The sequence below is a fragment of the Aulonocara stuartgranti genome (genome assembly GCF_965226115.1).
Source record: "Aulonocara stuartgranti genome assembly, chromosome: 11".
In the NCBI taxonomy this organism is placed as follows: domain Eukaryota; kingdom Metazoa; phylum Chordata; class Actinopteri; order Cichliformes; family Cichlidae; genus Aulonocara; species Aulonocara stuartgranti.
This window is the reverse complement of record NC_138947.1, coordinates 31,068,866-31,135,982: the sequence shown is the minus strand read 5'-3', so window position 1 is coordinate 31,135,982 and position 67,117 is coordinate 31,068,866. Positions and strand designations below refer to the sequence as shown.

General features: G+C 40.1%; 5 protein-coding genes, 1 long non-coding RNA gene and 1 pseudogene across 11 annotated transcripts; 5 read left to right on the top strand and 2 right to left on the bottom strand.

Annotated features, from left to right (window-relative positions):
- Window positions 1–6,607: 6,607 nt before the first annotated feature.
- On the bottom strand, window positions 6,608–10,602 carry has1 (hyaluronan synthase 1). 3 transcript variants are annotated; one of them, XM_082552343.1, is made up of 5 exons: window positions 10,548–10,602; window positions 9,149–9,853; window positions 8,826–9,051; window positions 8,578–8,710; window positions 6,608–8,445 (listed from the first exon to the last, which is right to left on the bottom strand). In XM_082552343.1, exons 2-5 carry the CDS (start codon window positions 9,842–9,844, stop codon window positions 7,770–7,772), a joined length of 1,731 nt encoding a protein of 576 aa, XP_082408469.1. In that variant the 5' UTR covers window positions 9,845–9,853; window positions 10,548–10,602; the 3' UTR covers window positions 6,608–7,769. The 3 variants fall into 3 exon arrangements, with proteins under 3 accessions (XP_082408469.1, XP_082408471.1, XP_082408470.1); XM_082552345.1 differs by having other exon boundaries at window positions 9,149–9,736; window positions 10,548–10,574; XM_082552344.1 differs by lacking the exon at window positions 10,548–10,602 and adding an exon at window positions 10,020–10,061.
- Window positions 10,603–13,496: 2,894 nt separating this feature from the next.
- LOC309717037 (trypsin-3-like) lies at window positions 13,497–14,755 on the bottom strand. 2 transcript variants are annotated; one of them, XM_082551245.1, is made up of 5 exons: window positions 14,651–14,755; window positions 14,372–14,525; window positions 14,009–14,289; window positions 13,776–13,912; window positions 13,497–13,697 (listed from the first exon to the last, which is right to left on the bottom strand). In XM_082551245.1, the coding sequence occupies exons 1-5, from the start codon at window positions 14,688–14,690 to the stop codon at window positions 13,548–13,550; spliced, it is 762 nt and encodes a 253-aa protein (XP_082407371.1). In that variant the 5' UTR covers window positions 14,691–14,755; the 3' UTR covers window positions 13,497–13,547. The 2 variants fall into 2 exon arrangements, with proteins under 2 accessions (XP_082407371.1, XP_082407372.1); XM_082551246.1 differs by having other exon boundaries at window positions 14,009–14,271.
- A 7,451-nt stretch (window positions 14,756–22,206) lies between these two features.
- fpr1 (formyl peptide receptor 1) lies at window positions 22,207–28,271 on the top strand. The gene is made up of 2 exons (XM_082550839.1): window positions 22,207–22,289; window positions 23,027–28,271. The coding sequence occupies exon 2, from the start codon at window positions 23,038–23,040 to the stop codon at window positions 24,172–24,174; it is 1,137 nt and encodes a 378-aa protein (XP_082406965.1). The 5' UTR covers window positions 22,207–22,289; window positions 23,027–23,037; the 3' UTR covers window positions 24,175–28,271.
- Window positions 28,272–28,370: 99 nt separating this feature from the next.
- Window positions 28,371–35,157, top strand: LOC309716798 (chemerin-like receptor 1). Its single transcript, XM_082550840.1, is given in 3 exon segments — window positions 28,371–30,404; window positions 32,489–33,564; window positions 33,567–35,157. Coding segments are annotated over 2 exon segments (1,077 nt in total). The 5' UTR covers window positions 28,371–30,404; window positions 32,489–32,508; the 3' UTR covers window positions 33,588–35,157.
- A 719-nt stretch (window positions 35,158–35,876) lies between these two features.
- Window positions 35,877–36,813, top strand: LOC309718033 (chemerin-like receptor 1; annotated as a pseudogene). Its single transcript has one exon. The product of its transcript is annotated as a chemerin-like receptor 1 (transcript).
- Window positions 36,814–52,578: 15,765 nt separating this feature from the next.
- Window positions 52,579–57,467, top strand: LOC309716576 (chemerin-like receptor 1). 2 transcript variants are annotated; one of them, XM_082550445.1, is made up of 2 exons: window positions 52,579–52,652; window positions 56,365–57,467. In XM_082550445.1, exon 2 carries the CDS (start codon window positions 56,376–56,378, stop codon window positions 57,420–57,422), a length of 1,047 nt encoding a protein of 348 aa, XP_082406571.1. In that variant the 5' UTR covers window positions 52,579–52,652; window positions 56,365–56,375; the 3' UTR covers window positions 57,423–57,467. The 2 variants fall into 2 exon arrangements, with proteins under 2 accessions (XP_082406571.1, XP_082406572.1); XM_082550446.1 differs by lacking the exon at window positions 52,579–52,652 and adding an exon at window positions 53,420–53,448.
- A 5,401-nt stretch (window positions 57,468–62,868) lies between these two features.
- Window positions 62,869–64,463, top strand: LOC309716577. Its single transcript, XR_014279477.1, has 3 exons — window positions 62,869–63,070; window positions 63,149–63,267; window positions 63,399–64,463. It is a non-coding gene; the product is annotated as an uncharacterized lncRNA (long non-coding RNA).
- The last annotated feature ends 2,654 nt before the right edge of the window (window positions 64,464–67,117 follow it).

Genomic DNA, 67,117 nt, shown 5'->3' with positions numbered 1-67,117 from the left:
TTTTTTTGTTTATCTGTTTTGTTTAATAAATATACAAAGCAGCACAGAGACTGTCACTATTACTATATCTTCCCACTGAGTTCACTTTTGAATGTTTTCTGCTAAAAAATCTTACAAATTGTTTCTTTCACAAAAGCAGCTCTTCTCTGAGAATTAATGATACTATTTAGGACTAAATCATATGAGTCCACTCATTATTATTGTGATCCCATTAGTGGTGTTGTAGTTAACCAGACATGGGTCAGGATATTTCCAGAAGGTCTCATGATAAAATGATAAAATTACCCTGAAATAAAAACTTTTTAAAGGACAATATCTGTGTGGTCCTAGAGTTTGCAACATAGGACATCATCTTTTTACAAAGATTCAATGTCCAAAAATGTTGTTTGTGGAGATAATATTGCCAGAGAAAATAATATTGAGTATCTGTTAAGCTTAAAACTACATGCTTCCTCCCACATTACCCTGTGCATTTCTTATCAGGGGCTTTCCAGTCTAATCACTCACACAGACAATGAGGGGGTCACTTTTGATTTATTTTTTCCTCCTGCCTTTCAGATGGTGACAGAGATTTGTCAGTGAGACTGACAGGGGTGGCTGTAGCTCAGCTGGCAGAGCAGGTCAGCCACTAATCAGAAGGTCGGTGGTTCGATCCCAGGCTGCCTCCTGGCTGCATGCCAAATATCCTTGGGCAAGATACTAACCCCATGTTTGCCTACTGGTGGTGGTCAGAGGGCCCGGTGGCGCCTGTGTCCGGCAGCCTCGCCTCTGTCAGTGTGCCCCAGGGCAGCTGTGGCTACAATGTAGCTTGCCATCGCCAGTGTGTGAATGTGTGTGTGAATGGGTGAATGACTGAATGTAGTGTAAAGCGCTTTGGGGTCCTATGGACTAGAAAAGCGCTATACAAATGCAGGCCATTACCATTACCAGTGAACACCTTCTTTTAATCACTTCAAAGTGAAACTACGTAATGTGGTGTTGCCCCAAGTTCTCTGTTACAAATCTTTCTTATTATGTTGCTCTATGATAAATTTGTTCATGTAGTTAGTAATAATATAAAAAATCAACTGGTTCTTGGTCAAATACAACCTCTTGCATTAAATATCCAGAATAAACACAGGTTTTGCATATGTCACTGTGTACATGAGCGGTTGTGTAAAGAGAATCCCACTTATCCACACCCACCGTCAGAATGCACAGAGTGATAAAGGTGCACCTGATATTACTGATAATGCTATTTGTGTGTTCATTTGTCAATAGTGTTTTCATATTTGTACAAGGAGAAACACCTACCTTTATGATGTTTCTCTTCTACTAAACACAAAGAATCACCTGTTTAGTTCATCCCAAGTGTTGATCATCAATAGGATAATTCCCCACTTCAGAACTGAGTGACAGGTCACAATCCTCATGTTCTTTAAAAAGAATAAACAGATACTGTATCCCACCCTGAATGTTATGTAAAACAAGTCATCTGTCAATATGTCAGTTTGACTGAATTATATAACTTGAGAATGAATTTCTCAAGCTATATAATTCTTGAAATGCTGGAATCAAGAGTAGACTGGATACTATTGAGCAATGTTTCTGCATTGTAAATAAACAGATATAAAGCCATAAAGGTATCCATCTATCTGTCCTTCAAAAATTAGCAGGGCTGGAGCCTGTGCAAGCTAATGGGTGAGGAGCAGGTCACGCTCTTACAAACTGCTACTAAGCACAATGTCTTAAAAAACAAAAACAAAAAATGGTTTTGTAATACTATTTGAAAAGAATATTGACTTATTTTAACATTTTAAGCCCCATGAATAAACATTTTGTTATTTTCATATGGGATATATGTTTAGCAATAAAGCATTTCTATCTAACTTTACCACTAAAATTTACAATGTCATGCAAATATAGCTTCCCTTCCTTTGAGGATGTTTTCCAGTAATAAAGCCTGTAATGTCATTCAAGTTCAAGTATCTCGGGGTCTTGTTCGCGAGTGATGGGAGAAGGGAGCCGGAGATCGACAGACAGATTGGGGCTGCAGCTGCAGTAATGCGGACGTTGCACCGGTCCGTCGTGGTGAAGAGGGAGCTGAGTGTAAAAGCGAAGCTCTCAATTTACCGGTCGATCTACGTCCCTACCCTCACCTATGGCCACGAGCTGTGGGTAGTGACCGAAAGAACGAGATCGCGGATACAAGCGGCAGAAATGAGCTTCCTCCGAAGGGTGGCTGGCCTCTCCCTTAGAGATAGGGTGAGAAGGTCGGCCATCCGGGAGGGGCTCAGAGTAGAGCAGCTGCTGCTCCACATCGAAAGGAGCCAGCTGAGGTGGTTCGGGCATCTGACAAGGATGCCCCCTGGGCGCCTCCTGGGTGAGGTGTTCCAGGCATGTCCCACCGGGAGGAGGCCCCGGGGAAGACCCAGGACACGCTGGAGAGATTATATCTCTCGGCTGGCCTGGGAACGCCTTGGTATTCCCCCGGACAAGCTGGAGGAGGTGGCTGGGGAGAGGGAGGTCTGGGCCTCTTTGCTTAGGCTGCTGCCCCCGCGACCCGACCCCGGACAAAGCGGATGACGATGGATGGATGGATGGATGTCATTCATACTTTATCACAGCTACACACCTTTTGTTTAATCCGTTTTAATGAGTTTCACCTCTGATTTGGTGTTTACGTCAGTGTTTATGGTGCTGTGCAAAGGTCTTGAGCCACCCTTCATTTCTTAATATTTGAAAAATAGGTGCAGAGATTAATTAAACTGCACTTTGAGTTGTTTTTACAGTATTTTCTCATCTACGTTCACTACATCTAATCCTTGCATCTTACTGACACACCTGTTTCACTCTCCAGCTCAATTTCTCTGCCTAGCCATCTGATACAAGCCCTGTTCTCCTTCCTCAGTTTCCAGTCTCACAAACAACTCACTATAAACCTTTCTTTTTTTTTTTTGTTACCTCTCTCTTTGCCATACACTTAGCCTTCCAGTACTTTGCCTCTCCCACTTTTTCTTTGAATACTTTCCTGTACTTCCTGTCCTTTTTCCTCTGTTCAGAGTTTACACCAAACACCTTCGTGCAACAACACTACAGCTGTACTTTTCCAGCTATTTATAGTAACTTTCCCTACCACACAGACCCTGTCCCAACTTCTTCCTGAACCCTGTGCAACATTTTTCCTTATTCTTCCTTATTTAACTTCCATGTTTTTATCTTTGTCAGTCGCTTCCTTTTCATGGATTCCAGAGTGATCCTACAGACCACCAACAAACAAAAATGGTCATGAATAGGACTAGATCAAACCCAAGTTTAGTTGGGTCATAGTTTGGTCCCGCCTTCACTGTTGTGATTGGTGTGGGGGTAGGGACAGGCGTAGGGCGTCGGGGGGTTCCCCGGAGGCAGCTTCCTTGGGGGGCTCAACCCGGGGTAGCGGTCATGTCCGGTTGGGGGCTCTTTTGGCTCTCGGGTGACTGTTTCCTCGTGGCTGCGTGCAGCGGGGCTAGGGGAGGGTCTGTGCTGACGGACGTGGGTTACTGACCTGGTAGCCTGTCTGCCCCTGGGTGGGTCCGGGATGGGCGTGAGGTTCTGGGGGCGCTCCGTCTCTGGGCTGGGCCCTGGCCGGGCCTCGGGGCCTTGGGTCCTGGTTTGTGTGTTGCCGGGGTTGTGGGCGGGTGGATGCTTGGGGGCCCATCCCTGGCGCAGGGTGCCGCCGGTGCGTTGAGCCGCCTGGGGGGCTCTTCAACTGGTGGGGGAGATTGTCACACCTTGCAGGAGCTTTCCTCTCCTCAGGAACTCTCTGCAGGAGGGGGAGATACAGGAGAGGTGGAGGAAGATCTCAGCCTGGGCGTCTATTGTCTCATGTAGTCTGGAAGATGAGTGGATGGTGGGGTGGGTGCAGTTTTCTCTGTGGTGGGGTTGGGAGGACTATCCCGGGCTCTGTGGGGCCGGGGGGCGCTGCTGTGCTGGGCCCCAGTCTGGATGGGCCTGGGCCCCCTTTCCCTGGCGGGTCGCGGAGTATGGGGGTGCCTACTGGGGTCACCGGGGGAGCTGGCCCCAGGGAGGGGTCACCTGCCCCTCCCTTCCTTCCCTCCCCATCGCCAGCTGCCTCCCTCTTCCCGCTCCACCACAACCACCCACACATGCAGGGCCTTGGAGTAGGGGTATGTCACCAGGATGCAGAGGAGGCTACCCCCCCCCCCCCCTCTGTCCCCTTCTGGCTGCCTCTGCCTCAATTTTATCCCACAACTTAGACATTCACATTACTCACACTCTCATTACACATACATATAGGATCTTGGGGGTGGGCACGATACACGGAGTCCAAATTACCATCAGGGTGTACACCCCACCCCTGGCGTCGTTGCCCACCTCTCAATTTTGAATACACGTAGACATTGAGGGCTAGCAGGTGGGACCATGCGCTTACCTGCTGCTCTCTGGCAGGTAGCTCCATGCACTCCTGGGTTTTAATTGCACCTTAGAACACACATGCATCAACACTACAATGAGCGGGTGGAGGGAGGTTTGGAGTCTTCTCTCACCCCCGTTCTTTGCGGCCTGCTGGAGCGGGGGGGCTAGGAGGAGTTGGCCGTCCGACTGCGGTCTGGAGTGTGGGGCCTTCCTGCTGCTGCGGAGTCGGGGCGGTCTGCCTCTCCCCACCGCAGGGAAAAGGGTAACACCACCTGGGTCTGGGTGCAGTTCCCCCCTCCAGGGGCAAGGGTACCTAGACCCGGTTTGTAGAGTACGCTTGGGGAGTGTGATCGTGTGTACAGCGTCTCTTCATGTCTGTCTCCACGTTGGTTGAGTGTGGAGTAAGTGCATATGAGAGCATGAGGGTGGGAATGGATGTTTGTGTCTGTGTGTGCCTGTATGTCTGTGTCTATATGTCAGGTTGGGTATCAGACGCCACCTCTCTGGGGACATCTCAGGCCCTCCAAGGTTTGGAGGCCTATCTCCACCCACCACCACTTCCCCTGCCAGTGGCGGACTCCCTCAGGCATCGGTGCGTTGGTGGTTCTTTGTGTCTGGGGATGGGCGTCCAGGTACACACCGGCTCACTCCTTGGCGGCCGCTTATCGGGGCCTGGAGCCTGGGGCTCGCTCGGGCCACTTCGGAGGTGGGGTGCCCCCGGCCTCTCGGCCTGGGGCTCGGTCACTCAGGCACAGCTGGCGGCCGGCGGAGCTCACGGGCGCGTCACTGCAACTCCCCCTGGCTTCTGCTCCGCGGCTGCTGAGTGAGCCCTCATCTGGGACTCTCCTCAGCTCTTACTGGGACAGTGGCGCGGCTGCCCCTCTGTTGGTCTTCCTTGGTCTCTTGTGTTCTGGGAGCCTCTGGATGTCTGGAGCTTTGATCTCCTCCATACCTGCTTCATACCCTGGAGGACGGGGCTGTGGCTCCCCACACTCCCTAGCAGATCGTTACATGGAGAAACCTTTGGAATGCAAGCATGCTGATCCACACAGGTATGCACACGGGTGTACACACAGGTATTCACAGACGCGGACTACAGCTTTCTTGGCTGCTGCCTCAAAGCACATTGTGCGCTGTCTATCTTGCGTGCTTCACAATATCGTTTATTATTTAGTATCTACTGCTAGCTAGTTTATTGTGATGGTGCCGTTCTTTTTTTTTATTATGTTGCTCTTTGTTGTTTGCTTTCTCTTCTGTTTTTTTTTCTCCATACAGGTGACCCAGGTGTTTGTTTGTTTTTTGTTTGTTTGTTTGTTTGTTTTTGTTTTTTGTTTGTTTTTTTTCTCTTTCTTCCCCCCTTCTCATCGTCTCTTCTCCCCTTTGGTTTTCTTTCTCTCCCTCTCTTTCTTTCATTCTTTCTCCCTGTCCTATCCCCCAGTCATGTCTGTCCCGTTTGTAGCAACTGAAAATAAAATAAATTCATAATTATAATAAAGGTCAATCAAATGGACCAATATGGCAAGGCCATGATGATCCACTTGGTAAAATAAATCCGCTTGGCATCTTTCTTGGCCTTAAGACAACAATTCTGATGGAAAGATCCAAACGGGACACAAAAAAAAAAAAAAAAAAAAATGAATAGGACTAGATCACAAACGAATTTAAAATAAAGTAGCCAATGTCCAAAGAAAAGCACTGAAATACCTTCAGAAAGCCTGGAGACCTACTGTTTAAGACCACTTTAAAAATCACAAGAAAAGACTGTCTCCTTGGAAGCAAAATATAAAGAAATAAGGGGTGTTTCCAGACTTGTAGTGTACACTGCTAATCTAATTTCCAGTCCGGGAATAGTCACCACGATAATCTGTTAATATGTGAAAAAATATATATACTACCTAGCCATATGTGGAAAAACTGTGTTTGATTTATATTCCTAAATGTGCTTTGCACCATAATCTATCACTGTGTGAATGACTGATTTTCGTCCCCTATAGTCGCACCCTGAATTCATGCATTTCCAGCACAGACATTTGAAGACTTTGGTTTTGTGCTTTGTGAATTATGTGGGAATGTTAGAAATGTTCTTGTGTTATGTAACTTTGTGTCCACTTTTCTTTCATTTACCAAGTCAGCATTTCCATAGTTTTCCATTGGTAACATGAATTGTACCAGAGACAAAAGTGTCCATGATAAAACAAATTTATTTCGTCATTTCTTTTTCACATTTTCCTAAAAAATTCCACCATTACAAACAATTGCTAAGGTGATTCATAAAAAATACATATGTTTTCTCAAATTTTCTCTCCAACAAAGCATTGAATAAAGTGCACTGTACAAAATACATCCCTACTTCACTTTTCTTGATACAGCAAACAATGTGATACATTATTTAAGTCCTTCTTGATTCAGGTCGCAGTAATTTAACAGTTTTCTGCTTGTTTTAATTTCATACTGCAGTATATTATAACATTTATTTTCAAGTAAGCTTGCAGTGCTGCAGAAAGTTGCATCCAGGATCCAGTGCAATGACACCAACAATGCTGTAGAAACCTTACACACCTTTGAACTTGTTGTGTTGGTAAAATTAAAATTAAATTAAATTATCAGCATAGACATACACAAACATTAAAAAAAACCCACAATTCTGATAAATAAATATTATGCAAACGCATCACCTCCATTAACCTCAAAGAGAACCTCAGACAACAAAACATCTCAGTGTAATTTAAAAAAGAATACGTAACACCATCTCCATATAAAAAATTGTTTGTCTCTATATACAGATTTTTAATATTTTATTATTTTCATTCTTTTTCTGCAAAAGTTGATTCGGTTCATCTGGACGTAGCGTCTTCAGTGGGAGAAACATTTCGTCCCTCATCCAAGAGACTTCTTCAGTCTCAGCTGACTGCAGGTTTCCCCAATCTTAGAAACAATACTGTTCTTCTTCTTTTTTTTTTGACTCTCAAAAGAGTTTTCAGTTTATTTCTTTAGCAGTATTGTAGAACATCCCTGTCCTTCAGTAATGTGACACAAAATAAATACACATAGTCAGGTTTAAATTTGAATAAATTACTTTTGCTCTTCAGACTTAAGCTGAACATTCACTGTGTGATTTTTGGCCCCATTTTGAGACGACTTTTCAGTCGTGCGACCATTTTGGGGATCAGCCCAATTTTCTTCTTAATCGTGTGCCGTGCATCATGTATTAAACGAAAAGCGATTAACACGACTAACACGACCAGTGTGAGCACTCAGGTCGCATCACAGCATCGGGCCTTATAGTGTGAGACCCTGCATCGTGACCTACAAACTTCTAACCCCTGCGATTCAGTTTGAGCAGGAGCTGAATAACACACAGTGTATGCCCAGCTTTATACGTTCACTTTGTAACTTCCAGAACGCTTTCTACATGCTCTGTGGAACCACACAAAATAGAGGAACATCATAAGAACCCAGTAGCATACGTAGGCTACACAGCCATAAATAAGAAATCTAGTTTCCATTTTTTTAGCCTCAGTTGACCAGTCCTCTTTGCTCTCTTTGTAGATGGTGTAACCAAGTCCACTTAATAAAATGGCAGCCCACACCGACAGGGGAAGGAGTGGAATGTAGTTACCAACCATCTTACGCCTGCCCGATGTTCCCCAGCTGCTTTTGTTCATCGTGAGAATGGCAAAGTACTTAGCAGGCAGCAAACTGGTCATGTAGAGAGCTGAGTAAAGTGACATAAACACCATCACCATGTTTCTCCGCAGGATGCAGGCGTAGGCTGCTTTCACCAGCCCGATAAGCTGGATGCAGCACAGAACCCAGAGGATGTCCCACAGAGTGCCTGTCCAAAACAGCTGGATTATGGTGGCCGTGACAAAGAAGGGGAAAATACCTGATACGATGGACTCATAGGTCATCCAGAGATGGTGCTTGTGCCACCACATTGCATTGTAGAGCCACTCCCGGAAGTAAGATTTTGTCCAGCGAGTCTGTTGGTTGAGCCAGCGAAGGAACTGAGCGGGTGTTTCTGTGTAGCATTTTGAGCGAGCAGTGTATCTGAAGAAAGGGGGTAAAAAATAGACCTTTAGAACCTGCTTGTTTGATGTTGTAGGATCATTATTGTAGCTACTGAGCTTTGTTGGGTCCTATTATGTAATTTCTGTGCCTAATAATATCTAGAAAACATACTTAGTGGCATAGCCCATGCTCAGCATACGGTTGGTGAGATGCCTGTCATCACCAAATGTACAATGAGTTCCCAGAAACATTTGATTGTACCACGATTCCAGAAACTGCTGAAGGATATCATTTCTATACAGACCTGCATGAACAAGTACAAGAAATGACAAATTCAAAAGATGTTGGTTACAATGAGTTACATCAATGCTTTTAAGCCTTTAATATAATACTATTTAGCTAGAAAAGAGTTCCCTTACCTAAAGGGCCACTAATGCAGGACACACAGTTGAAGAAGGACTGGCAGGACCTTTCGATGTTGAAAGCCATCCAGTACCTGAGACTGCTCATGAAGCTGATGTAAGAGTCTTTAAGGTTGAGGATCATCACATCCCCTCCTACAGCCCCATACTTGGGATTACTCTCCAATACCTTGCACAATTCCACCGTGGCCAAAGGGTCCAGCTTCGTATCTGAATCACACACCTGAGAAATGAGACATAACGTCATTGAAAATTGGAAACATTTCATTTTTATTTTCATAAAAAAATAAGAAAGAAAACACTTAAGTAAAAGTAGATACCTGCATGTAATCAACCGATGACCCCAGGGCTTTAAATGCTGTGTACATCACCTCCCGCTTGCCTCCCCACTTCTGCATGATGCACACACATCTCTTGGTCTGGATCAGGCGCTCTACTTCTTTTCTCTGTGGATCCTCTCCTACCACATAATCAGAACCCCCTTTAATGCCCATTGCTGAGCCATTTTCTTCATCATGTTGGACCTGGGTGGGATCCCAGGTATGATAGTTGTTATTCCATACATAGTAGCCCGGATCCTGGTCTGCAAACACCTCTTTGAACATGTCCATCATATACTGGTCATCATCTGAATTCCCATCTATCACCATGATGATGCGCAGCAGCTCAGGGGGATACTTGAGGGCCCTGATTGAGTTCAAGCACTCTCTGAGATAAACAGGGTCCTCTTGGTAAGCCGATATAGTAAAACCGATTGTTTTGGTATAGGAGCATGGTTTTGTTCGAGATTTCATTCGCTGGTGCTCAACAAAGGCAAAAAAGCTCTGGACCAACACATGGAGTGAGAGTAGGAGTCCATAAATGCCAAAGGAGATGATGCCATACATGGACGACACCAGCTGATAGCCCTGAACGTAGGCCCACACCATCACACCCAGGACGGCCAAAGCAAAGACAAAAGTGAGGATGGCGCGGATTATTGAACCCAGCTTCTTCAATAAAGGTTTTAGCTCCATTTATTTCACCTAAGGAGACACAGACAACACATATCAGTAAAGTTTTAAATACAGTCAAGAAAGCTTGTCAGTCAAAATGTCAACACATTGCAGTGAAAGATGTTTTCTGTTTAGCAGCACATGACAAAAATCGGTTAAAGACTGAAACTTTTCTGAGCAGATCTCTTTGTCATACCTTTAAATTTATCCATTGGAATATACACAGACACTCAGACTGGGAGAAAAAGAATTCAGTGAAAACAACTGTTTTATGCAAAACGTTTGTGGGACTCATTACCAATCTACAGTCAGGGGTGAAATACACCACAGAATTTATCTATAATTGCACTGTATTAACCAGTGATCAAGTTATCACGGCTGATAATCCTAGAAGGTGTTATCAAAAGAACTGTGCCCTATTGTGCGAAAGCATACGGAAAAAAGTGATACAACATATATATGTATATAGAAATAACAATTTGCTGAAGTAACTGATCAGAATTTTTGTTTAATTTTAATGTATCTAATTCTATTTTATATATAAAACTTTCAATATAGGATAATACTATATACTATTATTATACCACTTAAGTCGAATGTTAGTTTCCAAGCAAAAACAAATAATAATAATAATAATAATAATAATAATAATAATAATAATAATAATAATAATAATAATAAGAGCATGAATAAAATAATGAAACCACATATTTTTTAACCCTACCTGATGTTAACACTGGCTTCATGTAGAATTATGTGATATCCACCCGGAGTTCTCTTTGTCTCAGAACTTGGTTTGAAATGCATGAGTTTTAAAGTGTAGTGTAGGAGAGGAGGGGGCCTCCTTTTTTTTTCACGCTCACGCAACCTCGCTGAGTCAGTCGTGCGTCAGGAGCAAGGCGGTGGTCCATTTAACGTGAGGGCATCACTGTGCAGATTGCATACAGCTGTTATGTTTTCTTTCTTTACCATGGAGATGTGTAGAGAGTGACCTCCGACCATGCTGCCGTTTGCTGTAAAGAAGGGAATTCCCAAGCTTCCCATTATAGGAGCATTTCACAGATGCTCTGCGGAGCAAAGAACCGACGTTTGGTGCGAACATTATTTATCTGTTTACTTATTGTTGTTGTTTTTTAAAAATATATATTTAACTCTTTTTTTTATTGTTAATGTGTTATAAGTGTAATCCAAAATGTCATAAATCTAATGTATGAAAAATCTCTAGCCGTTTTATTGTTGGTGACAATCAACTGATAAATGTAATCAGTCAAAGCCTATCAATGAGACCGATCTTAACTTCAGTTACAATGACAATTCATCTTACAATGATCTGCAGCTTGCAGATAGAAGCTTTCCATCCACTAACAGTGTAAAAACCATATCAGGCTGTTCGAAGCTGTAAGCTGAAAATCCTTTTTATGTTTTTATGTTTTACAGAAGCTGTTGTTACCGTGTGTGCAGCATTTTCGCTCATTTAAGGGTTTGTTCACAGTTAGATGTTGCCCTCTTGTGGTTCTTTTCTGAAACTCCACACGTCAAGTTAAAAAAAAGGGTTGAGGCTGTGATTTAAATTAACAATGTATATGATACCAGTTACATTGCGCTATGTTTTCATATTAAAAGAACCTAAAATACTAAAAAAACAAAACAAACAAAGTAAAGAAAACAGCATATGGGATCATAAAAATACAGTTGCTGTTTGCTTTAACAAGACTGCTAATGATGAATATTTGCAACATGTCATATTGACCTGCCTTTAAAATGAGGCTCCAAGGTGAGGATGTCTAATTTTGGTAAATGCTGCCAGCTCTCACTCCTCTGTGTGTGTGTGTGTGTGTGTGTGTGTGTGTGTGTGTGTGTGTGTGTGTACACTTGCACACACATGCACACACACACACTATACACACACACTATGTGACACTCACTCCTCTGTGTCACAACTGAAAACAGTCTGCCCTCTCTGAAGAAGAAAACTCTCCCAGATGATTTATTCCACAGCTGCCTACAACTCTTGATTTAAACATGATCACATCCCTGGAGAGTGTCTTTAAGGGAACTCTGTTGACCACTCATGATGGTCCACACCCTCTGAGCTGGCCGTAGCCATCAACATGCCCAAATAGCAGCCACAGGGACGTTGATGTCACGCAGGGAGCCCATGCGTGCTTAGGGCTGGTGAACAAGCTTCACTTAATGGTTATGTTTTTGAATCTTTCCAACAATGTGCTGCAGATTTATTGGTTCAAACAGAAACTTCTTCAAACAATGCTCCTGATTTAAACTTCTCCTAAAGTCCAGCTGTATATGGCAATACTTGTGTGCCAATGTCTCATATGATACTGATTTATGATATCAGTGTATGCATTAAGCTGTGTTTTTATGATTTTGTCAGTTCAATTTATCATCTCTATTAAATGTTTTTGTTATTATATATTAAGATGGACACATTTAGAGTTCATGAAAGCTTTTCACATGTTACTTTTATTCCACTCAGCTCCTCAGTTTTTTTCCTTTGCTTCCCATCCCTTTTCATAACCGAGCTTATTTGAAAAGATCATGGCTAAACTGGTGGTTTCTTCTATCATATGCCTGACTAATCCTTACAGTTACTGATGGTTAAACTGCATTAGTTTGTGGCCACATCAAGAATGTGTCCTCTAAAGCGCACTGCAGAAGGATGAAGATGCCTTTACCAACCTGCCATAACCTCTAAGTAGCTCATAAACATGGTTTCTGGGGTTCCAGATGGATTCAAAACACAGACAGCTGTGTTGCCAGAATAAACATATCGACCAGGATCATGCTTTCTAAAAAACATGTCAGCCCCCACATGCCATGTAGCATTTGTTTTATGGGGGGGGGGGGGGGGGGTGTTGTAGGGAGGCTACGAGGAGGATAAAAGTCCTCAGAAACCTTGTTAGGTCCCGGTCTTTATGTGGTGGTCAAGCAAGTGCCTGGTGACTCACTCAGCTGCTCTGCGCCACACCCAGGAAACCGAAATCCACTTAAATCATTTCAGGATTTTCTAATCGAGCATTCCCATGTGTGCACCTGATGCTGTGCTGCTGTGACAGATGCTTACTTCTTTAGCTGATAGCTTAACATTAACGCTAAACCGATACATCATGAAACTGACTGTACCACATTTGCAGCAGCACTCTACTATAATCAGTGATTATGGAGAGTCGCCCTGTGTGCAACATGCTTTACAGTTTCAACCCACAGAGAGGAGTGTGGCGGCGTATTTTGCTCTTTGTGATTTATTGTTGCCTGACTTTAAGTGCTCGGTTTGCTTCTTAACTACTAAGACATCCCTGAGCATGAAACTTGGATGCCTATTCATTGTAAAGCCATTTTGAATCAGGGCTTGTAACTGCAAATGCTGTGACGGCATGTGAGGCTGCTAGATGTGTCACACACTGCATAAAATTCCTGCGTGACATCTTGATTTACGGTCTTACATACTAAAGTTTGAATTACACACAAGTGGGCTTTTCAAAGCCAAATACTTTGGACACACTTGTTTTAGCACATTGCCTGTCACTTTACTGCTAGGTAAGGTCTAAAAGAGAACTCGTATGTCTGGGAAAATATTAAGCACAAGGCAGACACGTGTTCTCTTTTTAGAAACTTCAAATGACGCACAAACAGACATATATGTACACACCACACATCATGTAGATGACTTTACTGAAATTAACCAGCTGGCATGAATCTTTTCTGTTCATTCAGATGCCATTGTGTTCTTAATCCAGGAAACATAATTGCAAACTTTTGTGTACACCCCAGGCTTGTTCCTCTGTGCACAGCCGTGCCCCCATGACACAACTCCCTGGAGCTCTCCGTCGCACATCAATGGGCCCCCTGAGTCACCCTGGAGTTAAAATAAATGATTTTTCAGTGGTTCAACCTTTTTATCACGGCGCATAAACATTTCCTGTTTTGATCTTACCTGGCAGGAGTCCTTCCCTCCCTCCAGATATCCAGCACAGATCATGTTTTCAGTAATTTGGAAAGGATATGCGTTAAAGCAGGTGTCATCACTCAGGAGAGGGACCTCCAGGCACTGCAGCTTATCTGGGTATCTTGCTGCAAAGACACAAACAGATCAATATCTTTAAAAATACCTGAGTTGACTGCCTGTTCAAGCAACACAGATAGGCCGTATAGCACAGTTTAACTTACAGCCCTCATCGCTGGGACGAAGATTCCCCCATCCTGAGACCTGGCACACTGTCCCCTCACTGGCACACCTTGAAGGAAGCACAGCAGGACGCACGTAGCTGCTCAGAGCGGCAGGTCGACTCAGTTTGATCAGCATGATGTCGCTGTCCTGTGTACGGGAATCGTAGTCAGGGTGGCGAATAAACTCAGCAGACATGATGTGCTGTTCAGTCCCATCAGGTTCCCAGATGTTGTGCTCCCCCAGACGAATTTCTAGATTTGAGCTGAAAGAACAAAGCCCACTTTGAGAGTTTCTTACACCCGACTTCATTTTAAAGTTTAAAGCTGCTTGGATTCAGGCTTGATGGGGATTGTGTGCCTTACTTTGGTTTGCAGTGTGCAGCAGAGAGCACCCACTCATCAGAGATAAGAACCCCCCCACAGAAGTTGTACCCAGTGAAGAGTGACACTTGGTAGGGCACAGAGTTCTTGGGGCACTCATATCCTCCAACAATCTTGTTATCTCCTTCCAGCGCAACTGTAGAGTAAAAAAAATACAATTAAATAAGTGGCAAAATCAGAAAATTATTTTATCAGTGATTCGGCATCCTATCCTTAACACTTGAGTGTTCGTCATTTGAATCTATAAATTAGATTTTATACCTGCCCCTCCAGAGAGAATCAGGAGAAGGAAAAGCTTCATGCCTTCTGTTTTTCTCACTGGCAGATCAATGTACCCTAATTCTCCTGGTTTCAGGTATTTCAGTCCCTCTTATCTGTCTTTTCTCAGGGCCACCAGAGGCACGCCTCAGACACTAAACAGGTGTTACATTTCCCCAGTGATACTGTGCTTGAAGTACACTATATAGGAGAAACAAAACAGCAGTTCAATACAAGTTAGAACATAGCTTGGATTAGGAAACAATGTGAGTGCTACACTTTACAGTGTGCATTCTTGTTTATTTCCTTTGTGCTGCATTACGTGAGCATGTTTAAAGCTCACTTTTGCCTAAATACATTTTCTTCACAGAACAGTCATGTGACATTATACTTTTTATTGCAGGTTTATCATAAATTGAATACTTTACATGACATGCACTGCCTTCAAGTGACCCACAGAGTGACGTCAATGGAAGTTATGACTGTGCATGTGGGTGAAGCTCATGTGGTTACAGATGCTCACGTACCATTTTTCAGCACAAAGACAGCAAAAAATGCATTTAAAGAGAACTAAGGTGGCAATATTTAACCTATAAATGTTAGCCTTTTTCATTTAAGGTAGAATAAGAAATTTGTTGCCTGGAGATGAGTGTCAGGGGGGATTTGTGACTGAATGACAGCAGCAAGAGAGAAAGGGAAGGTTTACAAGATGGTAGTGATATTATTATTGCATCTAAGGATAATAGCTGCATATAGGACAGAAAGAACTGCATTATCCTGCTAGCAGAGTTTCAGATCTTTGCAAACATCTGGACAGACAGCACGCTAACACAAAGTTAGCAAAGGAACCATGGTGTGTGGTTAGGGTTGCCAACCGTCCCTTAAAATACGGAATCGTCCCGTATTTCGAAACAAAAGTACACGTCCCGTATTGAGCTAATAAGGGACGCACTTTGTCCCGTAATACAGTGAGAATCAAAAGTAGTCTATAACTTTTAATGGAATTAACGCTTTGTTTGAAAACATAATTCCCAGCCCCTCTCCTGCTTTGTGACCAATGAGCTGACAGCACACTTACGAGTATGACAATTCAGATTACCACTCATCTCATTGGTCGAGGAAAGGTCGCTTACGGAGAAAATACCGGAAGACAACAAATGACCACAACAAGAAGCATGGCCAACAGGGAAACAAACGCAGACACTGCGGTGCAAGTCTCGGACGACAGTAAACCTAAAGCTGGGCAGACACTGTGCAATTTTTTTCAGTCACGTTATTCAGCTCCTGCTCAAACTGCACGATTGACTCGCAGTTGGTAGGTCACGATGCAGGTCTCACACTATACCGCCCGATGCTCTGATGCGACCTGAGTGCTCACACTGTGCCTCCATAAAATGAAGGTTATAACAGAAAATCTGTCGCGCTCTCTCTCTCTCCGTCTTACACTCACACACACACACACCACCACCATCAACTTTGCTAAATTGCTAATGAAAAACATGATCAGGCAGCTGTGATTGAGCAGCAGTGTAAATCCAACTATTTTCACGGTTGTTGTGGTCGTGATAATTTTGTGATGCCACATCGAAAAGGCTCGGATGAGCTTTCCAAAGTTCTACAAGTTGTGCCTCCATCGCTTGTGTCCAGATCACACGCTGCACAGCCGTGCTGCTCCATCTTTTACACCAACGTTTACGTGTTTGCGCGCGAGCAGTGTGAGCGGCTGTGATGAGACCCTCACGAGCGATTGATGATCGGGAGCTGGTCGTGAGGTGTTAATCACTTCTCGTTACCCCACGTATACTACACGACGCACGATGAAGGCCAAAATCGGTCAAAAATCGGCTCAAAATGGGCCTAAAACCGCACAGTGTGAGCCCAGCATTAGAGCAGCAATGTTTGTTCCCCTCAGAGAAAGGGAAGAATGGGAAAAGGAAAACACCTGGCTGGAAAAAGTTAATATGGGCATGTGCAGTGAATATCAGCGCTATGTGGCCAGAAGTGTGATAATATAATTTATTTTGTGTAATAAACAACTGCAAGAATAGATGATTACAACAAATAGATGACTAATACATAAAAGTAATACATAGATGAATAATGATGATGAGTTAAGATGCGTAATCATGGGAGCAAGTGGGTTTACAAACGGGAGCAGCTGATTAGCATTAGAAAAGCTGAAATAATACCTCAACTGAAGCCAATTGTACTAAATGCACTAAATGTGCACTGTTACAAGAATGTTTTTCTTTCTATTGTTTTCTATTATTTTAAGTTAAGCAGGACAGAGTGCTTTTAAAGAAAGATTTACTTATATTCTCAAAAGTTAAGCATGACAGGCTTCTGTTTAAGAAGGAGACCTGTTTTACTGTGTTAATGTTGTCATTTTGAGCTAAAAATAAATGGCTAAATGATCATTTGTTTCACATGTGTTCATATCACAAAGAATACACATCTACTTAAATCAAATTCAAGTCAAATGGTTAAAAAAATAATTTCACACACAAAAAAAGAGCTAGAAAATTCACCACACTGGGAAGGGTGAAGACAATTGGGTCGCCCGGCCCTGGCCACGAGGTGTCCCTTATTTATTTTTCAGGGAGTTGGCAACCCTATGTGTGGTGCTGGTGTCACAACTGAAGAAACTGAGTGTACGCAGACGTTTCCACACTAGCATCACAGTGACAATCGCTTTGAAGTCCCTTTGAGCTGCTTTTCAACTTTGGTTGGGTTTTTTTGTAAGTTTTGTGGTCACACATAGACCCCCAATAAAGATCAAAGGTGTGTCCTCATTAGAAAACGGATTGTGTTTTGTTTGTGGGACTGGTTATTATGTTAGAATGCATTTCAGGTCATGTTACAGAATACAGAAGGTAAAAGTAATCTAATAGGTAGTGTACCAAGTAACTTTCTCTGGGGAGCAATTAAGCAACAAACACCATTACTTTTAAGAGAAGTAGGCCTATAAGGAATGTGTAATACACAACTTTTATTGAATGATGATAAAACCCCACTTCACTACTTCAATACCCCAATGTTGGTAGTGAAGGAGGACGTGCAGAAGGTTGGTGGACAGAGAAAGATTCTAGCGATCGGGTGTAATGTGGGCAGTTGGCCTCTAAAGGAAAAAAGGAAGAAGAACAAGTAGAAGAAGGACTGAAATGTCACCTTTTGACCTTTAAAGTATTCCTTTCATCTCTTCTTTTTAGTAATATCTACTAACACAGCAAATTAAAGAAGTAAATCTAGAAAATGTAAAGTAATCCTGTCTTGAAACTGTACAGAGTAGAATTTTCTGGCACAACTTCACGTACTTCCATCAAGAGACACAATTACAAGTGCTGCTGGAGTATTAAGCTCTTGATACACAGTCTGTCTGGTTCCTTGGGAAATCAGTGAATCATTTTAATCTGTCCAGTTTAAAATATTAAACAAAAATATTAAGCCAACACTGCTGAGTCATAATTTCACAATAGAGATATACTGAAAAGCACAAAGCTCTGTTACTCATGTGTGAGCGTAGGTGTTTATCAGCACCAGACAGGAAAACATTGAAATGTTAGGGCCCATTTACCCAAACCCTGTGATTATACACTTAAGGTTAAAATATAACGCATTCCCATCCAGCACAGGCAGGTTCTTCACCCTGTCATTGCTATGAGACACTCGCATAGTCTGCTTCACTCCTCGTCCAACCTGTATCTTCGTTTCTTCTTTTTCTGACTGGAAACAGCTGCTTGGTTCTGCTGGTAGACTTACTGGACTTACTCACCAAAGTCAAAAACACATCAGGCTGCTTATCTGTTCCCCGATATGAGCAGCACTTTACCTCTTCTCGGTCTAGATTTTACAAGACCTGCTGACAAATTTCATCGCAATATCAAAAGAAGTTACAACACTGCAAGACATCACAGCAACCCACAGTGGTATTTATTAGACTAAGTCCCAAAGTCGCTGATTTAACTGTTGGAAAGTTTCAAATCTGTGACAGCCTCACATATGATAGCCAGATGCCTGTTTAGTTGCACATCTGCAAGACATCATTCAGGATGTGATCAGCTGGATGAATTAAGTAATTAAGAAAGGAAAAAAAAGTTCACTGCTGCTTTCTCTGCAGCCTAAGACTGTCATTGACCTCCAGTTATTTCCAACACCGCAGCATCTGTTTTTCCACATTTGCTACCCTAACGCTTGCTTAGATTATATGGAAAGCATAAAAACTTCCATTTATTTCACCATCTGGCACTGCCTGCATAACCACTTCCGGTTCCCCTAATCCCGTTCCACTTTACCTCAAAACACTCTCAGACGGACAAGACAGAGAGCACTGTGTCAGATCTGTATGACTTATGCAGTGCCATGCTTGTTTTCTGTCAGACAGAGCTGAGGTTGAGTATTCATATTCACTAGGTCTGCTGAGGGGGACTGCGGTTTAAAGTGGGGACGAATGTAAGGAAGTGGTTTTGGTTACTGAGGTGCAGCTTTTTTCCCTGTGTGTGGTTTATTTGTGGAAAAAAAAAAAACATTTCCTACCCTTATGAGCAAAAACAGTTGGCACGGGTTTTGACTCAAAAAACAAAATTCCTGACCTCTCCGCACAAGTGAGATGAGGGTTTGATTTCCAGTCAGCACCGCAATAAGATCAACAAACCTTTGAGGTTGCAAGACACAGCAGATTCCCACTGTTTGTGACTTTATGGCAGTGTAATGGAGGTGTAGAAGTTTCAACACTTATGTTCCCCCGTGAAACAACTCGGGAATTTACACATTCCTCTTTAGAGTTTAGAAAAGTTGCAAGGTCACACTGTTTTGCACTCAAAAGCAAAATACTGGGTGTATTACAGTGACGCTGGAAGCTGCAGTATGTCATTAGTACTTCACTATCCCACACACAAAGGCGCACACATGCACAGACAGGGAAAGATACATGTATAAATGTACATATATGTTTGGTGTGCCTTCCAGAACAGTTGCTCACAGCTGCTGTATTAAATAATAACCCCCCTCCCCAAACTTCAACAGTGGGCATCACACTCTGCTAAATCTATATTCTCCTTAAACCTCCACTGGTTGTTCTACACACCCAAATTGGTATTTGTGTGGCATACACATAATTGCAGGTTTGGTTGGTAAATCAAGCCTTGGGCTCTGAAAGCTTCCCTCAAACTATAGCCCTGAGATAGCTATTAATATCCTCTACAGACTCTAGCAAAATGCTTTGCCTTAAAGTTCTGTAACAAAACAGCACAGCAGAAAAATGGGGAAAACACACACACACACACACACACATTTTTGCAGAAAAATAGTGGATGCATTGCTCAAGAGAACCGTGATAAAATTAAACGCTGTCTAGACTTCAGCTAAAACAGGCATGTACTTTAGTTTTGGAGCTGAACAGCTTAATGTTGTGTTTAAGGGAGATGAAAAGATGCGAGCAGTTTCCTGTAGCTAATGGAATGAGTTTGGTCCGAGCATCAGGTATCGCTCACTGGGGATTTTTTTTTTACTTGCTAAATATTTATACACTCTGCTAGAAAAAGACAAAAAGAAAAGAAAATAGACTCATGGGTCCTCCCACACACTCAAATCAGGGTGTTGTTCTGAACACACGCAGCGACTGAGAGCACATACATCTTCACATACACGCACACATGTAGTGTTTCTTCCTCCCTCTGTCCCTCCCACAACTTTCTTTCATTTCTTCCTCCCCCTCACATCTGGACTTCTGGCAGGATCCAGTTCCTGTGTGATGTGTGTACATTAGAGGGGGACCCAGTTTCTGGGTTGGGCAGGTTCTAGCAGAAGTTTGAACTGTGTGAATCTGATCTGTGCAGGAGTTAAAACTCGTTGTGCTTTACTGTGAAAACAAGTTCACTTATTATAACCACCATTGTCTAGCTTGATGTTTTCCTGAATTATTAGTATCATCAGAGTTTCTTTTGGTGCTACAAATATTTGTTTTTGGGAGGGTATTTCAGGTTGATTCGGAGGATTAAAATCCGCTAGCAGCCAATTTAGAAAACGGTATAGCTGCAACTTTAGAGTTAGGCCATGTGAAAGGTGAAGAGACAAAGTATTGATGCTCACACGATGAGCTCCTAAACATAAAACACAGATGTAGAAATGTGTGGATAGCAGAACAACAAAACCAAGAGTAGCGGGAGCCCATGTGGGAGGAAATATGAGTATGAATTTAAGCTCAGATGAACATCCCCCACCCCAAGTGAAAGGTAGGGCTTTACTCGGGGGATGTGAGACTGATTTTCATTGTCTGTGGCTAAAAGTTCCCTAGATCCACCATCTTGAACTTATTATATATATCTACTATTCAGCCCTCTTCTTCCTGAAACTTGATTAATTGGATATTGTCATAATTCAGTTTGATGGTCCAGATGTGGTTGATGTAAGCATAGAAAATAAGGTAAACTGATTTAAAGAATGACTGTTGATGAGTTCTCAGTTCTCGAAGCTCAAGAGTCACATAAAGTACAACAGAAAACACATAAAGTGCAAAGAAGAGGAACGTGCCAGATAGATGTCATGAATGAAATTGCTCTGGATTACAGTTTAGGTTTGCTCCAGGGTAGTTGTGTGAATTCCTCTTTTTTTTAAGGCATGTGATCAGGTCTAGAGTTGATTGCTGGTCCCATTCTCTTTTTTTTTTGGCATATACACTAAATGTAAAATGCCTCAGAAATACATGGATTTCAATGATGTGTGACCAAAAGTGTTGCATCATATCCCAGTGTGTTTAACTTGAAAGTCCATCCAAAATTTACAAGTCAACAAACTGAAGTCTACTTAACAAGTAAAAGTTTGCTTATTTGATTCTAACAAGTTTATAACTGAAATATCCAAAATGCTTCCAGTATCAGGTTTTTTCTTTTGTTTGTTTTTTGCGGGTTGTTATCTACAGAAGCGCAACAGATACTGACAGATGCTGGAAGGCTGGAGATGCATATACCAACATGCAAAGATGTCAAATCAGTCAACAACACAGAGCAATTACACTTAACCACAAGCAAACATGAGCTCAACCTACGCAGAGAAAAACACATTACGCAGCAGGAGCCCAGGTGGGCGTATGAGAAGTCCAGGCTCCACTCCTTCTCAGGTAGTCATTTCAACAACCCACAATTTATACATTTAGTTGTTTGGTTACTCAGGGTTTTCACTTTTGGAGTTTCCCGAAGAAAAATGAAGACAATTGTGGCAGACATTTGAAGAAAATCTTGCAGAGGCAGGAGTTTTAGTGAAGCACTAGCGCAGTTCTTGCGGATTAGAGCATCATTTTGACTGTCGTGTTGGATTTAATGTGTGCAGGCAACACATTTAAACTCACACTTAAATCTCCACTCTGCGTGGACAGATTTAATAAGTCATCACTGACAAACTGCTGGTTTAGCACTGTGCATTAGAATATGTTGCGATGCATGGAAATCAAAAGTTCGAGAAGTTAATTTAAGTTCATTGTCGGTGAGAGTTATGGTAGTTGGAGGGCGGGACCTCAGCACCCCCCCGTCCCAGATTTGACGTCACATATTTAACGACTCCGCGATCTGAGCTCCAGCTTTTTCAAAGCCCAGTCGGAGGTAAAGGGAGGGTGTTCGACATAAGAGATCTGAGTGGGTCGCCGAGAGAGGTAGGATTGTAGTTTTTTCTGCTTTGTTATTCAGACGAAGAAAAATAAGGGGGGGGGGGGGGGGGGGGGGGGAGTAGGAAAAGAAAATTAAATGTAAGAAATATACACTGTTTCTGGGAAGCATCTCACATTAGAATGGTTGGGCTTTTTTTTTTTTTTTGGAAAAACGTCGGGAACTGGGCTTTTTAATTGTTTTGTGGAGCCGTGAACTATATAAACATTATGCAATTAGCAACGTATTATATGTATTAAATGTAAGTATTATTACGTATAGCCATATTTTCATACGTGGGAACTGTTTCTTGCATGTAGTTATCTGTGGTTAAACCTTAAATCCTCTTCCGTATTTTTCTCTCCTTTTTTTAAAAAAAACCCCCCAAAAAAACCCCAACTTGCACATGCACGCTGCACAAAACTTGAGGAGGTTTGAGCTTTTTTAAATTAAACTTTAAAAAGCATGCAGAAGTAAACTTTATTAAAATGCTTTTAATATTTGCTCTAATTACTTTTAGGGTGCACTAAATGGGTGGATAATGGAGTTGCCCTGTTTAGGGCATGTTGGAGTTATGTCATGTTTCGGTATGATTTTGGGGGGAATGAAATAAAGGCAACCTTTCTTTCTTTTTATTTGACTGAACTGCTTTCTATGTTTCAATTTAAAGAGTTTTGCTTTGTTGGTCATTAGTAATCTCAGGAAAATCTAAAAAGGTTAATATTCATGTTTGTTTGTGTTGTAGGTTCAAAGACAATGATGGAGTTAATGACTGGCACCCCTCCAAATCTCTTTAATGGAACAGATGACTTTGGAAGTAATGGCTCTATATATGATGAAACCACAGAGTATGACTACAGAAACGAGCACGCCGATTTGAGACAGTCTCTGAACACCATGTCTATCGTTGTGTACTCCCTGGCTTTTGTCCTCGGTGTGCTCGGGAATGGAGTGGTTATCTGGGTGACCGGGTTCAAGATGAAGAAAACTGTTAACACAGTTTGGTTCCTCAACCTTGCTGTGGCTGACTTCCTCTTCACTGCGTTTTTGCCCCTGAGTGTGACTTACACAGCTTTGGATTTCCACTGGCCTTTTGGCAAGTTCATGTGCAAGCTGAACACCACTATCAGCTTTCTGAACATGTTTGCCAGTGTCTACATTCTGGTGGTGATCAGTGTGGACAGATGTGTGTCTGTGGTGTGGCCCGTCTGGGCTCAGAACCACCGAAATGTACGCAAGGCATCCTATGTGAGTCTGTGTGTTTGGGTGGTGGCTTTGATTCTCAGTGCTCCATACTTCATCTTCAGGGACATCGGGCCATCGTACCACAATAAGGATATCATCAACTGCTTCAACAACTTTGCTCTTTCTGATGATGAAGACACATACAATGACACTCAGTTGTTTCGTCATCAGGCCATGATTTTCACACGCTTCCTACTGGGATTTGTTGTGCCCTTTACTGTCATTGTCTCCTGTTATGCTGTTATAATCCATCGTCTCAGAAGAAACCGCACACTGGCCAATCAGTCAAGTCGCCCCTTTAAGATCATCGCTGCTATTATCATCACTTTCTTTCTTTGCTGGGCTCCCTTTCACATCATGGGTCTAATTGAGATGGCAAATTACATGCCAGAATATTCAAGTGAGATATTAGATGATATCACCATAATTGGGTTACCAATAGCCACCAGTATGGCCTTTCTCAACAGCTGCCTGAATCCACTGCTGTATGTGTTCATGGGCCAGGATTTTAAAGATAAAGTCCGCAAATCCATCCTGATTGTGCTGGAGAGTGCCTTCCAGGAAGAGGTTTCTCGCTCATACACCTATACAAACTCAATGGTCACCACTCGCAGCAAAGATAAGTCATTTTCTGATGCTGAGTTATAAGGCCGTTAAAGACATGAATAAACTTTCTGAGTAGAAATAACTGTATAACAAATCACTTTTAAACAACTTTTAATCAAAAGTTCTCTTAATCAAAAGAGTTAATCTGTCAGGTGTACAGGAGGATTTCCTCTTTATCTTCACTTTTTTGTTGTGACAGCAGAGTGTTTCTCAGCTACAGCCTCTTAGACTTTGTTTTAGTGATACTGTACAATAAGCTTGCAATTCATTTATGTGTTAAAGCATTGAGGATGGTTAAAATTGTTTCAGTGGCAACTATTTAGTATTTATAGCAACACCTGAAATGAGATGCGTGTTACTTCTAAGGTGTTCACAATCTGAGTTAAATGTATCGATCTATGGTAGGTGTGATGTTTTATTAGTTTTGCTGTCACACTTTCTCAGACTCAGGGTATAAAAAGATCTGCAAATTTTTCGAGAAGAGAAACTAGTTTCAGAATTGGTAATTTGTTTGTGGTTGAATTCATGCAACACAAGCAATACCAATGTATCATCTGTAGGAAGGAAGCATCTTTTGTTCACACGCCAGTAAATTTCTTCTTCTCTGCATGAGACATAAAAGAAACCAGATTAGAAGTGCATTACCAGTTCAAGAATAGGCCTTAACTTGTGGTTTTACTGATCACTGACATAGTAATAAAGACTGTGCTTCTTGCTAGACAATACATTGTCCTGTTAATTAACCTATCAAATTTTACCCTGTAAATAAGCACCTAGAGGTGACCCTTGTTATGATTTGTCAATACATAAATACAACAGAATTTAAATTAGATGAATCTACAAAACTGATTCTGCCCAGTATAAATGGTGGAGTTTGAAATAAAAGTTTTGAACCACTGAACTAACTGATAACAATTATGATTGTAAATGACAAAACTGGCTCACAATATTGAAAACAAATGGCACCTTTAGGTACATATGAAAGTAAAATGTGTAACCCTGTAATCAAATTCTCATTTGACAGAAATCTATTCTAGTATTTATTTATTTGAGCATAATGAACAACAGATCTAATGGATACATAGTGACTATAGAACCACTGGAAAGCTGATAGGGAGTGAGAGGTCAATGTCTGTGGCCTTCATAAGTATTGCTATAATTCTTCAAATATTAATTAATTCTGTTTGTAACCAAAAAGACTACAAATCTACATTTTTTTACATTTCAGAGATAAAATCAGCCTTTTGGAGGTTTACCTCAACAACTAAACTAGAAGGAACAGTTGTCAGCCTTGTTGCCAGTCCTCGATCTATCAAATGAATAATCACCCAATCGGTAAAAATGTTATGAGTTTGGTAAGCATGTCGTCAACATTATATAATCTTGATTCCACTATAAGAAAAAAATGTATTTTTTAATTTTTTTTAATCCCAAATGGCCAAATCTACTTGTCTTTAAATGTCTATAAGTATTGTATTACTATTGTGAATATTTCTGTCAACATTATTTGCATCAATAAAACATTTTTGGCTTTAATGCTTTCCCACTGATAATGTCGACCTACATCTCATTTCATTATCAAAACATAAATGCAGAAAACAAGTTATTTCCCTCTACTGAATATTTAACCCTCTCAAGGCAGGTGTTGCTGATTTGCAACAGTTAAAAACTAACAACCTGATTAACCCACATACATATTTTATGAGGTTTTTTTTTACTCAGAAGTACCACTGCAGGACTTGGTTGTGCATTAGCAACAAAAAGTTTAATTTGAGCCTGAGAGGATTAAAGGATGATACTGAGAAACACAGTAGTTATTAAAATAACATTATTTTGCTATACCTTTGATGAGAAGTATCGCAGCAGTGTTGAAAGATAAAGATAAGCTCATGCTGACTGATTTGTAGCTTTTAATCGAGTGATTACTGCCTTAAACCACTTTGCACAATTAAAGGCCTTAAATCAGTCAGTAGGCTCCAATCTGTTTCCCCTCTTTAGTGTGTTACAGTGAAGTTCTCAGGCAGTGGATAAAACATTGGAAATTTTGATCCATATCAAAAAGAATCTACTCATTGAACTTTTTCCTAAGACTTCCTTCCTCTTTGGAGCTAAAAGAAGCCACCCAAACACACAAGCTGTCAATGGAAAGCCCAGGATGTCCTCTATTTAGTAGATCAGGCCTTAACAGGGTAGTTCAAATAGGACATAAATGAATATTCTGTTTTTCAGGAGGACATTGACATGATTGCATCACACAGTTGCTACACATTTGTTGGTTGCACATCCATTATGTAAAACCCAAAGGTGCTCTGTTGGAGCGATCTGGCGACTGTGGAGGTCATCTAATTCACTGTCATGTTTAATAAAGCTGTTTGAGATTATTTGAGCTTTTTGACTCAGACTCACAGGTAGATGCAGTAAACAAAAAACTGGCTGATGACCAAAGTACAAAAAAAGAACTAAAGGGAAAAAAGAAACTGAAACCTAAACTGAGAACTAATACTAGGCAAGGGAGTGCTGGAGCTGGAAAATAAGAGGGGAAAATGAACTGACACTCTGAAAAAGATCAAGGAGAAGGCAATAACTATATATACTTAAAAGGGTGATTACAGCAGTGAAGATAACAAATAGAACAGAATAGAGAATAACAGACCAGAGAAAGGAAGCAAAATTTAAGACAATGAAAAAGGAACACAACCTCCAAAATAAAACAGGAAGTGACAGAACTAAATAGGGAAACCGCAGACATGTGAATGGACTTTGCGGTGGATGAAACGCTGGGAAAAGAGCTAAACTCTAAACCAACTGAGAACTAGGAGCAAACCTAAAAACACTAAAGAACACATGAAGTGAATATAAACCTTTAACAAACCAGGGATCACAATGGATAAATAAAAAAATAAAATACAATAAATAATGACAAAAATATATTTAAAAATAATAAATAATTAAATAAATAAAACCTCTGGCCAAAATATATACACTGGGTAAACTGACCCAGGACTGTCACAGTTAAGTCTATTTGCCCATGTGTGTTATGTTTCCCACCTATTTTCCCTTAAATACACAGCAGCCTCATTACCTGCTGTGTATTTATTGTCTAAGCCTCCCTGTGTTCTTTGTCATGTTCTACCTCAAAGCTGTGTTTTCTCTGATCCTTCCTGGATTGTTAGTTCCTGGCTCCTGCTTTTGTATTGTTTTTGTATAGTAATTCCTGCAATACAGTAATTCATGACAGAAATTTAGGTGAACAATTGGTAATCTTAAGTAACTAAAACATATGAATGCAAAAAACACCCCAATAAACACCCGTTTTCACACCTTGGCTCGTGTGATTAGGTAGAGGATCATCAGGGGGTCCTTTATCCCTCTTTGGGAGGATACTCCCACTGGGTTTAAATCTGGGACTCTCCACCATTTGACCCTTTAGAACTGAAGAAGCTTCTCGGATGAGAGGTGAAACGTCTTCAAGCAACTTAAAGAAGTCCAGTTGCTTTTCTTTCCAAATCAGGAAGTGTGCGAATGCTTTTTTTATTGCACTGTATATGTCTGTCCAGCAGAGGGACTCTTTACGCTTTTGCTTTACTGATATAGTGCAGCAGTCTTGAGAAGAAGACATGAGCACAGACGGGCTGATTTGCAGTTTTTAATGATGTAATTGCAGCAACATGCTTGGGTACAAATCAGCCAGTAAACCCCCATCTTTTTGTCACTGTAAGTGTATTCTGGTCAAGAAGTCAGGCTGCTGGTAAATAAATGGAGTTTGATAAGCTATTTTATGTAATAAAACTCAGTTACTACTAGTATCTTTTACATATTTTCCTCTTTTTCCTTCTTTTTTCTTCACTCTTCCATCTTTTTTAAATGAGTTTAGTTGCTTTATGCGTCATAAAGAAAGGCACTTTTGGTCTGAGTCTCATAGAAATCAGGTGTCAAAGACTATTATTCAGTTAATAAAATGGAGATAGGCAAAGGTCAACCCTCTGACACCTAAGTCAACATCAGCGATGACCTTAACTGTAGCTCTGAATCCTAACCCCAACCTTCATGATTTATGGAAAATATAAATATAATCTTTCTTCATTTCTTTCTTTGTCCACTGATTGAGAACTGGTTAAGAAAATGGATGGACGGATTATCATGTAAATGTCCCACTCAAAGTTAAACTGCAAACTCACATAGAATCAACTCCTTTGTAGCTCCAGGGATATCAACACAATATACCTCAAACTGAGCTGTAGGTGGCAGGGGAATCCTTCTTGTTGATTAGAATCAGTGAATGTTTTTCTTCCATAGATTAGAAGCAAAATTCAGTGCCTATTATTTATTACTTACTTTATATACCAAATGCAATACTATTCACTTAAAAGAGAATAGTCCAGAGAGTGCGCTTCATTATTATTATTATTATTACTATCATTATTATTATTATTATTATTTGTATAACTGTGTCATGTTGTAATGAAACTGCAGTTCCAGAAAATATGCTCTACTTTTACTTTAAAGTATTATTATATTGTCGATTTATAACTGTTTCATGCCTGACTGTTTCATGGGCTATGAGCTCATGTGGTCTGGAGCTTTGGCAGAGCTTGTGTGAGCCAACAGTGTAAATTTTACACCTGATACACCTTAATGACACTATTATTAAATCTCCTGCTAGTGAGGAGACTTTCCTTTTGGGTCTTCAAGACAAGTAGTGTAATGCTGTCCTGCTATCATGTCGGAGGGCGAGCAGCAGCTGCTCCATCTTCTTCTGGACCACTGAGTGTTTGGCTCACAGATAAATTTCATATAGCACTCTATATAGATACACTTTCTTTTTTTTTAGGTTTGCTGGTTAGCTTCTACATTTTTATTTCAAGGAGTATTTAGTGACATCCTCTTGCCATGAAGACATTATAGTTTTGTTTTTCATGGAATGGAAAAGGACTCAATGCACATATTTCAGGGTTAAGCAGAAATGAGTTGTAATACAACATCAGTAGAGGTGTTGTAACTGACGCAAAAAAAATTCTCTGTCTCAATTCTGATCATAAGTTAAAAGGAACAGAAAATCAGATTTAACCATACTCGCTCAAAGGGTCAAATTTTGGTAATTGTTAGACTGAGTTAAGTTTCCTTTAAATCCCAAATGCATGGCAGATGTAAGAAGGGTGGTGATGATGATGATGATGATGATGATGATGATGATGATGATCTGAAGCTGTTAAGAATGTACAGTCCAGAAAAAAGGTGTGAGCATCTGGACACAGATGCTAAACTGCTGTCAGACCCTAAATAAATTATCCTCTGTTGTTACAGATGCTGTTTCAGCTGCTATTCCTTGAGAAGTTGACATATTAGTTACATTTCCACATGGAGTTTTTTTTTTAATTTTTTCGTGAGAATATTGTGCAGACACAAGAAAAGGACAGCTGGCCTTCAGCGTAAAAAGTATTTTATCAAGATTGCAAAACCGGATGCTGATAAGAGCCCCATACTGCATCACTGAAAAGGAATAGAAACATTCTCATTTTAAATGTTGTGCAAACTTCCTGTAGATCTAGTTCTTTATAAGGGGTGACATATCATCCATTAACTGTTTCATTAATCTTTAGTGAATTCATCCACAAAAAAAGAGCTTTGCTAAATTACTAAATAACATATTTGTAGAACTCCAGATACATCAGATATTTTTCTATAAACCTGAAGAACTTTAAAAATCACTAATCATGAACATAAAGTATTTTTTATGTTTCTTGCAAATAAAAACAAAAACAAAATAAACACCCAAGGCATAGGGACAATAAGTTAGAAAGTTAATATTTTGCTTTTATTTACTGAATTATATTATATGCTACTGATTATGGAAACAGGTTGGTTGTCCTCAGAATATTTCATGACTTGATACTCACCAAACCCAAGGTTGCAACAGAAAGATAATGGTGTTAAATAGCAAAACAGCCAGCTGTTAGCCGTGTTACACTGTGGCCCTCTCACAAGAATATATATGTTCTAATATTACATGTCTTTTGCTTTTAGAAAAATAATGCTGCATTCTTGATGCAATATGTTGCAGTCCAAATTTTGCATGAGGGCATTGCAAACCCTCATGCTCCCAACCATCATAGAATGCTCTCTCATGTTTTAACTTTTACAAACTTCCTGTGGATTTGCATGTTTATCAGCAGCGACATACACCCCACACGAGTCTCAGCTAAGCTGTCAGAGTTGGATCAAACATTCTTCTGCAGAGGATTCATTAACAACCAACAAGACAGCTTCACAAGGTATTTACTTCATTTTTCACCAAGCATGAAAGATTTCCCAGGAATATTGCTCTAAATATGTATATGTGCATAAAAAAAACAGGAAATTCATTTTCTTACACTGTCACATGATGTAAAAACGCTAATTTAGTGTTATTTCACAGGACTAGTGCTAGTTTTCAAGAACAGGGGTGATGTGCAAAGCTATATCTAAACTACAGAGGGATAAAGTTGTTGCCATACCACGAGGATATGTGAAAGAGTTGCTGAAGTCAGGTTAAGAAGGGAGGAGATGTTTGATAAGCAGCATTATGGCTTCATGCCAAGAAAGAGCACTACAGATGTAATGTTTGCCTTGAGAATGTAGATGCAAAGTATAAAGAAGGTCAGAATTCATACAGGAGCAGCAGAGAAGTATGTGATGGTGGTGCTGGACATGTATGAGAACAGCGAGACAGTAGGAGTGGCAGATGGATCCAAGGTGAGGGTGGGATTACATCAGGGATCGGCTCTGAGCCCCTTCTTGTTTGCAACATTAGGTTGACAGATGAGGTCAACAAGGCGTCTTTGTGGACTATGATGACATTGTGTTCTTTAGTGAGAGGACTGAGCAGGTGGAAGAGAACCTGAAGAGGTGACGGTATTGACAGAGTAGCAGGGAAATCTAGAGAAATTTTGTTAGTGTGGCTTCTGAGTGACATGGGATTCAGATGGGGTGGCAAAAACAATACCATTTTGAGTACATAAATTAGAAATGAGTCCTTCAGAGGAACACCTCAGGTGAACATTAGAGGCAAGACTGTGATGGTTTTGACATGTGCAGAGGGATAATGGATATATATTGGACAAAGGAAGTGTAAGATGGGGGATAAACAATATATATGCTTGTTTTTTCCTGAATACTTTTGTCACGTTTACTGTCTAAGGACAGTGCTAGCAAGCACTCTCTGCTTATGACCAAAAATGTAAAAAAAAACAAGACAAAAACAGCCCTTTGTGTTGGTGAGAAAATGTACCACGTCCACCAATCAAAAATGATATGGCAAAATGACATTTGGTTGTTTAGGAAGAGGGGGAAGTTTTAGGAGTGAGAGAGAGAGAGCAGAAAAAGAGAGAGCGAGTTTTGAGATGTGAGAGATTTGTGACGTTTAGCGTGTTTGGAGTGTGTAGCCAGTGTGTAGTCTTGTGTAGTGTTGTGGATAGTTTTGTGTTGTATGTCTGAACAATGAGGCGACTGCTGTCTCCAGATAGAAACCGGCAGTGATACACCTCCTGCTGTCAGACCTGCAGGTATCAGGCTGTGATGTTCTTCTCTATAGTGGACAGAAATATTTGGAGTGGCACAAATAATTTGTGTGGCATCTTATTGAATGCAGAACAGCTGATTGTTATGTAAATAGTTTGAAATGGTTATTTACAGTAAAAAATATAACTTTTCCTACTCGGATTTTATGCTTTTTGTCTCAATTTAGATCAATTGTGTTAATACAGTATGTCAAAATGAAAACATAACTGTAAATTCAGACACATGAGGTTGTGCTGAAAAGGACGATACCAAACAAGGTAAAGTAAATAGTTTTTAAAGGTGAAATGTAGAGGAAACATGAAAATTAGTTAAAAATGGCTAATCATACCCTGGACCCCACTTTTTTTTTTTTTTTAAAGTAACGCAATAGTTACTTTTCAAGTAATTAATTTCTTTTAGAATCTTGTAACTCAGTTACTAATCCAGTTACTTTTTTGAAGAAGTAACTAGTAACTATAATTAATTTCTTTTTCAAAGTAACTTGCCCAACACTGCTGCTATGTGGGATAGTGTCACACGAAGGCAAATGATCCACTCTGGTGACCCTTAAAGGGTGCAGCAGAGAAAAGAAGAAAAACGAAATCACACTTTACAACTTTACTTACAACACTTGATTACAGAAAATGTGTGCTTTTTTGAGGATTTCAAATGTAGAGATAATGTCCTTTCATGTTTGTCTAATTGTCTGGGAGCTATGTTGACATACTGCCTTAGACTGAATGTCACCATAGCTTCAGTTTCAGTTTCCTATTAACTTTGACTGGGAGCTGAACTTTTTACTTATTGTTTTTCTTTGCAGGTCTAAAGTCAGTGAGGGAGATGACCACTAACTCTTTCAATCCAATCAATACAACTGCTGCACCTAATGGAAATGGCTCCAAGAATAGTGACAGCAATGGTGGGCTTAACATCATGTCTCTCATAATTTATTCCCTGGCTTTTGTCCTCGGTGTGCTCGGGAATGGAGTGGTTATCTGGGTGACCGGGTTCAAGATGAAGAAAACTGTTAACATAGTTTGGTACCTCAACCTTGCTGTGGCTGACTTCCTCTTCACTGTGTTTTTGCCCCTGAGTGTGACTTACACAGCTTTGGATTTCCACTGGCCTTTTGGCAAGTTCATGTGCAAGCTGAACACCACTATCAGCTTTCTGAACATGTTTGCCAGTGTCTACATTCTGGTGGTGATCAGTGTGGATAGATGTGTGTCTGTGGTGTGGCCCGTCTGGGCTCAGAACCACCGAAATGTACGCAGAGCATCCTATGTGAGTCTGTGTGTTTGGGTGGTGGCTTTGATTCTCAGTGCTCCATACTTCATCTTCAGGGACACTGAACAAGACTCTAACAAAATGATTTGCTTTGACAACTATGCTCTTTCTGATGACTATGAAACACCATCAGTGAAAAAGTTAAGGGAATTTCGTCATCAGGCCATGACTATCACACACGTACTCCTAGGATTTGCTGTGCCTTTCACTGTCATTGTCTCCTGTTATGCTGTTATAATCCATCGTCTCAGAAGAAACCGCACACTGGCCAATCAGTCAAGTCGCCCCTTTAAGATCATCGCTGCCATTATCATCACTTTCTTTCTTTGCTGGGCTCCCTTTCACATCATGGGTCTAATTGAGATGGCATATCACATGCCAGAATATTCAAGTGAGATATTAGATGATATCATCACAATTGGGTTCCCGATAGCCACCAGCGTGGCCTTTCTCAACAGCTGCTTGAATCCACTGCTGTATGTGTTCATGGGCCAAGATTTTAAAGATAAAGTCCGCAAATCCATCCTGATTGTGCTGGAGAGTGCCTTCCAGGAAGAGGAGACACGCAATTACACTTACACAAAGTCAGTGGACACCAGTCAGAACCAAGAGAGTTCAGATTTGAATACTGAGGTATAAGAAACGAAATAATTAAGCTGTAAAGCATATGTCAAATTGCTTATGGGCTTTTTACTACCTTAAGTATGATTCAGATATGTGAACTGTTTCTCCACTTATACATCCTATAATCACCACATGTGGGCTCAAGATATATATATATTGTATTGCATTGTATATCTATAAATAAATCCTCATATGTGTATCAATTAATCCAACATCCAACATCTAATAAGAAGCATCTAATGCAGTGGTTCTTAACCTGGGTTCGATCGAACCCTAGGGGTTCGGTGAGTCGGTCTCAGGGGTTCGGCAGAGCCTTCGCCATGACATGCATGGCTCATTTTGTGCACCAGTAAAAAAATCACATTTTATTTTTCACTAAAGAGGGGTTCAGTGAATGCGCATATGAAGCTGGTGGGGTTCGGTACCTCCAACAAGGTTAAGAACCACTGATCTAATGACAGCAGCTTATCACTATCAAAAAACAAGTAACAGAAAACACTGATTATTATAACATCAACCAGTAGAGGGAGCCGTTTGCATACTAAAACGTCATGGCACCCCCACACATGATTGAGTTGCAACTTCTAAAAACTAAATTAAGAAAATCAGACAAAATGCGCTTTGTTTCTCTTATGTGTTGACTAGACAGGACGTGCATGGTTAAATCTGCCATTTATAAGCATAATCATTTTTGGTGCACTTCTTATGCCAAAACTATTTATTAAAAGTAGGCAAACAAGTGAAATAAAGGGTGAATTAAGAGAATACAGTGTTTATAAGATGACATGTGTAGAATAAGGAGGGGATGTTTTTCTCATTATCATTTAATATTTTAATATGCCATTATTAGTTCATTAGAAGTATATAACCAGCTTTGCATTAAGCATGAATTGAAGTTTTTGATCTTACATTATTCTTTGCATTACAGTGATGGTGATAACTTTAGTTTGATCTTTCTTACAGGTACCAGAATAATAACATGATTTTCCATTGCAGATGTAACCATGATCATTCCATACACATTGCAGTTTGTTGCTCATTCTAGAGTTGTGCTCAAGGTAATTAAAGGTTAAAAGCTACAGCCAGCGCGAGTCTGGCTGATCTATGGAGGGCAAAGGCTTTGAGCTTGGAAGGCCGCACGCGCTTACACAGCACTTATAAGATGTTATTCTTGGTGATTTTGTGCTTAGTCATGTTTTAATATGTTTTAAGTAGAAGTAGCTGATCCAGCAATATTCATTTAATATTATATACTTGATTTAGAGCAATACACACTGATGGTCTTAATAAATGAAAGAGTCCTTGTAGCTGCCATGTTGTGTCTTAGCAGGGTACAGACGGTTCCAGGAGAGGGGGGCAGTTAGCATCTGCCCTCGGGAAGGAGACAATGTTATTCTTTGTGTTAAATAAAATTGTCAACATTGATTGTATTACACCTGTCACTACGCATGAGGGGGCGTTCTAATACCCTGATTTCATAAAACTATGGAGATGTGTTTTTTGAGATGAGATCTGAGACTGTCTGCATACAGTGTCCATCTCCCACGTGTGTGATCATTAAATCATCGTTTGACTCAACCCGACCGGACCAGTGTTGTTATTGTGGGTTTTTCCTCTGGTGTCCATCTCCAATATTTTTGAACCATAACACATGTAATTATCCTGTGTAAATAAATAAACACACAACACAAACAAATATATAAGATTCATGAAACATGCATTTTGAACAGTTTTGTTTTCAGCACAGTTTTGTGTTCAGCCACACAGTTGCACCTGAAAGCAAATACAAATGCATATTCTCAGAGACATTTATTCAGATTAAGATAAAAATCTAGTCAAATAAACATAAATATAAATGGAATAAAATGAACTTTGAATATATTGAATAAAACTCAAATACATGGAATGAACCTTGAATATATTGATTCACTTTGTAGTAACGCCCTATATTTGTATTATAATTTGCCTCTAGATAAATTTTCGATAACTTTGAACATTTAAAATGTTTAATTAACCTCATAACTTGACATTATTACTGCTCTTATTCACTTTTAGTTATTTATTTTTACTCATTACTACTGTAATTTTTGTAATTTGGCATAGTTTAGTGCCTTAATCCGGATCACTATTCGTGTTGTTTTAGCACTGGGGGCTCATGTCGACAAAATTCATTTTCTTTGTAACTTCAACTGTATTTGACATCAAGTAATTATTTGGGGGTAATTAATTGAGTATAACCAAACTATAACTGACTTTGGCAAGAAAATGATGGAGACCAACAATAACAAACCATTAACTCTTGTATTAACACCAGTACAACCACTAGTGAAATTAGAAAGTCTTTCATTACTGTGTCTAACATTTTTCACTTCCTGATATTTGTCTTTGGTGTGCTCAGGAATGGTACTGGTTATCTGGACGACTGGATTCAAGATAAGGAAAACAGTACCCACATTTTGGTACCTCAACCTTCCTGTGGCCAACTTCATTTACTTTGTAGCATTTATACCCCTTAATTTAATAAATCTTGCTTTAGACTTCCACTGGCCTTTTGGCAAACTCATATGTAAGCACAACACCATGGTACTTATTCTGAACATGTTTGATAGTGTCTACATTGTGGTGGTGATTAAAAAAATGTATGTAAGGGTTGTGACTCTGGGTGTTTGGGGGGTGGCTTTGATGATCGGCTTTCCATATTCCATCATCATGGACACAGAGCAAGCGTGTAAGAATGAAAGCAAAACTCTCTGCTTAAACAGCTACGTGGTTTCTGATGACTGTAATGCAGAATCTCCCAATATACAGCGACAATTTCATCATCCACCCATTATCATCGCCCGGTTCCTTGTGCTTTTTGCAGTCCCATCCACTGTCATTGTCTCCTCTTATGTTGTCACAATCAAAACAATCATCTCATAAGAAACCACTGGCCACCCAGTTGAGTCGTTGTTTTTTTTCTGTGCTGGGCTCCTATTCATATTATGGATCAAATTGTGATAGCTAAAAAAAATGGATACTTCAAATTGTATCATTGGCATCCGTTTGGCCACCAATATGGCCTTTCTCAACAGCTGCCTGAATCCACTGCTGCATGTGTTTATGGAATAAGATTTTATTAAGAAAGAAGTCTGCAAATCCATTATGAATGTATTCAAAACTGTCGTCCAGGAGGAGGAGAAACACTCTCACACTTACAATAAGTCAGTAAACACAAATACAACTCAGTTTTAAATGCTAATGTTCAAGGCTTGCAATGACTTAAAGAAACAAAGAAACAAAAGAAACATTACTCCAGAGGAAATCATTCTAAACCTGATTGTTTGAATTGTATAAAAATATATAATGTTAATTAGATGGAAGTAGCTAAAGTTGTTCATGTCTCTTTAACTCACAGTTGCAGTTTGTGCTATGTTTGTACGATTATGGAACTAAAAGTGGTTGTAAAATGCCACTTCCTGGAAAATAGAATGAGTCAGTAATTTCAAAATAAGTATTACATTTGTTTCTGGTCGACTTTGTGTAACACAACACTTGGACATGTGACTTGTCCCACAAATGCCATATTAGGTAAGAGAGGTGGGCATTTAAACTATTAACTATATAATAAAGATAACACATTCAGTCAATATATTTATTATGACTGGAATACCACTGAGTTCCTTGTAAGACCATCATGTGAATTTTCATATTTTTTCTTACTTATTTAGCATAACAGCAGTCTGGCATATTCCCTGTTAATATATGACATACGAGTTATGGTTGTTGTGTTTTATTGTGTTTAACATTTGCAGCTTTGTATAATTATTTATTCTTTATTTTTACATATTATTATATACTGTATAACTTAAATTCAATTGCACTCTTCTCACCTTAGTCTTTTCCACCATTGTTAATTGTGACATTTCCCTCTTTTGCCTAAAATGCCATTTAGTTTTAGTCTTAATTTAGGCATCTTAAAAAAAGAGAGAGAAAATGTTTTGCATATTTGCTTGCATATGTTAGTATTTAGTTTTACTAAATATATATCTATTTTTAGTTTTGTTCAGTATCTGATCCCAACTTTTATGATCACAACAACATTTAAGACTTTGTTTCCTGTTTTAGATGTTTATCAGGCATTCAGTATCATAATCATTTATGTTTGTTTATATTTTCTTTTTTCATTAGAGATTACTGAAAACAAACTGCCTCGGCTCCATCACGATAAGGGTCTATGCCCTGCAACCTTTGCTTGTGTTTCTGTTATCTTTTCTTTCTGTCTGGGAACTACAGATAAAAAATTGGCTCATAGCTAAATCTGGTACATTTAAAGCAATGTTTATTAAAATGCATTGTCCCTGTTACAAATAAAGAATTAAGGTTATAAAGTCTATATAGTCTCCACTTCTACCACATCTAGAATGTTTTATTTATAATCAGAAAAAATATTATAGAAGGGGTGTGACGTCAGACTGCAAAATCTGCTGGAAGCCTCATGTTAGAAATCTAAAAACAAAAATAGCAAAGAGCATCCCAGTGTTGGGGAAAACAAGGCACATTCTGAACCACTAATCATTGGATATTTAAAACTGTTCAATGGTTTGATCTCACTTAAATTGTGTTGAGTGTTTAAACAAGAGAGAAAGGTGTGAAAATGTTCGTGCCTGAGTATAAATTGTATAAAGTGTCTAGTGAGGGGTTTTACAGCCTCAAAACATCTATAAGAATTGTAAAAAAATAAAGTTGGCTACTTCATGGATTTCACTTATCACGGGTTATTTTTAGAACGTAACTCCCACGATAAACGAAGAACCATTGTACGTCCATCTAAGACGTACCTAAGATAGTATATATAGAGTCCCGATCAGAGTACTTGAAAAATAAAAATAAAAAATCATATTTTGCATAGTTGGATCTTAACAAGGTTTGAGCTTCAATATGCAACAAGAAGAAATGGGAGTGAGACAAAACATTAGTTTGAGCATGCAATTTACTGAAAACAACACTTAAACTGAAACCAGTTGTTTTACAGCTGATCAACTGTTTTACAGCCTTTAAAAAGCCAAATCTGTGCAAAAACATGGATTCATTGTCATTTTCTGTCAGGTAGTCACATTGTCATGACATTCTGATGGCAAAAGCAAAAGAACATTCCCTTTTTAAACGTGGTTGGGTTGTTGAACTGAATAAGCAGGGTCTCTCGCAGTGCACCATTGCTGCTAAGGTGGGATGCAAGTGAGAGTGAGACAGTCATTTGGAATTTCTTAAATAATCCTGCAGGTTATGGAACAAAAAAGGCAAGTGGAAGACCTGAAGAAATTTCACCAGCACTGAGTCTGAGGATCCAACTGGCTGTCCGTCAAGACACTGAACGATCTTCAACACAAATTAAGACCATTAGTGGTGCCGAATGCAGCCCCACAACCATCAGAGACTGAAGGGCTTCAAAAACAAAAAACGTCTTCAAAGGCCTCGTCTGCTTGAACGCCACAGAACTGACTGTTTGGTCTTTGCAAGAAAGCACCAAACATGGGACACTGAGAGGTGGAAGAAAGTTTTATTTCCCAATGAGAAAAAATGTAACCTTGATGGTCCTGATGGTTTCCAGTATTACTGGGATGACAAGTAGATCCCACCTGAGATGTTTTCTATGTGCCACAGTGGAGGGGATGCCATAATGGTCTGGGGTGCTTTTTCTTTCAGTGGAACAATGGAGCTTGACGAGGGGGGGTGCAGGAGGTCATAGCCGCTGGCTATGTCCAGATGTTGCAGAGAGAACGCCTCATGACTCAGGGCCCTCGTCTGTGTGGTAATGACTGGGTTTTTCAACAGATCATCGCTATATTACACAATGCCTGCAGGAGAAGGGACTTCTTCCAGGAGAATAAGATTACTCTTTTCAAATTCAAATTCAAATTTTATTTGTCACGTACACAGTCATACACAGTACGATATGTAGTGAAATGCTTGGACAACTGCTCGTGACCTAAAGAAAACAAAAAAGGAAAAGGCTATGAATAAGATAGGAAATAAATATGAAAAATTAAAAGGGTAAATTTAACTAGGAAGGAATAAAATATAAATTAAGGTTAAAAATGAAATAACTGTACAACACAAATTAGAATGAAGGGTAAATTTAACTGGGAAGAATAAGATAAAGATAAATATATAAATTAAAGTTGAAAATAAAATAACTGTACAACAAAATACACAATACACAATATAGAACTATATAAGAATGTATGAAGAAATCTAAATATAAATAAATATATACACAATAACAGCAGCTGTACAAGTATTAACCGGAAATGAAGAATATAGTGACCAGTGTTGTGCAAAACCAAAGTCCAGAAAGTCCAGTGTGTGTGTAAGAACCATATGTGTGGGTCAGTACTGTGTGGTGGTGTGATTGAGAGACCGTATCGCCTGCGGGAAGAAGCTCCTCCTCAGTCTCTCTGTGTTGGTCTTCAGGGAGCGGAATCGCTTTCCTGACCTCAGCAGAGAGAACAGTCTGTTGTTGGGATGGCTGAGGTCCTTCACGATCTTCCTGGCCTTGGTCCAGCACCGCCTGCTGTAGATTGAGTGCAGGTCAGGGAGCTCGGAGCGGATGGTGCGCTCAGCTGACCGCACAACCCTCTGTAGAGCTCGTCTGTCCTGCATGGTGCTGTTCCCGAACCAGGTTAAGATGTTTCCCGCCAGGATGCTCTCTATGGTGCACGAGTAAAAGTTCCTGAGCACCTTGGAGGGCAGTTGGAAGTCTCTCAAGCGTCTGAGGTGGTAGAGACGCTGTCGGGCCTTTTTCACCACGGTGTTGATGTGACAGGACCATGACAGGTCCTGCGTGATGTGAACTCCGAGGTATTTGAAGCTGTCCACTCTCTCCACTGGGCACTCGTTGATGACGGGGGTCTGGTAGTTCCTCTCCTGCTTAGTGCTGAAGTCCACTATCAGCTCCTTTGTCTTACTGACGTTTAGAAGGAGGTTGTTCCTCTGGCACCAGTTCTCCAGATTCCTAATCTCCTTCAGGTAGGCCGTCTCGTTGTTATCAGAGATCAGGCCCACCACGACGGTGTCGTCAGCAAACTTGATGATGGTGGTGGACCTGGTAGTGGCCACACAGTCATATGTGGACTATACTGTGTGTTCCCCTGATCTAAATCCAACTGAGAACCTTTGGGGATATGAGAGCATGAGGGTGGGAATGGATGTTTGTATATGTGTGTGCCTGTATTTCTGTGTCTATATGTCAGGTTGGGTGTCAGGCGCCACCTCTCTGGGGACATCTTAGGCCCTCCAAGGTTTGGAGGCCTATCTCCCCCTACCACCACTTCCCCTGCCAGTGGCGGACTCCCTCAGACATCGGTGCGTTGGTGGTTCTTTGTGTCCGGGGATGGGCGTCCAGGTACACACCGGCTCACTCCTTGGCGGCCACTTATCGGGGCCTGGAGCCTGGGGCTTGCTCGGGCCACTTCGGAGGTGGGGTACCCCCGGCCTCTCGGCCTGGGGCTCGGTCACTCAGGCACGGCTGGCTGCCGGCGGAGCTCACGGGCGCGTCACTGCAACTCCCCCTGGCTTCTGCTCCGCGGCTGCTGAGTGAGCCCTCATCTGGGACTCTCCTCAGCTCTTTCTGGGACAGAAAGAGCTGCCCCTCTGTTGGTCTTCCTTGGTCTCTTGTGTTCTGGGGGCCTCTGGATGTCTGGAGTTTTGATCTCCTCCATACCTGCTTCATGCCCTAGAGGACGGGGCTGTGGCCCCCCCACACCCTCTAGCAGATCATTACATGAAGGAACCTTTTAAAAAACAAAAAACAAACGCGTCCATGCTCACAGGTGTACACACGGGTGATCACACCCACAAACTACACCCTTTTTGGCTCCTACCTCAAAGCACACTGTGTTCTGTTGATCTTATGTGCTGCACAATAATGTTTAATATTTAGTATTTACTGTCATATTCCCATATATCATTGTGATGTTGTTTATTCTATTACTCTTGTTCTCTTCTGCTTGTTTTCTTTTTTCTTTCTCAGCAGGTGACCCAGGTGATTGATATATGCATTATTTTTTTTTTTAAAATTTCTCTGCTCATTCTGTTGGTTTTTGTCTTTTACCCTTCTCCCCCGTCCCTCTTCTCAGCTGTTTCTCTTTCCCTCTTTCTTTCTCCCCTTCTTTCCCCCAGTCAAGTCTGTCCCGTATTCAGTAAGTGAAAATAAAATAAACAATAAAAGGTGAATCAAATGGACCATTACGGCAAGGCTGGGATGGTCAATTTGGTAAAGTAAATCCGTTGGGCATCTTTCTTTGCCTTTAGACAACAATTCTGATGGCAAAAGAGCCAAACGGGACAGGCCAAAAAAAAAAAAAAAAGAGAACCTTTGGGGATGGATGACAAGGGGAGTTTAAAAAAAATGGACAACAGTTCCAGACAGTAGATGCCCTTTGTGCGGCCATCTTCACCACTTGGAGAAATGTTCACACTTACTTCATGGAAATGCTTGCATCAAGCATGCCACAACAAAGTTTTTAAGGGATCAATAATAACGGTGGAGCTACTCATTACTAAGTTCATGTTTGGAACTTTGATTTCTGCTTTGGGGGTTTACAGGGTTTTTTTTGAGGGTGTGGTCCTAAGATTTGAAAAGCCCGTTTCAGTTCAAGTGTTGTTTTCAATAAAGTGCATGCTCAAAAAATGTTTTTGTCTCACTCCCATTTCTTCTTGTTGCATGTTGAAGTTCTACTTGGAACCTTGTTAAGATCCAACCATTCAAAACATAATTTCTTGCTATTTTTCAATCGGGACGATAGATCGATCGATAGATCGATAGATATAGATGTGTGTTTGTGCATATATCCCTACTGACTCCCTATTGACAATGACAATTGTGATTTTTTTTTATTTTTTTGCTTACCATCATTAAATTAGTATGGCCAGAGTATTTTATGACTTTACTGCCTATGCACATATAATGTAAATTTCATGATCACTACATGAATGCACAAAACCACCTGTAGGAGCCATTCTTTGGTTAATACCTTATGTGGTCACTAGAGGTCACCTTTTTCTGTTTTGGTTATGTAATGTAAAGGTATTTAAGGTAATTGGCGTCAGGTGTGTCATTGAGAAGGCAAACAGTTTGTGACCGTTGCGCTGTTATGCTAAGTCGATACGGAATAAAGACCAAAAAGGACAAGATACATACTGCTGGAGTTATTGGACTGTGAACTTAATTCATGCATACCAGTGACATCGCGTCACCCCCGTTAACGACCATCTCAGTGGCTTCAAGCGTAGGCTTAGCCTCTACACCACCATCTTTTTTGTTATTCTGCATTTATAAATGAAGTGTCAAATGTGTATGACTTGATCCCATATGTAATACATCTAACACAAGAAGATTATTATCAAATAGCCAATAACAGAACACGTGTTAATAATACAAAACACAGCAGCACATGACTAAGTTGCAAAAGTCAGTGTCCTCTGACATTTGCCCTCTCTTACAATTACAATTACACAGGCAAGGGTGAAATCATTTGTCATTTCTGAAGCATAAGTACTTTTGGCAGATTTCCAAAGCCAAATATTATCAAGAGTAAGTAAACAAATGAAACAAGATTTATAGTGTTTATAAGATGAAATGTTCTTAGCCTGTGGGCAAAATAAGCGCACACACATTATTGCTGTCAGATTAGGTAAAAAGCAGCAGGAATACTTCATCTTGATTATTCAAAATCATTAAGGTCCTGCAGTCTGCATAATATCCACCTGCTACTTCGTCCCCATTTGTTTCTATGAGAAACACATTTACCTCGAGGTGAAATGAAAAGCAGGAGGAATTCCTTTTGAACAAAGGAATAGAGTCTGATCCAGAATACAGAAAAGTGACAAGTTTCCAATGCATTTCCACCAAAGACACAACGATTAAAGACTTAGAGAAAATGTTGATGCTCTGTTTAACAACTGCCAGCTGTTCAGTTTCCCATGAGAATTCAAAAAAACAGACAAAACATTTTCCATACAGGAAGAGACGTGGTCCTCCTATACCTTCCAACCCAATGTTCAGAAGTGGGTGCAAAGAGTTGTAAGGCTATTAATGAGATGAATAGACTTTTACAGTTGTTTTATGCAGAAAAAGTAAAGCCAGGAGATGTGAGTTATGCTCTGCCTACAAACTATTGCTCATTTTATTTTTTTAAACTGAATTTTCCATTTATCTCTCTTCATGTACATTTTTTTTACCTAAGGATGTAATTAGGGAATTAAGGGTTATTCTGCCCTGACTAGGGTGTAAAGCTGGTTTCTAGACTGGCAGATAGCATAACAGGTCCACAATAAACATCCAGGAGTCAGCAGGTACATTTTAGATGGTTACTGTAAGCACTGTAAAACTGTAAAACAGAAATGAAAAACAAAATATGACATTTCTGCTATAAATGACTTGCCTTTACAGTACTAAACACTAAGCCATTCACTATCATGTACATCACACGTAAACACATCAACATATCCTGAAACCATGGTTATTTGCCCTAGGTATTTAATGGTTAGCTCAATGTTAGCATTATATTGGCCCAGGTATACAGCAAAGAGAAGGCCTCCTTTCTCCCGCACTCCAGCTGTACGGCTGTAGGATTGATCTGATCCCTGGTGTTCCCTTGCCCACTAGTCGGCTTTACAACATTTCTAAGCCTGAGCAAGAATCCATGGAACATTACATCACTGATTCATTGGCAACTGGTATAACTGGACCCTCCACGTTGCCCTTGGGTGCGGAGTTCTTTTTTGTTGAAAAGAAGGATAAGACACTTCGGCCTTGCATAGATTTTTGGGGACTGAATAAGATAGAGTGGAGAATCACACAGGGTTGTCTGCAAAGAGAGCTTTAGGATGCTTCCTCCCACTGTCCACTGCATCGTCCATCCACAGTGTTTGCAGGGCTGGCTCAATCTACACCAGTACGATGTTTTCAGAAATATGCAAGCAGGAGATGGTGGATGCTATATTACTACTAATATAATACTTGTAACTCTGTAGCAGACAACAATTTTAAAGTTTTCGCGCTGTGGCATTAGTGAGCAGAAAAAACAGAAGTAAGGACGGACTTGAACGAAGGCTAGAAGGCTGTCCAATTTCACAGCGGCTCACTTCCGTCCTACCCGGCCGTCGAATGATCGTAGGATCCTTCGGAGCATCCTTCCCCTGAATTTGGACACAGCCTATAAATGGTTGGTTAGCTATCAACATTTTTGTCCGTCTGTATCTGGAAGTCCCACAGGATCTAAGTTCGGTCATTCTGGACCACCTTAGGGGGCATCTCCCATTTTGACCTTGGAATTATGTGTGTATATTGAAGACATTTTGATGCAACACGCTTCTTTCCCCCCCTTAATTGTCTTAAGAGGTTATAGAGCTGTGATGCTATATTTACTATATATATATATTTGCTGCTGTCTTGGCCAAATCTGTCTTAAAATGACATAACATATGTATGCAGTAGACAAACCCTACGGCGCCTCCTGCAGGTGGTGTGCCTACAGAAGGGCAGGACCCTTGGGCTAATGCCCGGTGCTTTCCATCGCACTCCCTTCCCAACCCTTTTGTCATTTTTTATATGTTTTTTCATTTTCTTTCTCCTCAGTCCTGTCTGAATACAATTCAGAACTGTGTTGTGAGCAGTGTTGGGTAAGTTACTTTAAAATAGTAACTTAGTTACATTACTAGTTACTTCTCTCAAAAGTAACTCAGTTACTTCAAGTTACTCGTTACTTTCAAAGTAACTAGTTACTAGGGAAAGTAACTTTGGTTTTACTCAGAATTCTCTTGTTAATGTGTTTCTTCCATAACTTTGCCAGTCTTCTAGCTTGCTTACTTGCCACAAGTGCACTGTGCCACCTACCAATAGAAAGGAAAAGATAATGTGCATATTTCCACGAGAGAAATCCCACGCCTGGACCGTCATTGACTGCTGCCATGATTCTAGCCTACGTCACAGCGTCACGTGCGCCTTTTACATCCAACACAAAAACTGCAGTCGTGGTGCTTTCGATTGTACTCAGAACTCTGAAATTCTGCCTTCTGAATAGGAAGATGTAGGTAACACCAGACTGCAGATGAGCTGCATACAGGGCTGGACTGGGACAGAAAATTGGCCTGGGCATTTTGATTAGAGACCGGCCCACCATTATAGGAAAAATCATAAAGCCTTTGAATGAAAATAAACACTGTTGTGACAGTGATGTTCACTGTGTTGATGGTATATATGCATCAATCTATCAATCGTTTGTTGTAAGATTCAGATAATTATTTTTTAAAAGCTAGACATTTTAAATGGGAATAAGAAAGAAAAGTATTTCTTTGTGCCCCCTTTCCCTGTTAATGGTGGGCCAGTCTCTAGTCAAAATGCCCGGGCCAATTTTCTGTCCCAGTCCAGCCCTGTAAGCAGCTCATCTGCAGTCTGGTGTTGCCTACATCTTCCTATTCAGAAGGCAGAATTTCTGAGTTCTGAGTACAATCGAAAGCACCACGACTGCAGTTTTTGTGTTGGATGTAAAAGGCGCACATGACTCTGTGACGTAGGCTAGAATCATGGCAGCAGTCAATGACGATCCAGGCGTGGGATTTCTCTCGTGGAAATATGCACATTATCGTTTCCTTTCTATTGGTAGGTGGCACAGTGCACTTGTGGCAAGTAAGCAAGCTAGAAGACTGGCAAAGTTATGGAAGAAACACATTAACAAGAGAATTCTGAGTAAAACCAAAGTTACTTTCCCTAGTAACTAGTTACTTTGAAAGTAACGAGTAACTTGAAGTAACTGAGTTACTTTTGAAAGAAGTAACTAGTAATGTAACTAAGTTACTATTTTAAAGTAACTTACCCAACACTGAAAACCTGTGGTGATCCCATACGTGTCAGGAGTATCGGAACAGTTGAGACGCAAATGATGCTGTGCCTTCTGGAGGATTTTTGTTGCCCGGAAGCCTTTAACTGAAGAGCTCATTTGCAGACTTTTAGTAATAATCCTGTTTTGTCAGCATCTGAGGCTGAATCTCAGGTGAGACTGAAGAAGTCACTTGGATGAGTGACGAAACGTTTCTCCCACGAAACGCTATGTCCAGATGAACAGAATGAACTTTTGGAGGTAAAACATGGAATACACAAACATTGAGACCAGGATAACTAGATGTAACGCAAGGAACACAAGGGAGGCAAAGAAGCAAAACCTAAAGATTAGAAATTACCAAAACACCAAAACTGACAACAGGAGCAGTGTATTAAAATTGCCCAGTTGCTTGCTTCCATCCTATTTCTAAACATGCTGAGGTGACTCCTCTATTGAAAAAACAGACTCTCTATCCCAGCTCTAATTATCAGCCTATTTCAAAAATTGCTATTTATAAGCAAATTACTAGAAAAAAAATGTAGAAAATCATGTTCAGAATCTTACTATGCAGATTAAAGGCTTTTTACTCTTTTCAACCTGGCTTTCAAAAGCAGCACTCGACTGAGACCGTTGTCTTAAGGGTCTATAATGATCTTTTAATGGCTGCTGCAGGGAATTGTTCTGTGATCATTTTGCTTGATCTCAGTGTAGCCTTTGATACCATTGACCACAAAATTCTACTTAACAGGCTTGAGGTTTTGGCTGGTATAGGACTGACAAGTTCACCTCTAACACTGCCTCCCTAACCTGTGGGGTTCTGTAGGGTTCAGTTTTGGGTCCATAATTATTTTTCTTTCTATGTGCTTCCTTTAGCCAGTATTATTCAATCTTTTAGTGACATTTCTTATCATTTCTATGCCGATAACAATCAGCTGCATATGTCCTTTAAGCCTCATCAGCTGGATAGGCTGTCCAGCCTAATCCATTGCTTAACTTTCTGACTGGCTTTCTAGCAAATACCTGCCATGGTTTGCCATTTGGAGAAGGGACCGAAATCCTGGAATAGTGCTTTTATTTATAGTGAAGTAAATAAATCTCTAGTGCGCTCCCTCAACTCCTGTGTTGTGCCTTCTCCCAAGTGTCTGTACTCCTTGCTCTCTGCTCCCGTGTCTCCGCACACCCTGTGCATACTGCAGTCCTGTGGTACGCTCTCCTCCTGACGAAAAACAACAGACGCAGCTGTCAGGACACCAAACTCCAGCAGGCATACACTTAACACTAGAACCACTAACATAGAGTCTAACTCAACAATCCCCTGCCCTTAGGAGCTTCCTCATGCTCTTAAATAGCTCACCCAACGAGCTTGGCATGGTCTTCAGGTGTGGCCAGCCCCCCTAGCAGGGCCACACCCACCAGGCCTGAAGGTGCCTGTCAGAATACCACTGCACACACACATGCCTGCCTATACATACAAATGTGGACACACACAGCAGCACAATGCAGCGAAAACACATAATAATAATTGAGTCCACATGTCACAAACAAGAATGCTGTGGGCTCAAGAGCAGACTCAATTGCTCGAACTATGTACACGCACACACATACATATACACTGATATGCACACACTCATCCCCCCTCCCTTTCCAAACGCCTTCGATGCTTGTTCCCTCCTGGGAACACGACGGGTCTGAGCCCGCGCTGGAATGGTAGCACTGGGCAGGATGGCTGCTGTGTTTGCTTTGGATTACTCCTCACCTTCCACCCGACCCTGTGGCTTGTCACGTGTTCCATAATGTTGTGCTGTGGACATTTATGTGCTTTTTTGTGCAGAGTAGTTTTTTTGTTTTCTGTTCTCATGCTGTCCTCCCAGGAGCCCAGCGTGAGTAGAGGTCTCTTTTTTTCCTCCTGTACTTTCCCATTGTAGTGTATATTTCAGTGGGGTTTTTCTTCTGTAACGCTACCGATCTCCGACCTGTATCCCCATGTGATGTCTGTGTTGTGTGTGTAAGGTTGGGGGGGGGGGGGGTGTCCTATTTCACTGCAGGGCAACCTACACGTGGCGAATAAAGCCTTGATTGATTGATTGATTGATTTTATTGAAGGGGAAAAGTACTTAAACAAGGCTGGGTCTAGCAGAAACTATACGCAGGAACTGAGGGAGACCGGAGGTCGGAGAAACGGACATGGAACACAAGGAGAACATGGGCGGGAACTTCTGCAAACACAGGAGAGAGGTTTTACTGATCTGGGAAACAATTAAAGGGCTGAGTTGAGTGGTTCTAGTGGAGAGTCTTGTTCTTACTTGGAAACACCAGCTATTAGGCAGAGGAGGGGTTGCCGTGGGAGCGTCCCAGGGATCAGCTGGTCCAGGTTCCAGGGTGTTCAGAGGAGAGAGATCCACCATTAAAGCACGGGCAGGAGGGCAGGCTGAGGAGATGGTGAGTATGTAGTCCTAGGGTTCTAGGCAGACTGGAGAACGGGGTGAAAAAAGAACCAGCTCTGCTAATGAGCACGACGGGTGATGTATCTGGAGAACACTGGAGACAGAGAACACATTAATCCAAGATCCAGGCAGACGGATGCCAAACACAGTGGAGATCAAGTTTACCACTAGTGGTAGCAAGACGAACTGGTGAGGAGTGGCAGGCAGCGCTGGCTTAAAAGCCCTCCAGATGGAGGCCCGGAAATTGGAAGCAGGTTATTAGCTGGCCAACTCAACCCCAGGGAATGGGCAACAGGAACCTGGACCACACCCGACCAGACACTCCCACGGCATATGACACCACACTGCTCAAGGACCCTGGGTCCCTCAGACCAAAGTTAAGCAAATAAGACTGAAAGTGTGGGTTGTACCACTTCTCTTTCTCTGACCAGCTCTGCTGTGAACTATGCCTCAGTCCTACCAGCCTTCACAGCATCTCAGAAGAAGCATTACAGAGATGCACAAAGCTAACAAATCATTTCTAATGTTACGATTGTTCGTCAGGAAAAAAAATTCTACAAATGGACCAGTAACACTACATTGGTGAAATATAAATCAAAAGTAAAAACACAAACTTTGCTACCCACTAAAATCTTTGTTCATGTGTCACTGAGAAAGACCAGTAGGGGAACACCACAAAAGGAAACTCTGCTCTTGAAGGTAAATAAGTACAGTTTGAACAAAAATAGTTAAGTGTTTAAAGTATAAAGCTATGTAAATGGACTACTTATATACTATATTTATTTGTATCAAATCCAAATTACCAGTCATGGTGACGTCACCATAGAAAAATGTTTAAACAATTTATGAATTATTATCTTGAGGACCAGATAAATGTTAGAAAATGAATCAGCACATGAAACATTTACTTCAAACTATTAAGAATTTAAAATTCTGCACATCAGCTGGTTGGAATAGCTCGCAAACTATAAGCGGACATTATACACGTATAAAATCTCACATAGTTCACTCAGGGATTAATGAAATATTCTGATTCTGATTCATTCACATGTTAAGTTCTTTAGGCTCTGTTACTGTAACCCTCAACTGTGATATGAGTTTAGCATACCAGGGATATATTTCCTTTTCTCTAATATTGGCAGTCAGGATAAGCGGTCACATTAAGCTAGTTATTAATTTGCTAAGTTAACCTGGGGTTTCCCCTGGATGTTACATGAGTCAAATGAATTACAATTATAGATGTACCAGTGTACCAGGGTTTGTTCCAAAAAGTGTTCAGCTGCCAAATAGTGATTTCTGTTTGTTTTTATCTGTAATATATTTGCTTATATTCGTAGACTACTCAGCTGTATTTATTAAAGGGTTATGTAAAATTAAAAATACCTGTTTTGCAAGTATCTTCATGACTTGGTGTTTTTGTACATGCATTGTAAACAATCCCATCCGTGTTGGCCACTAAAAATATCTTTATCCTCCTAAGACCCAGCAATAAATTTTTGTCTTATCTCAGGGACATACGTCTGAAACTATCAAGAAGCATTTATGCAATCTATATGAGTAATGCTGTACTGTCAATGGGTCATCCTGGGCTTTCTATTTATGCCACATTTGTGGGGGTGTGGGCAAACAGACCACATGGACTTTCTTTTCAAAATGATGGGGATTGTAACTTCTATATTTTATGGCCACAATGTAGGTTAAGTGATACTTTTTTGCAGCTGTATATGATTATATCGCTGAAACTGTCTTTATCAATTCAATTTCAAATGCACTCAAACTGAAACTGCTTATTTATGTAGTATGAAAGGTGAAACCAGGACAGTGCTGCCCACAGTTCAAACAGGTGGTTGTCTAATTACATCACAAGGAAAACAAGAAAGCAGAGCACAAAAACCAGAGGAAGGGTCTCATTTATGAAGATAGCATGAACACCATACAGAAACTGGATTTAAATTGTTCTTTAGCATGAGGCATGAAAACAGGAAAAAGATGCACAACCATCAAACCAAATTACCTTTATGTCTCTGATTAGGGCAGAAATAATAAAGCCTGTTTGAGATAAGGCTGCCACCAAAAAAACAAAAAGCCGCCATAGAGGGAATGACAGACCACACTTCTTGTGGCAGCCTGAGCCCCCAGGACAATCCTGGGCAAAGACCCACACACAGCTGCTATAGCCAGGCAACTTTACAAGCAGACAGTTCAGTGAGCTGTCTGAAGCAATTCACTGCAAACAAATGCTGTGGGCAACTCCTGTGAGCAAAACACTATAAGTGAATACCACTGATAGAGCCCAAAAAAATAATCATGATATTCGGAAATCATATATTATATATTTTATTGGGTTCACTACTTATTTTGGAAAGTAAAAACCTCAGTGATTTAGAGGTTATTAAAATATGTTCAAGCTTGGCAAATTACTTATATATCACATAAATCATAACACACCACTATCACTTTTACTTACTTGAGAGATCAGATTGACACCAAAAATTGTGGAATTACATACCACTAACAGTTACTTTATTTTACACTCCCCTGATAACAGCAGACACACTGTCACACACCAGTAAGCCAAGAACAGTGACAAAGGTTTAATGGAAGACATAAACATTTATGCAGAGAAGGCAGTAAACAACCTGCCCACCAGCTGAAATTACTTCACACAGCTTAAGAAAAAACTTAATAAAGAGGACAGCATTTGTGCAAAGATCATATCATTGTGCCACTGAAGCTGGTCAGACTGTACCCAACTCACATTATGAGCAATGTTTTTAAGTGTCCTGTACTTTCAAATGCAACATTGTATCTGCTTAACAATATCAGCAAGCAAACAACTGTTATGCCATTTGTCATATAGTGCAAGTCAAAGATCCAGCTGCTGCATTTCCCAGGGAGAGAAAAGTGCAAGATAACTTCACCCAAAGATGGAGAAAGATGTAAGAAAGACAGGAGAACAGGGGTTATTTTGAAAGATAAGAACTCCTCAGTGACATGTGATAAAGTGGAAACTTAAAGTTTACATAAGTCCTCATTTTAAAATCATATTAGATCTGTATATGGTGTTATGTTTTTTTTTCATATTGTGAAACGCCTTGCAATACAAATTGAGGTGTATACTGCGTGCTCTTCAAAGTTTGCATGAAACTACTCAGCAGTTGTGGCAATTCTGAGCAAAATAAACAGGTTTGTGTGGATTACAATGTGAATTTTTTTTTATCATATAGTAAACAGATTCAGTTACTTTGCACACAAAAGCTGGTAGAAATGTATGCAGTATATGTAAAATCTGTACTTCTACTTAGGTAAAGAACGCTTATTCTTTGTGCACCTCTGGCACTGACTGAAAAATTACAATTTGTCTTGATGAGTTGAGAGATTTAGATGAGACGTGCACCAAAACAGTTGCGAATGTCTGTAGCAGTGAACCATGTAAGAAACTATAGCAGTATTCACGAGGGAAACAGAAAAACTTTAGACCCCATCAGCGCACGGACGTCAGAGGAATTTTCCATAGATGCGCTATTTTCTGGAGAACTGATTAGCTAGTGGGCGGTGATTTCATAGCTATTCATCTTTTAACTTCAACATACACTGCCCCGGAGGAAGTTAGATTCCCAGCAAAAGTTACAGTGGTCAGTGGTAACGTAAGAAGTGAATGGCTTTATAAAGCTTAGCAGTGCGGGCTTCTGATCATCAAGACGGAGCACTGATTAGTTAATTAACAGTCGGAAGATGAAGACATCGGGTATCTTGGGCTGCTGAGGTAAATACATTTCAATCACTTAAGTTAAAAAAAAGCTATCGAACTGAAAGAAGGGCATATCACACAAACGCGATTTGCATGATTAACAGAAGCAATTTACTGCAAATTGTGTTAGAATTAATTCTGAAAAAGCAAAACTTATTCTGTGTCTCTTGCGTTTGTGATAGTTGCTGTTATGAGTGTTCACTTATGTTTTTATGGATGGCTCAAAGCTGTGAGCGCACAGTCGTATCTTTGGCTCTTATCCGTAGACCTTCCTCACCATGGATTTTAGATAAGACCCTACATATTTATGAAACTTAATATTACAGGTATTTCTCTGAAACAGGACAGACTATAATTGAATTTGGAGCATCAGAGGGACAGGAAGAATCCCGATACCACAACTTTGTGGATCCACAACAAGATGTGGATCAGAAGAGGCACATCATTATCATATCTTTTGGGACTGCCCTAACTTAAAAAATTACTGGCTGGGAATCCATAAAACTTTGTGTGAGGTTTTTAAGATAAAATTTGACATCAATTTTGTAAATTTGTACTTGGGCTCGGTTGCTGGCTCGGTCCGGGGAGGGGACACAAAACTCTTACAAGCGCTATTAGCAGCCAGCAAAAAATCAATAACCAGAAAGTGGTTAAATCCAACTCCGCCAACACTTGAGGATTGGTTTAATGTGGTTTTCGAAATATTTAAAATGGAAAAATTGACATTCTTTTTTAAAATTCGAAAAGACAAATTCTACAAAATATGGAATAAATGGATTAGCTTTGTGTCCCCCATCCACCCTGAATTTAGGTAAGACCAGCCCTGAATTGGTGTATCTCCCATGTATCGTACAATGTCAGGTTGACCATCAACTTCATAATATGTACCTAATGTAGTCTTTGTAAATAAGTTAAACATGCTGCAAACCACAACTTTGTATGCGTCGTGTACACGACGCATACAAAGTTGTGGTTGCTTCACAGACCGCCAATTTTCTTTTTTAGAGTGACCAGATGGTTTAGAGTCGTGCTTTTAGTCATATTTCTATGCAGCGATTATAACAAAATGAAAGCGCCTCTCCATTTTTTCCTCTCGGCAGTGTGCGCACACAGAGTGAATTTCATTGACTTTTTCAATTCTTTCGGGTTTCCACTCCCAACACTGTTTTTTTTTTTTTTTTTTGGGGGGGGGGGGGGGGGGGGGGTTCAAAATGAATATAAAATGTCAGAGACTGGGCCCTACGTAAATGCTCCGTTTGGAGCTCAAGCTCGGGACGTCTGCACCCATAAGCTGTCATAGTTGATTTGTCGGACAGTGTCGGACAAACTGCATTTAACGATGCGCAAAAACTCCAGCGTCTGTGGTAGTGATGTGCAATACCACTGATTTCCTTTACGATCTAAATTAATCTGAAGTAAAATTCAGTCTGCTATCGGCGAAACTGACCCGATACTGATACTTTGTACAAAAACGTAATGTGTTTGGAAAATCAAAATCAAAAGTATTATATTTCAAACTATACCTTCATAATAAATACAAGACATCTGAGTATTTGGTCTTATTGTTTAATTATGAGGAATATATAAAAGTAATGAACATGAAAATTCTCTATCTAAATTTAGAAAGATTCAATTAACAATCAACATCAAATGTGACTGATTAAAAATAATAGCTCTGAGAAACATTTTATAGATGCATGTTATTATCTATGTTATGCATGAAATATTTTGAGTTGTATTATTTTAAGCCAAAAATGTATTGCAAGTACGCTGTCTATATTAAAGATACCCAGTCTATATAATCCCCTTGAAATGCTCTACAATTTGAACAATGTATTTTAAAGGATGCGGGGAATTTCCCTCACTTTAACAAATAAACATAACCTAAGTGTATGTGAGTTCAAAAATTCAGCAACAATGCTACGCATCACCAACAGCTTCACACTTTCTCTCTCTGTACCTGGATAGTGCCTGCCTGCCTGCAGCACCAAACAAGTCCACAAGTGATGTTTGTGGAGCATCTGTCCCTCCCCTGATTCAGTTCAGCTTGTCATAAGTTCATCATCATATGTGTTATGATTTACTTTTGTTTGTGTTTGAAGAGGTGTATCTGAAAATTGTCCATTCAGACTCAATGTCCCCAGTCTCCTCTGTAATGCTCTTACAGCTCTGCCAGAAGTGGGAGTTGAAAGCTCGCAGACCGGGGTCTCTGTCATCATTCCCAATGCATTCTCACTCTATTTTCAGGGATGCTAGGTCTTTCCAGCATCCTCCCCAGCCACTTGATTTAACTCACCACCAGGTGGTTATCAGTTGACAGCTCAGCACCTCCACACCTGAGTGTCCAGAACATACGGCTGCAAATCTGATGACACGATTACAAAGTCAATCATCGACCTGTGGCCTAGAGTGTCCTGGTGCCATGTTCACTTATGGACACCCTTATGTTCGAACATGGTGTTTGTTATGGGTAACCTGTGGTTTGCACAGAAGTCCAGTAACAGAACACCACACAAGTTAAATTCTTGCAAGCCGTTCCTCCCAATCGCACCCCGTCATGGGACTCCAAGAAGGCCAGGTCATTTGGGCTATAAGCGCAGACAACAATCAGGATCCATTCCCAGACCTGAAGGTGCAGTGTACAAACCCTCTCTTCCACTTGGAAAAACCCCAATGTATGGCAGCAAGCCGAGCAGATACTAGGATAACCACCCCAGTCTGTCGCCTCTCGTTAAGGGCAACTCCAGACTGAGACAGAGTCCAGCCCCTCTCTAGGAGACTGGTTCCAGAGCCCAAGCCGTGCATTGAAGTGGGCCTGACTATAGAGCCGGTACCTCTCAACTTCGCACACCAACTCAGTGGGATTAAGGCTCCTTCCCCACCAGAGAGTTGACACTCCATGTCCCAATTGTTAGTCTTGGTAGCTGGGGTTCAGTCCACCAGGGTGTACACCTCTGGCCACTGTCGAGCACACTCTGCACCTGACCCTTAGAAAGACATCTATTTGATGAAATGTATTCCCTTATGAACTGTAATCCATTATCGTAAATTTAAATGTTACTAGGAAACGATCTGACAAAAGGAGGGTTTAAAGAAGTTACAGTTACAGTTAAATGTTAAGTTTCTATGTCATATGTCAGAAAAGGATCCAGAGTGATGTTAAAGCGGTGGGTGAGTTCTTTTACATTTTGAGAGAAACCAATTGGGTCTAATAATAGATTAAATGCCAGGCTGAAGCTGTCATTTTCAATACATGAATGAATAAAGCACATGAAGTTGACAGCATAAAATAAGGCATTATCTAAAAGGTTTTCATCGAATGGTTTACACAGATAAACTACAGAATAGCACCACTAGGTGTTGTATTAGGAAGTGATACTGTGCTGCAGAGAGAGACAAAAGATGAGAGAGTACATTAGATAACTTAACTGATTTTAATTGTTTACATCAACTCATGAATTGAAATCATCGCTGCTCTTCTTGAGGTTCTTTTGGGCTAATCAGTATTGTAATCTACATCCACTTTAGTACCTCAATCTAAACACTCAACATTATTTGTGTTGTTTTAGCAAAATATGTTTTAAGTGCTCATATCAACAGGATTCCTTTTCTTTGTAATTTGCATTTGACATAAAGTTGTGATGTAAGAGTAATTAGATTGAGTATAAAAACTAAAACTGACTTTAACATACATTAATACTGTTCTTTCTTTATGTTAATACCGCAGGTCTCAAGAAAATGATGGAGGTGACCAACAGTAACTCAACCAGCAACTCTTGCATTCACATCAGTACAACTACTCCTGAGATTCGAAAGTCTCTCATCACTGTGTCTATCATTTTTCACTTCCTGATATTTCTCCTTGGTGTGCTCGGGAATGGACTGGTTATCTGGGTGACTGGGCTAAAGATGAAGAAAACAGTAAACACAGTTTGGTACCTCAACCTTGCTGTGGCCGACTTCATCTTTGTAGCATTTCTACCCCTCAATGTAATAAACCTTGCTTTAGACTTCCACTGGCCTTTTGGCAACTTCATGTGCAAGCTCAACACCATGGTACTTATTCTGAACATGTTTGCCAGTGTCTACATTCTGGTGGTGATTAGTGCAGACAGATGTGTGTCTGTGGTGTGGCCTGTCTGGGCTCAGAACAACCGAAATGTACGTAAGGCCTTGTTTGTGACTCTGGGTGTTTGGGGGGTGGCTTTGATGATCGGCTTTCCATATTCCATCATCATGGACACAGAGCAAGCGTGTGAGAATGAAAACAAAACTCTCTGCTTAAACAGCTACGCTATTTCTGATGACTATAATGCAGAATCTCCCAACATACTGCGACAATTTCGTTATCCACCGATTATCATCGCCCGCTTCCTTGTGCTTTTTGCAGTCCCATTCTCTATCATTGTCTCCTGTAATGCTGTAATAATCCATCATCTCAGAAGAAACCACACACTGGCAAGGAAATCAGGTCGCCCCTTTAAGATCATTGTTGCCATTATCATCACATTTTTTCTGTGCTGGTCTCCCATTTATATTATGGATCTAATTGTGCTGGCGAAAGAAATGGACACTTCAAGTGGTGTCATTGGGATCCCTTTGGCCACCAATTTGGCCTTTCTCAACAGCTGCCTAAATCCACTGCTGTATGTGTTTGTGGGCAAAGATTTTAAGAAAGAAGTCTGCAAATCCATTCTAGCTGCAATGGAGACTGCCTTCCAGGAAGAGGAGAAACGCTCTCAGAGTTATACTAAGTCAGTTAGCACAAATACAACTCAGCTTTGAAAACTGATGTGTAAGGCTGTTAATGACACAAAGAACCATAAGGAAACAATATTACTTCAGAGAAAATCTTTCTAGACCTGTGTTGTTTGAAATATGTGAAAAGGTTTAATAAATATTTATGCCCATTTCACTGATCTTACAATGTTAATTTAATGGAAATGGCTAATGTCATTTGTTTCTTAAGTCATACATTAAGTTTGCATTAAGTTTGTACCATTACAGAGCTGAAAGTGATTGTAAAAGGCCTGGAAAAAAAGAGCGAGTCAGTAATTTCAAAATAAGTATTACATATGTTTCTGTTTCCTGTTCATTTTACTGGTTCTTTTAACCTTTAACAAGTATGATTTGGTTAAGTGGAAAGTGACACTTTAAACACTATCAGTGAGTATAACGTATTTGGTCTGTATGTACATTTACAACAACACCATGTGAATAATTCGATTTTATGGTAATTATTTAGCATAACAGCTTATCTCCTATTAATGTACTGTATAAGATAAATGATATGATGTTACGTTTAACAAAACTGCAGCTTTGTATAATTATTTAGTCTTTAGTTTTATATAGGCATATTCTTATATACAAGTTAAATCAAATGCCATGTCTTCAGTTCCTCTCCTCACATGAATCTCTTCTTATATTTACATTTATTATAAAATATTTACTATTATATAGGACAGGGAGGTTGAACCAAAGTTTCTGGGTTCCAAGATTAACACTATGGCTGTGCTGTTGGGTACAATGAGACTAATACAGTCTGAGGAATTCAAGGAATTTTTTGTCTAAAGATAAACATTTAGTGTCCTAGTTACCATGGTGCTGGCTTAGAGTTTAGTCCTCTTTCTTTAGGTGTCTTTTGGCAACAAAAAGAGCATGTGTTTCCCTCATCTCAGAGTTAATGTTTTTACATTGTAGCCAAGGTTCTTGTGGCATGGCAGTTATGTTTGAAAGAGACATCACCACCAGCATATGGCTCCCATGTACACTCAGCAATGTGCCCATTACCACAAGAAGTACTTACAAATATATACACATCCAAAGTATTGGAGCAAGACACTATAAGGGCCAGATACTGAGATCACCTGACACTGGGTTGAAAGCTGCCAAGCTGACATACCAAGATACTTAGGTACCATTAAGGAAATTACATCATTCTGAGCCATCCAAGCCATAGGTGGTCTTGGAGTCATCGTCTTTTCTGCACTTCTTGAGATCAGCATGTATTCAATAAAATGACCCACGGAAACCACTTTCATGCAGCAGAACCTGATAAAAGAGGATGGGTTAGTCCAAGGGGTCGCTGTGCTCATCTCTAAGAAGGATGTGAAGCACCATAAAACCCAGACCCCTTTATTCTTAATTTAATTTGTAACTTAAATTATCTAAAAACTTGATTGATTACCAGTACTTGCACTATAATAACAAAGCATCAATTCAAATTTTTAAAGGAAAGAAAAAACATAGTATATGTCAGTAACTTGAAGTACTTATTAACTTTAGCATATTTTAGAGCATAGGTGTCAAACTCTGGCCCACGGGCCAAATTTGGCCCGCAGCCTAATTACATTTGGCCCGCGAAGCCATACCAAATTACTATTAGAGCTGGCCTACTGGTATTATACAGCTAATATATATATTGTTTAGTATTAAGCTTTGCTTGTTCCATATTCAGTTTTCCAGCAAAACTTATTTGAGTCCATAAGAAAAGATTCATTCTTATATCTGGAGGAAGATTTGTTTTTCAATAAATATTAACGTTAGCCCGCGACTTTGTTCCAGTTTTGAATTTTGGCCCACTGTGTATTTGAGTTTGACACTCCTGTTTTAGAGGAATGGAAAATGTGTCATCATGTTACATACAGTTATTTTTTAGTGGATGTGATAATGATTGGTAATTTTGTTGCCCCATATTTGTCATGGTCAATGTCTATGTGTTTTGGGGTTTTATTAATATTCTTTGATTTGGTGTCATTCATTGTTTTGGTTCTCTTAGTTGTTTTCTGCTTATGTTATATTTACAGTTTCTATCTTTAGTTTTCTGTCACTGTGCCTTCCCTGTGTTCCAGGTTTCTTGTTTAGTTACTTTAGTCTCCATGATCCGTGTTCCCTTTCTGTCTCCCCAGTCACTCATGTCCCCTTGTCTGTTTCTTTCCTGGTCACAGTCTAAAGCCTGTGTGTCTTTGTTTTTGTCCTCGTGTTTGTTGTGCTTCCTGTTTTGTGTTGACACTCTCTCATCATGTGTTCATTGTGTTCAATTTTGCTTCCACTGCCCTGTTATGTTCAGTTCCTCCTGTGTTCCCCAGCTGCCTCATCTTCCCTGATTATCCTGCTGTGGATTTACAGTGTAAGTTTCCCTTTGTGTCTCACCTTCATGTTCCATGTACTTAGTGTTTAGTTGTTTCCCAGTTTTGGTTTTGTTAGTTTATTCTTTGTCTCCCTTTTCTTTGAGTTTGTATTTTATGCAGCCAAAAATAAAAGGCTTGTTTTTTGTTCTACTCCGTCTCCTTAGTCTGCATTTGGGTCCACTCTCTCCTTTCTATGCGGTCTGCCAGTGCAGACCTGACAATATTTGGTCAATTCTTTTGTTGGAGCAATTGAAATTATGATTATATAGCACAAATTTAACAGGAAACACACAGTCACAGTAAAGAAACAGAGTCATTTGTCTTCAACTGTCCCATGTCACCTTTTCTTTATGTCTGATGTCCCTAAAAACTGCAGTCTCCAATCTGTAACAAACCTAGCTAATGGTGAAGCTTATTGATTTTGAGTCTGTGGTTTATGAAATACCTGCATGAACCACAGGAGTTCCTATTACAGACTTTCCAAAAAGTCATTCACAGAATCTCTTAACCTGATAAGAGGAAGCCATGTTTTATTAGATGTTCCGTTCCATTACGTTCCAGTTGTTGGTTTTCTTGAGAACTAATAATCACGTTTATATTGACTGTCATAAAATGAAGTAAAATGTCATGTCTCATTAGGTTTTAGAGAGAACGTGTCCATCCACCATGTATGCCCTATGAAATTCCGAGTTAACTTCTAAATGTTTACCAAAAACTATAAAAAACTATATTGTGAAAAGGAGACAAATTTGCTTGCTTACGTTAGTATTTTGTTTAATTGAAACTGTAATTATTATCGTTTTTGATTTTGTTCTGTGCCCCGTCTTAATCATCACCACACATTTAAGACGTTTTTTCCTGTTCTTGATGTTGAGTTTATCCAGCATTCAGTATAATCATTTATGTTCGAAGTTATTTGGCATATTTCTGTTTTTATCATTATTATTTTTATTATTATTAAAAGTTACTGGAAAAGAAACTGCCATGGCTCCATCATTATAAGACCACATGAACCTATGTCCAGCAGTTTTTACTGGTATTTGCAGATTGTTTTCTTCTGGCTTAAGCCATGCAGGCGTGCAAATTACTGTTGCCAAACCTTTGCTCAAAGGTAGCTGAGCTGGCTGATTGTTGGGGATCGAGATCACAACTAAAGGTGACTGTTGTTGTGATCTGGTGCTATATTGAAAAAATGAATTCAATAGAATTGAATTGAAACTATGTTAAAAAATAATATAATTCTAAGAAAAACATTATAATAATATGATTTTAATATAAACTGGAGAGACAGTATAGCTAGAAAGAAAGATTGAACAAATAACTGATCAATTTCATCTGATGTAAGCAATTGAAGGACCTAGAGGAATTATTACTTTGGCAAGTACACACTTTGGATTTGTGTTTAGTAACTGGGAGAATTTAAAGTATTTAAACCTGATTGCTGGATTGTCTGATCATAACCTGATACTGAAAATTAGAAGAATTATCTGGAATCCCCCAAATGGAGTAAGAATGCTTCCAAAATGCCATTTAGAAAATTACTTAGGATAATGTGTTACTAGTTGATTTGGATGAATGCAGCCCACATTTTTCCAGACCACAAGAGAATACTACTGATATTTTTTCTATAACGTTTGAATTAGAAATGTATTCCTTTGTTAAATGACAATTTATTGGAATTGATGAAAGAACTGATAAAGGATTGAAACTGATGAAAAATCGAGATAATACACCAGATAATAATTTCTAATTATCCAATAACATAACACGCACTAATAGTACTGACCAGCAGAGGGAGCTGTTTATATGCTAAACATTCCACAAATAACAGACCTCAGTCCTGTCAAGTAAAAATCAGCCCAGAATTGCAACTTCTAAACTTCACCTAAGCAGTAAATCAAGAGTTTATATACACGCGTAATTGTGACAGTTTTGTTCTTACTTCAAACTTATGTAATTTAATGATTCAGTGAAGCCAAATCATTCTGAATCATCAACATTTTGCAATCTGTTATTGTTATTATTATTAATATATTATTTCCCCGGAGACACTCAATGTGCCTCAAGTAAGAAGAGGTACAGTGAGATTTTTGCTTATCTTTCTATAAATATGAAAGGTTCTAACTCCATTGGTCACATATATATTGGTATACTTCTGCATCTCGAAACAATACAATATCCAGCATGGCTTTCAAAGTTGCTTAAAAATATACTGTATAACAGCAGTGGCAGCAGTAAAGTATTGACAGAACATTTGTCAATGTTAAGGTGACCTGTACTATTGTGCACCCTTCTCCCACTGGTCTGTGGGTGCTTTCCAATTATCCATTTTGCTGAGTAAGGTCCCTAACTTAGAGCTGGAAGTATCTGTGTGGCAGCCATTATAAGAGCTGTTCCAATTTTCCAAATACTAAGTAAAGAAGTAGCCAACAACTATTCATGCAAACAATTAAGATGAGAAACAAAGTTGAGCAGATCATATAAATGTTTATTGTAGCTGTATTTTCCATTCCACGCCATAACCTCCTGATATATTTATAGCTTTTATAAATTTAACAAATGCAGTTTGTTAAATTCACCACACTGCTGGAATAAAATCTGCTTCTTGTTGAATTGCTTCCCTTGATAACGAACGGAGAATGCTATATCAGCTAAAGATTATGATCAATTCAATTCAATTCAATTTTATTTATATAGCGCCAAATCACAACATAAGTCGCCTCAAGGCGCTCAGTGTTCATTAGTAAAGTCCTTTGTTGTACTGCAGTATTTAGGATTAATTTTTAAAATGAGTACAGGACAGCTAGGATAAGTGATGGTTGGAGTGAATTTTATTGCTGTCATTGAAATCTTTAAGGTCAAATCCTTAACAACAGGAGGAAAGGAATTACACAGGACCCCAGCAGTAAAATATTTTTTTTTAAATCTATTAACTTTATATGATATTTATATTAATTTGATCTTTTTTTCTTATTTTTACATTATGCTCTAAAGTAGTGATGTGACGTTCTGTATCGAGGCTGTATGTCTGTGAAGGTTCTATCGAGGCTTCAAAGCTTGTGTCGAGTAATGGAGGAGGCGTTTCCGCGATGCGTATTTATGGGAGGAGCTGAAAATGATGACGTCCGAAGCCTCGCTGCCCGGCTGTACCACGTGACTGGTTCATGAAGTGGTTCGGACTTTGCCGCGAGCTATGACAGCGATATATAAACCCCTCAGACTCAGAAGAGAATGGAGCCAGCTAAGAAGAGGAGGATGTCCTCCCCTGTGTGGGAACATTTTGATCTTATTCCTCCCAACAAGGTATTTCTACAGAAGATGTATTTTCATAATACTGATGGTGCAATACAATTTATGTTAAGCGGCTTTACTTTTGTACAGGGTGAAGTGTTTGCTATGTGCCAGGGAGCTGGGATATAACAACTACACCTCATCCATGCTTAGGCACTATAGAGCTTTGCATGAGAATAAGGGGAACACCGATTGTGGCGTAAGATCAGGTGAGCCATGAAATGCCATGATAATATAGCATGCAGTAATGTTACTAAATGATATAACAATATTATACAACTGTAATAAGTTACGTGTGTGATATTTATATTTGTGCTTTGTTTTTGTTGTCTTTCCTCAGGAGAACAATCTCAAATAGATGAAGACCTGGTTAGCATGGTGATTGAGGACTCCCAGCCATTTAGCATTGTGGAGGACAAAGGATTCAAAAGATTTGTTAAATCATTAAAGCCTACCTATGTTCACCCCACTAAAAAGGTCATAAAAGCAGTGAAAATTTAGTTTTTACAGAATAAAATGTGGGCAGGACTGAGGCTCAAAGCCTCAGTGTGTAGCTGTCCATACCTCAACGTTACAAAAGCACAACCACTGTCCACACCCCAACCACACCTCACCTCACAGTAAATGATCATTCCCATTTTAAGCATTTCCAAATGATCATTTTCCATACTGCCAGTATAAATATACACAGTATACTGCCATCACTACAATATACATGTTTTACACACTCCTTTTGTTGTTGACATTTACAGGCTGTGTGCAAAAGGCCACACTCTTCAAAGTCATGCCAACTAATATTTTTACGTCCAGTGGATGTCCTACTAGAGCAAATGAAGCTTCAAGATGCTTTGCGCTGGGGTGAACCAATTGGATGAAAAGCTACAGTGCTTCATGAAGCTTCATCTGCCCATCACTACCTGTAATGCATGACAGCACTAAGCTATAGTTAAAATGGTGGCATAGACTCTGTTTTGCATTGTTTGGTATTTTATATGGGTATATGTTATACTATATTTCTGTTCTTTCTGAGTTACCTGGCCTCCGCTCCAGTCCTTCCTGGTTTGGCTGAAACAGGAGGCTGAGGGTGGAGCTGGTTTAAATGCAGAAGCCAATCAAATGGACTGGACCATCTATTGTGATCATGTAGGGGGAATGGGGTTCTTCTTGAATGATGGTTAGCTGTTATCTCTCTAGTTTTCACCTTTGGTGTATATAATGGTTTATTCATTTGCTATATAACTGGAGCTGTTTCTCATTTGGGAGGTCAGTTTGTTGAGTTATGGTTTGTTAAGTAACTTTTGAGTAGTTTTGTCAAGTTAACTTCTTTTATGGGCCCACTTGGTTCTTAAAAAAAGGTTATTTTTTGTCATTTTGAATTTTTATAATCATCTTGTCCTTTTTGGTATTTAATAAAACCCATTTTTTTAAAGTTTACATTTGTACCTGTGTGTTCCTGGCTGCTTGGTTTATGGTACACGGAAAGAATCAAGATGAGACACAAAAAGCATAGAATGCATGAACAAGAGGGACCTGTAGTACCGGTTAGCAGACAAACCGGTGGAGAGCAAATGAAGCCGCTGGCCTTAAATACTGCTGGCTGGTAATCCCTGGATTGCCGTCAGTTGAGCCTACCAGCTGCGTTGATGAGAGCCTTGCCCAAAAGGTGGGACTGTGAGTGAAAACAAGGGAAAAAGCAGCCACTTACCCAGCCTATGACAACTGAAGCCTTTCATTGAACTACCAAATAAACAAAATGGTACTCTCTCTCATGGCAGCACTGCTATAATTTTGTTCATATTTAATAAAATAAACATGTAGACATAAGTGGATACATTGGTTTTGACTGCTAGTGAAAATTGTTTTCTTTACAAATAACTCTCTCACTGAACTAACACAGCCAGTCTCTCAACATGCTTGCACTCTCTGCTCATATTGCCTTCATATTAAATACATTTTTGCTTTTTAAAGAATTTATTTTAAGATAACAAACACTCCCTGGATACTCAGCTCAATGACTCAGCTTCACCAACAGTAAAGACAGCTGGAGGAAAAAGAAAACACCAGAAATGGAAAAGTAATATGATAAGTGTGTGTTCATTTCCCATCAAATTCCAGTTTCTCCAATTCATCTGCTGCAAGCTTTGAGTCTTCAGTGAATGACAGGAAAAAGAGCAAGAAGTGCCACCGTTTGGCAAATGAAGTATGCTATCTAGAACAGTTTTGTTTTGTTTTTTTTACTCAAAAAGAACATTTCAGACTAATTTGGTGATGCATATTATACAAATGCATGTTACAATGAGGTCTGTCTTGTATGACCACTCTTTTGGCTAATTTAACATTTCCAGGCATTAGGAGTGTAAATGTTAGAATCAATTCAACACATTTGTACTTGTCCATGCCACTGCATGTGTTGTGATTGTATTTCTCTCTCTGATGTCCTTGTTTAGAAGCACTGATCTTCAGTCTTTGCTGAAACATTGTACTACATGCAGTTAGGCTCCTTCGCATGCTTGCTGGTTCACCTTGTACTTGAAAGAATACTTACCCGTTGTCTTTGTTTGTGCAGATTCTCTTTGGAATGACTTTCCCTGGAGAGGGATAACTCACTGCCTGTTAGCTTATCAATGTTCATGAGCGAGGTTTTGTGGAGTCATTTGGACCTGTGGGGTTACATTTTAAGCATGTGCATGATTTCTTATCTCTCTCTATGCCATCAGCAGCCCCGAGTCTAAGCTGGGCTCTTGCACTTGCAATTTCAACCTTCTGCAGGTATTCTGTTCTGTCAGCCATCAGCAGCCCCACACCATTGAAGCTCTTATTTCCTTTCTGCATCTTTCAGCCTCCACAGCTCTCTGCTCCCTTGGCCATCTGCAGCGCTGTGCCTTAACCCAAGCTCTACTTCTCTCCTGGCCTTGACATCTTCTGATCGAATGGCACTGGAAGGTGGCCACCAGGCCCAACATTCATGCTGATGCTCCAGACAGTCTGTTACTCAATCCAGCAGACTCGCCTTTAGTCTTGTTCGAGATCCTTTCAGACCTTCCCAGTTTCTCACTCTTCTCTGTGCTTATGCTTGCTATGCCTCTCAGTGCTATGCATTACTCCTAACGTGCAGGCCAGAACTGCCGAGCTTTCTTTCTTTCTTCGGCGCCCTGCTCTAATCCCTTTCACAGCTGAGGTTGCATTCCATCGAGAGGGGCTATCGGAGTCTAACCGCCAAACACCTCTAATTTCTGTTAATCAATAAACCATGTTCATTCTTTCTAGATCTCTCCTTATTGAAATGCTAGTTTTCCATTTAGCTAACTATTACCTTCAGGTGTGTTTAGGCTGTGACTAAGTTATTGTCATTAAACATATTAAACAGTGCAACTATGGTCATTTCATCTACGTCAGCTATTCTGTGATTGTTGAAGGGCTGATCAAGTCATTAGTGTGGAGGGAAAAGAGAAACTGACTCAGGACACAGCCCCGAGGTTCTCTGGTATTGGAGATGGCATGCCATAACATCCTGGGTCTTTCACTTTGGACAGGAGGAAACTGCTAAGGGTTTAGCTTTGGTCTGACATAGGAAACTGTCCATCCATGCATTCATTTTCTTCATCCACTAAATACTATGACATTAAAGTTGAATTAAGATTAAAAATAAGGTTAAAACTAACCCAGCAGTTTTAAGATGCATGTATATAATCTAGTCTTTACATTGCAGTAGGCAGACAAACTTCTTTAAATTTACTAATGATTTAGTAAAATCTAAACGGATGTGAATTTAGTTCAGGGACATCAAAATAAAGCTCACAAGTAAGCTTTAGATGGCAGAGAAATATCTTTGGTCAGTTAAAATCTGATGTGGATGCTCTTCATAGCAGAAACATCCGGAACAGATGGAACAAGCTAAATGGTATGTTCTACTCTATGCTATTATGTCTTATTGGTTGTGGGTTTCCTCAAATTGATTTTGTAACTTTACACTGGTCAAAAACCAAAGCGAGACAGCTAACTGTCAAAGTTATATGAGCAAGATTGCAAAACAGGATGTTAGCAGCCCCACACTGGTCC

Bases quoted from the DNA above. Each gene is read 5' to 3' on its own strand.
- LOC309716576 (XM_082550445.1), top strand. From the start codon at position 56,376: ATGATGGAGGTGACCAACAGTAACTCAACCAGCAACTCTTGCATTCAC.
- LOC309717037 (XM_082551245.1), bottom strand. From the start codon at position 14,690: ATGAAGCTTTTCCTTCTCCTGATTCTCTCTGGAGGGGCAG. The intron at 14,526-14,650 runs GTATAAAATCTA...TTTACTCTACAG, and splicing joins GATTCTCTCTGGAGGGGCAG to TTGCGCTGGAAGGAGATAAC. The intron at 13,698-13,775 runs GTAAGATCAAAA...TTTTAACTCCAG, and splicing joins GAGGGAAGGACTCCTGCCAG to GGTGACTCAGGGGGCCCATT.
- fpr1 (XM_082550839.1), top strand. From the start codon at position 23,038: ATGATGGAGTTAATGACTGGCACCCCTCCAAATCTCTTTAATGGAACA.
- has1 (XM_082552343.1), bottom strand. From the start codon at position 9,844: ATGGAGCTAAAACCTTTATTGAAGAAGCTGGGTTCAATAATCCGCGCC. The intron at 9,052-9,148 runs GTATCTACTTTT...CTCATTTCTCAG, and splicing joins CATCGGTTGATTACATGCAG to GTGTGTGATTCAGATACGAA. The intron at 8,711-8,825 runs GTAAGGGAACTC...TTGTTCATGCAG, and splicing joins CTGCATTAGTGGCCCTTTAG to GTCTGTATAGAAATGATATC.